Source organism: Leptinotarsa decemlineata, unplaced genomic scaffold (genome assembly GCF_025532065.1).
Source record: "Leptinotarsa decemlineata unplaced genomic scaffold, Ldec_3_MD MMD2_P_RNA_scaffold_12, whole genome shotgun sequence".
NCBI classification, from domain to species: Eukaryota; Metazoa; Arthropoda; class Insecta; order Coleoptera; family Chrysomelidae; genus Leptinotarsa; species Leptinotarsa decemlineata.
The window spans coordinates 6,099,157-6,171,245 of record NW_027412526.1 but is presented as its reverse complement, the minus strand read 5'-3'; the positions used below and the strand labels follow the sequence as shown (position 1 = coordinate 6,171,245).

The following is a 72,089-nucleotide window of genomic DNA, read 5'->3' as shown; positions in this document are numbered from 1 at the left end:
TCGCGAAAACCCCGTTTTTGTGACCTCTGACCCCGAGTAATTTTTTTACAGGTATTTTACCCTCGGATGTCAAATTGACTGGATAATAAAATATTTCCATAAACAACGGTAACGAATTAAAACAGTTGCAATTCCGAAGCTCTCAACTGAATAGTGTTAGAGCCATTGAGGTAATATTCCAACGAGATTTGCGTTTATTTCTCGCCATCACCGCCATACCGTTAAAAATGGAGTGAAAATTAATAAAAATATGGCGGTTTCACTCACATATATTCTCGTTTTTATTATGATGGAGGACGTAGGGCTCATCCCGAATCACGGTGATCTGCCGTTAATATGCTCAGAGTAAAAATGTGTGTTTGCCATTATTATGAATGTGGATTTAGAGCCGCGACATATCACATATTCCCAGAGCCCAGGAGTTGACACTCTTCCCTTGATTTATATCAATTCGAATTATGATCACTGAATGCGAGGATGGAGAAACGTTTGGTATGATTTTTTAATGCATTTCCTCATCTCCATCTTGATTGTCACAATAATGTTTGCTTCATTGAGTGAAGCCCGTTAAGAAGAAATCACCTTATTCTAACTTGATCTTTTTGAGAGCCAATTGTCTTGAATATCTCTTCAAAGTCACCACTACATACACAGGGTTTGATTGTATTTCTTTTCCATCGTTTCTGGACAGCAATCTCAGAGTTTTATATGGTTAGTCGTATTTTTTTCAACAGAAAAGAATCTCTATTTATCCCCTTCAAAATAGTTTTCCTCACATTCACTATATTCTGCTCCATACTTATTTTACTCCATACTCATTCTGCTCTTTACTTATTTCGCTCCATACTTATACTGCTTCATACTCATACTGCTCCACACTTATGTATTTCATACTCATTCTGTTCCATATTTATTCAACATCCTAGACAATATTCTTCATTTCTAGAATAGAATATAAATTGTAAATTGAGCCAACTACTTTCAGACCTTGAATGAAACGCACACATTCCACTGCATACTTATTTTGCTCCATACTTATTCTGCTCCATATTTATTATTCATACTTATTCTCCACACTTATTCAGCTCCATACTTATTCTGCTCCATACTCATTCTGCTCTATACTTATTTGCCTCATATTCATCCTCCATACTCATTCTTCATACTTATACTGCTTCATACTTATTTTGCTCCACACTTATTCTGCTTCATATTCATTCTCTATTTTCCATTCTCATTCTGCTTAATATTTATACAGCATACCCAATTTCCATACTCATAATTTTCCATATTACTCCATACTTTTTCTCCATACCCATTCTCCATATCTAATGTGCTTCATACTTATTGAGCTCCATACTCTTTCTTCTTCATATTTATCGTCCATACTTATTATCCGTACTTGTAGTGTCTCCTATTTATGCAACATACATATTCTTTATACTTATACTACTCCATATTCATTCTGCTCCGTACTCATTATGCTTCATATTTATTCAACATACTTATTCTTCATACTCTTCATACTTATTATACTTCATATTTTCAGTGTTATTACGTATTCTCAATACTTATACTGATCCATATTTATTTATTCAACATACTTATTCTTCATAATCTTATTATTCCATACTTATTCTGCTCCATACTTAATTTTCTCCATACTTATTTTACCCCATACTTATTTTGCTCCATACTCATTCGTCGTCAGAAGAAATTATTGTAGTATCATTATAAAATAATGAAGAACAACAAAAAGTGTCCATAACAAAACAGAGCTTTCAAATGAGATTCTACTTTCTTTTTGTATGTCTATATAACCAATTTTAACACGTTATTTGAGAAATAATCCCATAAAATACCTCATGTGCGTTTACTAGAAATCACTTTCCGCTCATCCCGAACATCAATTTGAAATATAAAAAGGTGACAAATTGGATCTTATGTAGTCTCGGAATTGTAGGTACACCATTTTGAAAATTGATCATCGACAATGGAAACGCTATCGAAAAGCTTCTATTCGAGAAGTGAGCGAAGTGGCGACGAATATTCTATTAAAGGAAGTGAATTGGAAGCGATGAAAGAGCATTTTCATCAAATATGTTTGATCTCGTTCAGTGGAAAGGAGGATCTTTGAAAAAGAAACTTCTTTTGTCCGCTTTTGTGCGATGTTAATTGAACTTTCTTTTGGCAACATCAGTGCCGTGTGGGTGAATTGTTTAGGCAGAGAAAATAAGGGTTGCTGAAAATTCGTTTCCACTTCTGTCATTTTTCATTTAGTGGAATTGTTCGAAACCTAAAAACATTCAAAATTGCCGTAATGCACCTGAACTGAGGGATATTGCGAATCAATCCACTGCAGATGACAACAATAACGCACAAAAGAAGATTTCTGTTTGGTGTTGCCAGGTCTACTGTTTTTGCAGTAGATCTTTTGTTTTGACTTTCAAGTCACCATTCTAATGGTTGACAGTTGAAATATTTTGTAAGCTACCTCTGAAGAGAGGAAAAATATATTATTTGATGATGTTAAGAATTTGAAACAAAGGTGACACATCTTGCCCTGGGCAAGCGCAGTTAGCCAAGAATGACAGCCTTTTGCATTTGTCCGGCTAAGATTTCTGCCTTAGTGCAACAAGCCGGTATGATTTTGAAATTCGAGAGTAGAGAGGGCATCATTCCACTAAGGACTCCAATAATCAGAACAACCATCTTAACAGAGTGGTCTGTATAGATTCTGGGGAAATCGAAGAGAAAATCTCGATATTTTATCCGTTTTTTCTCCTTTTTTCGGACGATATTCGTCTCGCCAGGAACTGATAACTCTACGACAAATATTGTCTTGCTCTGGTAGTCGAGAAGGACTACATCCGGCATATAAGCTTGTATGAGCTTGAGGGTGGGGAACGAATAGTTCCAATAAATTCGACACTTCTTGTTCACCACAACAAATTCAATATCCCTCGGAGCGTAGGGCAACACCGGTGTCTCGTCAATACCGTAAGACTGCCGTAGATGGTAATATAGCACTCTCACGGCCGCGTTATGTCTATGGATGTAGGCCGAGACCGCATATGCTGATAGCAAGTGCATTAGGGTCTCGGGCGCCTCGCGGCAGGCGCCCTGCACCTTGTATCAGGAACCTCCATACCCATCACGCGACTGCGGTAGACTAAGGTGTTGAAGACACCATCCTGGCAAGACATGATGAACCCCTCAGTTTCCGACTTCAGCCCACTCGACCTGAGGAAAACGAAAGTCACCCGCCTTGATAAGCCTAAGTATCCAATGTTATTGAAGAAGACCCCATGCATTAGGTTGTCCTTGTGTTTCCCCAGAAATGAGGTGATCTCTGCGGCTTTTATATGAGCTTTTTGCTGAACTGGTTCCAACGCGGTGACAGAGTTGTGGTCACCTCGTTCACTGTCGAAAACTAAACCGAGTTCATCAGCTGCTCGGGCAGCTGCCCTGAAAAGAAATGCTCCAATTTCTGCTCTCTCATGGTCACGCACCATGCAGAGAAGGGGATCCGAACTCCTGACGACTTTACAGGCTGTATACAGTACCATTCTGTCATGTAGACACTCTCAACTCAAAAATTCACGGCCTCCTTGTTGTCAGGGAAAGTACAACCGTGGAACGGACGATTTGGGATGCAAACTCCTATAGAGATGTATCATTTTTCGGGTCTTTACGTCGAGTTGATACAGCTCCTCCCGAGTCCACTTCACTATTTCAAGCGAGTAGAGTAAGATTGGAACGGCAAGCATATTTATTGCAGCAACTTTGTTCTTACCCGACAGTTCCGATAACCAGATCTGTCGAAGTTTGTGCTGATACTTGCCGCGGCGGGAGTTTTCCACTGCTGTTACCTCTTGTCACTGACATTGTTCCACACCGATATACGTCTCTCCGGTATCCAAATGGTGTAGAATGCTTCCATCTACGAGCTGCACATCCTCTGCGTAGTCTCGAGCATCGTCTTTTTTTGAGATGGACCATTGCACATTTGTCTATCCCGAATTTCATACCGATAGCATGCGTGTTCTCTTCCACCACCCTCAAGAACTGATGGAGATCTTTCTCTCCAGGGGCATGAAGTTTAAGATCGTCCATATAAACCAAATGGGTGACCTTATGCCTCCGGTTTTCGTGGGTGGACAGATATAGCCTCGAGTATTTCTGAGCGCAACGGATAATGGCAATAGTGAGATGCAGAAGAGAAGGGGAATGAGGGAATCGCCCTGAAATACACCCCTTCTGAAAGTGACCCATCCTGTTTGGACTCTGGCTTGACCAAATGTTATGGTGAAGCTAGTTCGCCATAGTGGTATCAGTTGTTCAATGCATCTCACTATTTTGTCGGGTACCGCAAGGCATCTGAGCAAATGCAAGATGAGCAAGATTATTATTATTATTATAAAAACTTGGTTTTACAACAAATATATGCCAGGGATCCCAGTGAAACCATGAACAGAATCTTTTTAAGCGTCCCTATATTCACTCTTACATATGTAAGTTATCTAATTTATTTTCTGCATTCGATATTGATGAAACAAATCATATATTTCATTCCTCAACTATTTTGACGTAATTCTCTGAAATAATTCCTTACTTTGATCATGGATTCCTTAAAAAATATATATGAATTATTTAATGAAATCGGCATCTACTTTGATATATATCAAAATGTGTTCCAGTTGCAGTAATCACTCATGATACCACTAAGGCCATATATTCATTTTCATAGTAAGGCTTTCGAGCGAGGTAATGGCCCAACTCATCTCGAAGTGTAGTAGGATTTAGGGGTAAGTGGGACAACTGTCAACATGGATTACCAAGAAAGAATGATACACTGTAATTGGGGGTGAAATAATTTCAGAGTTAAACTCTTAAATATCAATAAATTTCTAAACCCTTTCAGAGATATAGTCGTGGTTACCAAAAAAAAAATACGATCCAATCTAGATTATGGATCTCTAAACATTTGATCAACCCATGTGAGAAACATCAATTTCAGAGTGAAACTGAGAAAAGTCTCGACTGACAAACTGAATGAGAATGAATAATAGATGAATAAAAAATTAGTATCTTGCTTCCCAGTTAATCATTTCTGCCGTTGATCAACTGTCAATCGAGGTCGTGGAGCCATAAAACTGAATAAACTGTTATGGAAGAATCTAACAGAACCGAAATTTTTGCAAATTTACTCATCTTATTTTTAATTGAGATTTATTATCTTCCAGGTTCTCTTTCTTTGGTTGTCTCAAGTTATTTTTGACATTTGAACATTTAGGTTTTGTGACTTTTCGTCCTTAGAGTTTGGGATAAATAAAGCTAGAACGAGATAGAATAATATAATCAGGGGAATGATAACCAAGAAAACTGATATAGGAAATGGAATTTATTTTTATTATCATGAGGTACTGAAGACATCAATAACACTATCAAATCCATGTTCTCTGCTACAACAATCACATCATATATCATTAAGGAAGCCTTAAACCATCATATCCTTGGATATTTCGAAGGCTTCAACACCTTGAGCGACCATCAATAGGTTTGTTCTGGTTCTACAAAATTCAAGTTCTGGGACGTCAGGATCGTGCGCAGGTGATAGAGAGCGTTCTGGTTTATTGAGGATAAGTTCGGATCGATGAATCCTCTGTTCTGGTTTCGACTGCAAAATGATCCTCAACTGTCTTGAACCGTCCCGAATCATTCTTGCTCTCGAGACTGAACTGTTGAGAACTATTCCCGATGGTCATGCGAATTCATGTGGAAATATTTCCGGGATATTTTCTTGGATGTTTTTTCAATTACTTAATTTGAATAATTGATGATTGAGGTTAGATAACATTTGAACTGACTACAAGGATACGCTACATAACAAAATGGGCATGATCAACAGTATTTTCTCGTCTTCTTCTCTTTATATATGCGATAGGTGGCACAGTGGTCTCCTCAAAATGCGTTCTGGTTTAACCAAGTGTCCGAGACTATTTCAGACTATTTGAGATTTTATGTTTGTACGCATCATGTCTTGCACAGTTTCCAAACAGTTTCGGATGTTAGAACCAGAACTAACCTTAAATGGCTTTCGAAAACAAAGATCATCAGGCGATCTTCTATCGTATGTCACCCATATTTGTAATAACGCAATCGAGAAACATGGACAATCGAAAGCTGTTGCACTTGATATTTCTAAGGCGTTTGACCATGTGAGGCATGAGGATTTGCTGGCCAAACTTCAATGCTATGGCTTGTCGGATGTGTATGGCTCTTCAGCTTCCTGAAAGATCGTTCCCTGCAAATGGCCGTTGATGGATATTTCTCGAATATTTCTACCAACAACGCTGGTGTTCCCCAGGGATCCATATCGTCACCAACCCTTTTTTCATTGTATATGAACGATCTATTGGACCTTTGGAGCTATTGGACCTTTGCTGACGACAAGACACTTTTCTCGTTATTCTATTCCATTTGGATTCCAGGACATCGGCTGCGGATGCACATCTTCACCGGCAGCAGGAGATTGCATATCTTGATGAGGATCTAGAGGTGATTTGGGGTGAAAATAACCAGGTTTAATTGAATGCCACGAAAACCCAGGCATCGGTTTTGTCCAAAAAGATAAATGTCTCCGAACCGGATATAAAATAATGTCAGGACAGACAATTCCGCTTCCTGCTTCGATAAGTTTGTTGGGGATCAAAATGGACACCAATATGTCTTGACAAACTCATGTCGCTAAAATTACAAAGGCTGCTTCTCAACAGCCTGGAACACCGTTCCGAACCAGAGAACTGTATACACCTCAGCAACTTTTGATGCTTCATAAAGCTCTTTGGAGTATTGTTCTCATGTATGGAACTGCGCCTCTAAGCAAAGCCTGAAACTGCTGGATTCCATTCAGGAAAGACACATCTACCTGATTGGAGACGCGAACCTCATTCGCAACCTTGATAGTCTGGAACCTCGAAGGAAGGTTGGAGATTCTTCTATAGATACTTCCACGGGAGGTGTTCGAGTGACTTCCACCAAGAGCAGTACATTTCAGAAATACGGGATGGAGTGTGGGTGCTCATTGCTTTGAGGTTCAACTCAGTACAAATAAAAGTGGTAAACAACATAAAAGTTTCATTTCTCATCTCTCATGACAATACATATATTTTAAACAACGTAATAGTTATGTCCCCTTTTCACAATTTACCAATTATTATGAAGAACTAGCTTTTATATTTGTATTGAGGAAATGAATATATCGAAATTAGGTTTCAAATTATTCCTCTCTCGCTATGGCTATGTCTTGTCGGATCATTTCTGTGTGTGGCTCTCCAGCTTCCTGAAAGAACATTTCCAACAAGTGGCCGTCGATGGATATCTCTCGAACACTTTTACCACCAACACTGGTGTTCCACAGGGATCCATATCGTCTCCAACACTCTTTTTATTGTATATCAACGACTTATTGGAAAACACCAAGAATCTAATATATTGCCTACTTGTCTCGTAATTCCATTTGGATTTTACGACATTGGCTGCGGATGCACATCTCCACCGGCAACAGGAGGTTGCATATCTTGATGAGTAACTGAAAGTGATTTCATTTTGGAGTGAAACTAACCAGGTTCGATTCAATGCCACAAAATCCCAGGCACCAGGTTTCTCCGAAAAGATAAATGTCTCCGAACGGGGTGTAATATCGGGACAGACAATTCCGCTTTCTGCTTTGATAATTTTGTTGAGGGTTGAAATGGGCACAATTATGTCGCTGGAATTGCAAAGGCTGCTTCTCAAAGGCTTGGAACACTGTTCCGAACCAGAAAACTGTAAACACCTCAGCAACTTTTGATACTTCATCTGACCTTCTTTGGAGTATTGTTCACAAGTATGATCTTCGCTCCTAAACAAACCCTGAAGATTCTGGAGAGTTGTCTCTCTTTTAGGGATACCTTCTTTCACGGGAGGTGTTCAAGTGACTCGGCACATTTGATTCCACCAAGAGCAGTACATATCAGAAATACGCGACGGACTGTGGCTGCTCATGGTTTTTAAATTAAACTCAGTACACCTCAAACTTCACTGTTCAGAAACTCTCTCATTTGGAGAGCTGCGTTTATGTGGAGTAAACTTGCTGAGAACGCTTTTCTAAATGATTCAATCGCCAGCGATTCAAATCCAACCTGAATCGCTATTTCCGGCACCTCTCTAGGAGCGCCTCAAGGTTTTTCCTGTAGTGCTTGTATTCTATCATTGAAAAAAAAGGGATCTAGTAAGTGACTGCCGGGAAATAAGTACAATGATGGACATTGCTCAGGACATTGCAACAGGCGTTTATCAGATACCAATGTGGAAGGTGAATGTTTCGAAACAATGGGCTGTTTGGAATGAGACATTGGTCACCGTTTATAATTCTCATTCTCAACACTTCACTGTTTCCGGTCCATCGAAAGCATTCAAAAGTCAAGTGTCATGTACCAATCTCAACAGCTTCAGACAGTTATCTTTTATTCATTCAGTCACACCAGATTTTTCCGGTCTCCGAAATCGGATATGTGCCATGTGTTCTTTGAAACGAGTTTGAATAGCTTGCTTGGTTTGACCGATATATGTATCGCCACAGTACTTACAGCTTTCATTTCGAAAAGAGGTACATCACAATAAATAATTGTATCAATGTGTGACTACGATTACTTCTGGCACTAATCCACGTTTTTCTGGATTCACCATTGTTTCGCCCAATCCATGATCCTTCCGGATGTTTGTTTTAGTTACATTCAAAAACTCACGTATACTTCACAGATTTTATTATAATATAAACTTGACCTCAGAAAAATATATATTTAGCAACGCAAATCTCCCCCAAATGAAGCGATAATCCTGGAACGAGACTCAGATTAAATGTGTCAAAGAAGGTTTAATTTTCAGGGAAATTTTAGCGGATTTTTACAGTAGGGCTTCGTACTTTGTGTGCGCGCAGATTAGTGCAGAACACGGCGGAATCCACTGAAACGGGTTTTGTTGAGTATATCTGTGATGTCGTCTGTTCACGATGTTTTTCTCGCCTAAATGACTGTGAAGCTGACACAGACGGCAGAATCATAATTAAAATTGAGATACACAACTACCGAGCTTTTATTTCGTTTCTCCTCTATACTACGATCTCTTTCATACTTGTTTTGTTGAGATGGCATCAAGACTATACATGGTTGACTGATTTTCAGTCGGCTATACGAACTGTTGACTTTTAAAAACGCCCGAGGACGAATAATGTTCGTTATATTGAAATGCATTCAAATTAAATCGAAACTGTTCGTGAACTGTCCGAAAACATCTCCAACCTAACCTCAAATTTTTCAAGATGAATCTTCACTGTCTCCAGTATTGAAATACTTAGAGACATCAACAGCTTTCAGAGAGGTTTGTGAAATCGAATAACAAATGTATACTGCTACTAGGTGTCTAGGTCAATGTAGTACATGAGCATGAAACCTCCACACATTCAATTTTTTTGGCTTCCTGAATCATCAGTTTCTTCTGGAAATGACCTCTGACTTTATGCCTCTAACTGTCAACTACGAGCTGCCTCATGAAGTAATGTTCCCGAGTAGAGACGACTGGATCCTCCGGGTTCATAGATGGATCAATAACACCTTCCGGTTCTGGTGGCAGGAAGATTTATGGACTTCTGGCAGAATCTTTCCCATATTTTCATGACACCAGTTCCAACAATATTTTTTTGGAATTGGTGTTGTTTGTTTGTTGTCGGTTTTCGACTCTGTTTTGCCCCATCTCATACAGATTGGTGATTTATCCAGACTGAATTTGTCCACTCTCGCTTCCCCCATTTTCATAAGATGGAGTTTTCAAGAGCATCTCCAATGCAGCTGTTAGAATGGTTAGATTGCTTCTTTTACTTCCTCACATGCAAGTCTCCGCACCCTGCTTACTTTGTTGATAACGGTCATTTGTTTCATCTTCGTTCATAATACCATAGATGCACATGTTATCATGAGTACAACCACCACGTGTGAAATACACTGTCGTCGAGTAACTTTTGAAACATTTCGTTTAATGAATATGGGGTTGAAAATGAGTCGTTCCAACCAATCTTCATCAACTTTTACGCGATTGAGTTTTTTCAGAAAATTCAGGTCTTTTGACGTTAGTCGAGCGGCAACACATTTCATCCCGGAAAATTGATTCAAAACGCTGCAAACTGATTCGGTAGACATGGAAATTTCAAAGGTTTTTTCTTTCAGACTCGAACGATGATTTTTCAGCCGCAATTTCTTTTACTTTAGCGAAATCAAGTTCACTTGAGGATATTGGGGGACGATATTTGTATACATTATAAAAATCACAAAACACGTTTGAAGTTATCTGAACAATTGAGTACTGTAAACAAACTAAATGACAGAGGGCGCTCGAACTCCGCGTGAGTACAGAGGATAGTTTTGCCAACCTAGCTACAAAAATAATTTCGGCAACCCTTTCACGCAGGCTTACAAGTCCCAGTACTACCTCAACATAATATTCCAAGGATAATTTTTCTCATCGATGATGATTTACATTATCATCACTGTTCAGCCTTGCATAGTTAGTGTGTGGATTTTGAAACGTAAATACTGATTTCAAAATTTGAAAAATACTACCACCATCATCTATGATGAGCCTGACTAAAAACATAAACAAGAATTTTTGAAGTTTGTTTTTTGCGGCGATAAACAACAATGATGTGAGTAAACTTTTACGACACGCTGAAGTTAGCTTCTTCTTCTTCTTTGACGTATATGGCCGTTGCTTCTCAGTCGAGCACATTTGGCCAGACTTCTCATGTGCATAGTGAACAGAAGCTTCGTCCCCGGGGGCACAGCAGTCTTGCTCGAGGCAATGCTACACACCTCAATTTTCTCAATCACTCTTTCTGCGATAAGAACACCTCATTTTTTTACTAGGGAACCACCAGTTCTCCCAATATAACTCTCACAAATAACACATCTAATATCCGTTGACATCCAGCCTGGTTACTGGCGTAGAGGACCACTAGTCCTCTCAATATGTCTTTCACTTTCAATATTTATTCGAACTTGATTTTATTTTTTGAAAAAACCTCACATTTGGACTCGACTCCGATCACGACATCTACGTGCCATCTTTGAGAACGGTCGGTACAACCGTCCTCAGTCGCGATCAGAGGAAGATTTACTGTTATTATAAGTGATAAAGGTTGTTTTTACATATTACTTTGAGTACGTTTGTATAATTTGAGGTTAGTGTTTTGCACGACACGCTGAAGTTAGCTTCTTCTTCTTCTTTGACGTATATGGCCGTTGCTTCTCAGTCGAGCGCATTTGGCCAGACTTCTCAAATCCATAGTGAACAGAAGCTTCGTCCGGGGGCACAGCAGTCTTGCTCGAGGCAATGCTACACACCTCAATTTTCTCAATCACTCTTTCTTCGATAAGAACACTTCATTTTTTTACTAGGGAACCACCAGTTCTCTCAATATAACTCTCACAAATAACACATCTAATATCCGTTGACATCCAGCCTGGTTACTGACGTAGGGGACCACTAGTCCTCTCAATATGTCTTTCACTTTCAATATTTATTCGAACTTGATTTTATTTTTTGAAAAAACCTCACATTTGGACTCGACTCCGATCACGACATCTACGTGCCATCTTTGAGAACGGTCGGTACAACCGTCCTCAGTCGCGATCAGAGGAAGATTTACTGTTATTATAAGTGATAAAGGTGGTTTTTACATATTACTTTGAGTACGTTTGTATAATTTGAGGTTAGTGTTTGGCATCGGTACGAATGAAATGTATATAAATATACATAAATATTTTTTTTTCAAATAATATATCGGGGTCTCTGATACTCATCAACAATTCATTGATTCAAAGATAATTTAGTGTGATAATAGATAATAAAACTTGTTTTTACATATTATTTTGAGTACGTTTGTACAATTTGAGGTTAGTAGAATAATCTTGCTATTGTCCCAGACACATACATTGTCTATATAAATTGATTTGAAATCCCTGAAAGAATCTGTGAAAAATTAAAAAGATTAACCAAAAAAATAACAATTATCTTAAACAATAAACTGAAATTAGAAAGAAATAACATACAAGCAACAACCAAAAAAATAAAAAATTGAAATATTAATACAAGCTGAAAATTTAAAAAAATTAAAAATATTTTTAACAGAAAATGAAAATTTGAAGTTGGAAGATTCCAGACCAAGTTACGTCATGACCTTTTGATTGTTAGTATCCACGGGTGATAACTGGACTTATTCCTCCCAGATCTGACTATTTATAGTTCGTTCGAGAGCTTTCACCTATCCCCCTCTTCTCTCTCACCGCTTCATTGATTTTAGCAGGAGATGACCGTTTGGCGGGAGTTGGCCATTTTCCGCTTGATTAGAGGTTTCCATATGTTACGTATCTCTACGCTAGCTTGGCTAAATGCGTTGTTGGACAACATATACGCGGCTTTTTTGAATTTTCTCCTAAACCAGTGTTCCTCCTTGTGGATGATATCAGCTTGTTGTGGTATTGGCCGCGGTGGTAGTGCGCCATTTCTGCCTCGACCAGATATATTTTCTCCAGAGAATTTATTTAGTTGAAGCTGGGATGATTCTGCAACCGTGTTAGGAATCATACGTTAAAAGGTAAGACCTCGTTAGTCCTTAGCTCGTACAAGTTTCTCAACTCCTGAGAGTTTTCGTTCGTATGGGGGCAACAGCTGATTACCGGGAAAACAGATTTTGAACAGATTTCAAACAGATTTTTTGAGCCTACTTGATGTTATGTCGATTAGTCCAAATATGCTCTGCTATTCCTGGTTTGCTGGTTTCTCCTCGCTGTGTGTGTTTCTTGTGCTAAGCAATGCGAACTTTCAATGGCCTCTTAGTTCCACCGATGTATGATTCTCCGCACTCGCAGGGTATCCGGTAAATGCAATTCTTGGAATCGCAGTCCGTGTTTGATGGCCTTGGTTTTGTGAGGCTGCTACGGATAGTGTTCCCAGATCTGAAGCAGGTCCTGATATTATTCTTGGACCCAATCCTTCTTATCCTTTTCGATAATCCTCTGATGTAGGGAAGTACAAGTACTGGTTGTGGCGGCTTCTCTTCCTTGTGGAGCTCTTGCTGTCTTCTAGCTAAAGCCTGTTCTACCATCATTCTGGAGTAATTATTCCGTTGAAGGTCATTTTTGACGATACCTAGTTCCTTTTCGAGACCTTTCTCAGTATTACAGAGCGCAAAAGCACGGTTTAGTAGAGTCTTGATGATTCCTCTCTTAGTCGATTGATGGTGGTTGGATTTCTGGTTCAGATTTTGTCCTGTGTGAGTGGGTTTTCGATATACAGATGTTTCCCATTTAGTGTCGGTCCTCTTCATCAATACGTCTGAGATAGGCAATTCGTTGTGTACTTCCTTCTCCATTGTGAAAGTGATGGAAGGACTTACGTTGTTGATGTACGTAAGGAATTCGTCCTTCAGTTGGAAGTAGCAGTTTCGTACAGTTATCAGTTATCACCCGAAGACGATTGTGGATATTAACGTGACGTTACTTGGTTTGGAATCTTTTAACTTTCAATTTTAATTTTTCAATAATAATATTTTTAATTTTTCAATTTTTTTAATTTTCAGCTTGTATTAATATTTAATTTTTTTATTTTTTTGGTTGTTGCTTGTATGTTATTCCTTTATAATGTCTGTTTTTGTATAATAAAATTGTTATTTTCGGTTAATCTTCTTGATTTTTCACAAATTCTTTCAGGGATTTCAAATCAATTTATATTATATTAGACAATGGAAGTCCGAACTGATGAAATACACCACGAAACATTGTCAACCACTTTCAAACAAACGATGACGATAATATCAAAATGAATTTCAATGAATATTTGGAATACATTAATAAACTCAAACGAATAATCAAATAAATTGCAGCGAGAAATAATTTAAAAAAAACTTAGTATAACTTCATACGTGCCTACATAAATTGATAACCTTTCTAGTTATCATGAACACTACCCACATAATTTGGTTCACCTTTTATACGATGCCGAAAGAGTAGGAGAAAGATTTCAGAATTTTTCTGGAAATTCATTTCTATAGGAATAACAAAATACACACCCTATAAAACAACCCCGATGGAAAGACGAAGATCTAATATCCCGACTCGGAGAATTTGGCAATCAAAATATGTCATTCAATTCCGTCTAAAGCAGACCACATGTGCACAATTCGATAGAACAAAACCCCGATCCACCCTCTCTTGTGATGCTTTTTTACTTAAGAGAACAAAGATCCGGCCCATGCTGCAAATGATCAAGGGACAAGTGAAACACCATCATTCATAAATCAAACAATAAGTTGGCAGAAATGATTCTGGGGATATCAAACAGGTCCTATTCAGGGAGTTGATGCAAAACCAAGGACCTTTTAGCTTCGATTAAAAACTAATCAATCATTTGATGGAATGGTTCAGGGATATTATACTTGCTCGTAAATGTTGAATAGAAATACTACATTTGATTAAATTTTTTTAATTTTCACAAACATATAAAAAAAGAAAGTAACGCAAATTATAAAATTATGAAACAACAAAAATTAATTGACCCTCCGGGGCGATTTGATTGATTGAGAAATAAAAATAAAATAAAATAAAATAAAATAAGATAAAATAAAATAAAATAAAATAAAATAAAATAAAATAAAATAAAATAAAATAAAATAAAATAAAATAAAATAAAATAAAATAAAATAAAATAAAATAAAATAAAATAAAATAAAATAAAATAAAATAAAATAAAATGAAATGAAATGAAATAAAATAAAATAAAATAAAATGAAAATGAAAATGAAAATTAAATAAAATAAAATAGATGAATCAAATATATTTTTGGATAGCCTAAGTTTACCAAGTCTACTCCTACTGACTGAACACTGGTGCAATAAAAATGAACCTATTAATATACCAGGCTACACGGTGGTATCTAGTTATTCAAGAAAGTCTCCAAATGATGGTGGAATAGGCCAGGCGTACTATGTTGAAAAATTCTGATTTTTCAGAAAATTCCTTTCAGAGTAAACTCAACGAGAATGTATTGGGAAGGTAGTCAGTAATGTTGGGGCAAAAATTCAACAGCTGAATGTTTGCAGGGGCGGAGGGGTGGATGTGAAAATGGGTGAAAAACGGTTTTTCGTGGTTTGCGGACAAAATAATTATTTTAGAGAGAAAAGTTAAATGAGAAAATTGTAGATAATCAAAAAATCTATAACTTTTGTATTCATAATTTTTTCATATAACGTCAAAATTTTCGAGTAAAACGCAAAAAACCACCCTTTTCGTTTTTTATTTTTCATTTAACGGAAGAAAGGCGTATCACTATGAAAATTTAAGCAATTGTACTATTTTTTATCACAAATAAGTAGGAATTTTTTTTGCGATAAGTTAATTAGTTTCTGAGAAATTCGCGTTTTTCGAAAAAAAACACTTTTTTCAAGTTAGTCAAAAGGTTTTTTTTGGCCTAGACAACTTTCACACCGCTCATTTTTTTCGTAATCACATCAGCTTTCAGATGGAAAAATAAAAATATACTACTTCAAGCAAAAAAAATCGTTTAAAATGCAAAAAACTGAAAAATTGTGCTTGTTTATGTATGTACACTCCCTAATGTACACGATTAAACTGTCGTTGGTATTAATTCGCTCTTCTTTACCTACAAATGTTAATTTGAATTTTGTAGTTCATGTTCAGAGATCAAAACATCATAGAGGAGGTATTTATTGTATGAATTACAAATTTTCAAGCAACAGCTGTGCTTCGAACGGAACACCGTTAAAATCAGTACGTGAGCGTCTTTTCAGTCAGTGCCTTTTATAGAGTGTTTCATCGTAAAATAACAAGTGTTAATCTGTTAATTTGTTTTGTGAAAAAAGAACTTATTTAAATAAAAGTTTACTGTGATATATTACATAAAATTTATAACCTTTTATTTAATAGAATTGAACATATAATAATATTATATTTGTTTGAAGGAGATTGACAATGTTTCGTTTGTTTGAAGGTGATTGACAATGTTTCGTGATGAATTTCACTAGTTCGGACTTCCATTGTCTATTATATAAAATGATTTGAAATCCCTGAAACAAGTAAAAAAGAATAATTAAAAAAGAATAGTTGAAAATAACAATTATATTAAGTAACAATAAACCTGAAATGAAATGATAGTAAAATAACCTACAAGTAAAAATATAATAATTGAATAAATAAAAATTAAAGGAATGCAAAAAAGAAAATAATAAAAATAAAAAGGTGTGGAGATTCCAAGTCACGTTAGTTCACGACGTTTCGATTGTTGGTATCTACAATCGTCTTCGGGTGATGACTGGACTGATTCCTCCGAGAGATGACTATTTTATAGGTCGTTGAAATACTTTCACTTTCTCTACTTTCCATTTTCCGCTTCACTGATTCCGTGAGAGATGACCGATTTGGCGGGAGTTGGTCATTTTTCGTTTGATGATGGGTTTCCATATGTTTCGTATATCTCCGTTGTTGGACAACATGTATGCGGCTTCCTTAAATTTTCTCCTGAACCAATGTTCCTCTCTGTGCAAGATCTCAGCTTGGGACCAACCGATGTTATGTTGATGGGTCCAAACATGATCTGCTATTCCTGATTTGCTGGTTTCTCCTCGCTGTGTGTGCTTCCGAGCACAAGAAGCACACACTGACTACCTTTCCAACCTATTTCCGTTGAGTTTGCCCTGTAAGGAATTTTTTCCTCAGAAAAATATAGTACGCCTGGCCTAGAACTGCCGTACTAATGAAAAATAATGCTGTTATTGACTCCATGTTAACTCATGTTGACAAATTTAATGAATTATTAGAAGATAAAAATTTTTAAATTTTTTATCTGCCACTGTAAGGCAAATAATTTATATATATCATTCTCCCTCCTCAGATTTCAATATATTTTTGAATAATATAGAATTAATACTGTCTCAATTATCTGTTAACTGTTCTTTTATTGTTGCCGGCGATTTCAATATTAACTATAATGATCTTGAATCGCCAGCCACCGATTCGCTGAAATACCTACTTTTGTCATTCAACCTAACTATGCATGTCAAATCTAATACCCGTATCTCACAATTTTCGTCTACTCTCGTTGATTATATTTGTAGCAACTTTGATGAGCAGAAAGTATAATGTTCAGTCAGCTCTTCAGGTTTATCTGACCATGAGGCAGTTTGCTGCTCAGTGCCGTTCTGGTTGTCAAAGAAGCAAAACAAATGTAAATATGGAAGGCTATTTAGCAGGACAAATTATAATAGATTCTATCAGAATTGTCTTCAGACTGACTGGGAAATTATTCTATCACATAATCCTTTCCCTTTATTTCACAACATCTTAATGGATGTATTTGTGGCATCATTCCCTATACAAAAAATCAAAATTAAACAAAAAAAACCATGGTTGACAAAAGGTTTGAAAATTTCTTCTATTAATATGCGGTCGATGCATTATATTCAGAAATTCACAAGCAATCTCTATTATTTAAACTACTATTAGATTGACTGGTGCCACAGCTATACTTGTTGTCTAATAATAGTTAGTTTGGCGCATATTTGGCAGTTGATCATCACCCGTTAAAATTTCTATTTTCAGATGATTCAACAATAATCTTCGCATGGACTGGCTATCAGTCATATTGGAAAACGCTAGTTGAAGTTCCAGAAAGTGGCGTTTTTGCTACCTCTCGAACATGTACTACAAAATAGACTAGTGAGGATTTTTCCAGCAAAATATCTACAAACACAAGACGAGATAGACTGTACGGAATCATTCAATCCAGAGCGGTCAGGAGTATTGATTCTGACGCGAAGAGAATTCAACAAGAACCCCAATAATTCGGAACAATGCTCTTGTTGTCCTAACGAGTATCTAGTGGACTTCAAAGACTCACGGTTGGTGAGAAAGATGATACATTCTCACGAAACTGCAGCTACATGAACAGGTGTTTGAGTTTAGTGAATGAGTAGGAAACAATCTCGTCCTCGTTCATCATTAAAACCTCGTTCTTGAAATTCTTCGTCATAAACAACACTTGTGAAATGCTTTTTTGTAGCAAGTGTTTCCTAAATTATCTAATCCAATTTCCTCAGCAAGATTTTCTGGACAACTGTCTACTGATTCGTGAGGAAGAACATATTATTATATATTATTATAGAAAGTGAAACAGTGAAAGGAGATGGTTTTTTGAAAAAATATATTATGTATCTTAATCAGCGGAAATTTGATTTTGTTCCTAATGTTACATGATTCATTGAATGGAAAATACATTTAGGAGTGATTTATAGAGTCTGGAACTCCCAAATGAAAAAAAAATCTTCTACATGAATGAATACCCACCAGAGAGATTTGTAGAGCATGTAAAGGTATTTCTTTCAAGAACAAACTATTTGTAACCTTTTTTCAGAACCATTACGAAAATTTGATGAAATTTCGTAAACTTTCACACACGGTGAGAGTTATTTTTCGGGTTTTTGACCGTGGTCTGCAGGTTAAATGTCTGACGTTTCGTCTACTATCGCGGTAGACGTTATCAAAAGTAGTGTCACCCTTAGCACAATAACTCACAAAGTTATGAATAGAATATCATGAAATTTCAACAGCTCTCTTTTGAAGATTGAGACTAGCTGAGGAAGTGGTGAATGCAATAATACTAGCGCTATCTATGTGTTGCGCTCGACTACTTTGCGCGGACTACTTTGAAGGGAACAAAATAGAGATTGATGAATAAATAAATATTCCTTGAGTAAAAATAACATTCACCTCATTTTCTGAACACACAGAGTGAGTTTTCTAACTGCGGCACTTACATTTTCATCATCGAATGAACCAAAATCCCCTCCGGTAGAGATTAAACACCAAGTACATTCTCTTTCATTATAGTCTCTGGTGGGCTATACCAAAGTCATTCATAATGGACATGATGCACTCTGAAAAGAAAGATCACCGAAGGCCGACGGATTAATCTGTGCCTTCTCTCTATTAAAAGTCTCAATGGACACGCACCCTCTCGGAGTTATCCACCCCTAGCCGACTCCCTCGCCCGCCGTCTGCCGTTAGAAGTTCGGAATTGGAAAATCGAGGTATAAATAAAAAGCTCTATCTGGTTAATAGATTGGGTTGCAGCAATAATTAGTTGGTTTGGGAGATGAGTCTAATGGCTTCATTGGTTGGTTGTTAGGGATGGGAATTGTGTTCGATCACATCCGGTACATTTAGTCATCGTCCGTCAAAAGTCGCCTTGTTTGAGTAGGTACCAAGTTTATACAGTGGTCGTATCGTTTATACATTTGCGCCGTAAAATTGGGTATCAACATTATTTTTTTAATCATGCCAGTAGTAACAAACACTGACCACTGTCTTTCGTTTTTCGTCAAAACTGACAGTTACGTCAAAAATGACGGTTTTTTTTACCTTGGGAGCTGTCTGACTTGTCCATTTAGTCCAAGTCTCCAGAAAACACTGCAGTATCTTGTGCTTATTGCGTTTATTCTCCGATCTTCTTATCACACCCACTCCAACAGTCTCGTTTCCTGTACTAGTTTGTACAGGTTCCGTATTGGATGTTCGTCATATTCTTCTGGACCTTCTGGGCCTGCCTCCTGTGATTCAATGCCTCACATTCGCATAAGATGTTTAGAGCTGTTTCTATCCCTCCGTTGCATAATCTGCAGCTGAGGTCTCCGTTGTACAGCCCCATTTTATTCAGATGTCCTCTAAGCGGACAGTGATTAGTAACCCTGTGATTATTCTGAGCCAATCCCTACTATATTGAAGTAGTTCTTCGGTTCTTTTCTCGGACGGTTCCCTAACGAAGGTTCTACTGTGTTTGTTGCCCGGTACTTTTGTCCAGTACTCTGTATGCTTCTTATTGGCCAATGTCCTAATCTGGTTTCATACCAATGATTTTGGTTTCCCCAGAGCTGGTTTAGGACCTATATATGAAGTTGATGATCCGCGTCTAGTGCATTCATCAGCTTTATCATTACCTGTGATTCCTGAATGCCCTGGCACCCAGTACAAATTCAATTTGTTCCTGTTTGCAAGTCCTTTCAGTTCTTCATGGTATTCCCAGACCAGTTTAAATGTCACCTTCGGGTTTGTCAGAGCCCTTAGTGCGCTCTTGCTGTCTGTAAAGATATTGATCCGCTCATTTCTTTGAGGTTTCAATTCAATAAGCCTTGCACACTGCAAGATAGCATACACTTCCGCCTGAAAGACGGATGTGTATAGTCCTAGCGGATAGCTGTAGTTTAGATTTCTATCCGCTCGATATATTCCAGCTCCCGTTCCATGTTTGGTCTTCGATCCATCTGTATGGATCTGTATATTTTGGTATGACTAATGATCTTCCACTCTTCACGGTTTATGATTTTGGCCGTGAAGTTTGTGTTAAAGGTGTACTTCGGTGTCATGTGGTCCGTGCACGTATTAATATGTCCTCCTCCACTTGTTCCGAAATTTCTGTTCGGTCCGATCTTTTGTAGTTCGGTGAGTTTTTCAGTCTGAATTGGCCCATCCTGGCCTTCCCCATTATCACAAAGTGTAAAGGAAGTAGATTCAGAAGTGTCTCCAATGCAGCTGTTAGGGTAGTTCTCATTGCTCCCGTCATTCCCAAACATGCAAGTCTTTGGACCTTGCCTAGTTTGTTGATGGCGGTCGCCTGCTTCATCTTTGGCCACCAAACCAGACATGCGTATGTTATCATGGGTTTAACTACCATCGTGTATAGCCAATATACCACGTCTGGTTTTAGCCCCCATGTTTTTCCATAGGTACGTCTGGCGAGCATCAGTGCTACCTCCGCTTTCCTCTTTATCCTGCCCAAGTGTTGGTTCCAGGTCAGTTTGGAATCTAGGATTACTCCCAGATATTCAACCTCCCCCGACACTTGTATTTCTTCACCTCGAAGTTTTAGAGGTCCGAGACCCTCCGTTTTAGTACTCTTGTTGAATGCTACTTCGGTCGATTTGGATGGACTTATGTTAAGCCCTTCTTCTTCGGTCCATCTCGTTATAATGTTCAGGGCCTGGTGCATGCATCCCTCCACTACATTATTGTATTTACCCTGGACTAAGATGACTAAGTCGTCTGCATTGCCCAGCGCTTTTTACCCATTATTGTCCAAGAGACATAGTAGTTCGTTACTTGGCTGAATTTGAAAAAACTGTCGTACTCTGATCGAGAAAAAAGGTATCCCAAATAGTTATTCCTTCGTTCTCAGTCTACCAGTTACTAAAAACTTTGTTGTGCTGTCCACAGCACTATTATTTCCAACTAAAGGACGAATCTTTCACACAAGATGAGGAACTGCCAATAGAATCGCCACTTTCACCAGGTATAGCCAACATATATATGGAGTGGTTTGAAACACAAATAGTTATTCCTTCCTCCTTAGTCTACCAGTCATAATAAATTTTTTGTGCTGTGTACGGAACTGCCATTTACAACTGAAGGACGAATTCTTCACACAAGATGAGGAACTGCCAATGGAATCGCCACTGTCACCAGTTATAGCCAATATATATATGGAGTGGTTTGAAATACAGTCTACCAGTTACAATGAACATTTTTGTGCTCTGTACGGCACTGCTACTTCCAACTGAAGGACGAATTCTTTACGTAAGATGAAGGACTGCCAATGGGTTCGCCAGACTTTCGCTATTTATAGCTAACATATATATGGAGTGGTTTGAAATACAAAAAGTTATTCTTTCGTCCTCAGTCTACCAGTTACAATCAACTTTGTTATTATATTGTTGTTATAGCTAACAGATATATGGAGTGGTTTGAAACACTGGTCATTGAAGAAGCCCACAAGAAGAACGAGTCTGGTTGAAATACGTTGACGACATCTTCGTAGTATGGAACCCTGGGAATACAAAACTAGACACCTTTCTGAAGCACATCAACATCATGAAACCGTCACAATGAGAAAAGAAGTCCACAACGAATTGTCATTCTCAGACGAATTGGTGAAGAGGACTGACACTAAGCGGGAAACATCTGTATACCAAAAACCCACTCACACGGGGTAGTATCTGATTCACGAATCTAATCACCATCAATCTACCAAAAGAAAAATTATCAAGACTCTAGTGGATCGTGCTTTCGGGATCTGTAATACGAAGAAAGGTTTCGAGAAGAATCTAGGCATCGTCACAAAAGGTCTTCTACGGAATGGTTACTCCAAAGTGATGGATCTAGGCCCGTTGGGATTGGCAAGCAGTGCATCAATAATTCTCTGTTTGTGAAGTTCTTTGCTTTCATCTATCCTAAGTTTGCAGCTGTTGCGAGCATTAACAAACCTAGTTCGGTTTCGGCACTGGGATTTTTGCGCCACTGCCGGTAGGCAAGAGTTTTGGAGGCGACAGCTTGCTCGTAATTTTTGGTGAACCAAGGTTTGCCGTTGGAAGGTCGTTTCATTGAAAAGAAATATATGCATCCATGGATGATATGATAACTTCCGTTACTTCAGGAACACAAGTTGATGGATCCTCAGAAGGAAAGGGTCCTTTCACTACTTAGTTAATGCTCTATTGTATCCATTACACAAACCATTGCTAGTTCCCGACGAAGAAATGGCCGGTTACGAAAATAATAATCCTTCCAGGGGGTTACATCAGAATCAAATACACTAGTTACTCGGAGTGGAGTAACAGGAATTATGACAACTTCTGTCACAATTATTATTTTACTTGGAAGATGATGAAACAGTCCAGTTGTGGTTGGGTTAGGTAAGATTGGGTCCAGAGTGAGTGGTTCTATTCGATCCCCCACGGCAACCCGCAAGGGTTTATTGTAACTCACACCTATTCACACTAGACCAAGTAAACCCAGCCAAGTCGCCTAATTTATGTGGTGTATGGTATTTTAGGTCAGATGGTAAGAGTACGGCTCTGCTCTAAAAACCTGATTCCGCCCCCAGCGGGGCAGGCACAAAGTATGTGCTCTGCTGGCGACACACACTGTCTTCTGACAGTCTTAATCTCTACATATGATGATTCAAATGAGAGTGACCTGTAAGACGGCATATTAGACATCGTAGATCATTCTTACTGTGATCTAAAAACTGTTTAGTGTCAAGCTTCGAAGGGTGAATCAACGCTTTGGAGCGAGCCAATCCTGGAAGACTCTGCCAGTCCATAAATCTTCTTGCTATCCAGATTTTCGATCTCTGTTTGGCAAAGCCTGAAGCGATGTCAATGGCAGGTGCTGGTTCGATGAAGCTGCTTGCAGCACCCTCCTTTACAAGGGAGTCAGCAGCCTCATTGCCTTCCAGGCCAGTATGGTCAGGAATCCAATTCACAGACAATCTGTTGAGTCTTCCAATCGAGTAGAGTCGTTAATGGCAATTTGCTACCAATTTAGACGTTGCTTGGTAGGAGCCAAGAGCTTCCAACACCGCTTGACTGTCCAAAAAATGTCATTGATTTATGTTTGAGGTTGGATTCTGCCAATTTCTCTGCACACTATTCGATAGCGTAAATTTCCGCTTCAAATACAGTCGCATGAGTTCCTAGGCAGGTTGATATCTCTGTCCTTGGTCCTCTACCGGAACCGAAAGTTGTTTTTGATCCATCTGTGAACCAACAACTAACGGTTTTATTATTTTCTTCTCCCGGAGAATCCAGTCCTCTTCACTCGGGAACAGTACTTTATGAGGCAGTTCGTAGTTGACAGTTGGAGGCATAACGTCAAAGGTCATTTCCAGTCAATGCTGTGACTTCCAGTGACACTCTGCATTACATTGATTTGTGCAATTGGCAATGTGCACAAGTCTGTATGCAGTCCATATAGCCTTTCTCCAGATAAATGTGGAGAGGAGGTAGATCTAGAAGGATCTCCATGGCCGCTGAGGGTGTGGTATGTCTTTGTAAGCCAGCGAGCTTCGCCTGAGCATTTTACTGTAAAGCCTTCGGCCACCAGATGATTGCACAATAAGCAATCATTGATCTGACAATCATCACAGAAATCCAATGGATTTGTTTGGGACCTAAACCCCAAGTTCCAATTCAAATCCTTCGACATGTCCATAGGGACAGTCCAAGTGAGTTATTTATCAAGGACAATGCCAAGATATTTCACCTCCGTTCCGAATGAAATTACCTCACCACCGAGGGAAAGTTGTCGTTAGATCGTCCAATTTTCTTCTCATGGTGAAGGAAATTATCACAGTTTTGCTGGGGTTGGCAGACATCTGCTTCCTCAGACACCAACTGTGAACAACGTCCTTTGGAGGATATTACAAGCTACTCATCCCGACGTGGACCTTACCAAGATAACAAGGTCTTCTGCATAAGCTTGCAGATCTATTTTTCTTCTGTCGAGTGCATCAAGCAGACTATCCATCAGCAGACATTTACCAGTTGTGGACCGAATCAGGTTTTCAGAGTTTGGCAGTCTCACTATTGCTTAAAGGATCACTCACCAAACTAATTGGCCCCAATAATAAGCTAGATCTGAATCAATGTAAGTTTCAATTTTCGCAGATAACGAACTCAGGAAGCTTCAAATATTTCCGGAGTGCTTGTCTGTCTTCATAAAAAATAACATGGAAAGAGGAGTTTTTCATATACGGTTCTCTTTACCCGGAACATTACAAAAAATATCGCAAACGATTTTTTCCAGTGATGCATTGACGTGGACATCTACTACGGTTCACTGATGAAATTGTTTATGATTCGGACATGTCGGAAGCCGTGTCGATACGGTCAGTGTTGTAAATCTAACGTCCGCACGTAGTAAATCGTGATGGATTATCGGCAGTGCCAGAACAGCCGACCGCAGGATAAAATACCGACATGGACTCCACCTGAAGTTTTTCGTGTGACAGTCATGATTTGTTGCGCTTTCGAAATCGAACGGATGAGCTTCGTGAAGTAGTTTATTCCTTTGGATACATTGTATCTACAGGGTGTTTCAAATTCGATCCTCACTATTGGGCCCGAAAGACGAAACGTCGGATAGCAAATTTGAAAACACCATTATTCAGAAGGGTAAAAGTGGCAATGTGGAAGTACAATTTATTTTCGAATCCTTCGAAAAATAAAGCCAGAAAAGTATATTCGGATATCTCCGGATATACTCGGAATTTCAGAACTTTCTCAGAGGCATATCAATCAGGTAAATCGCAACTTTGCCTCTATTTACCCATCTTCATATCTCTCATAGTTTCCGAGACCCCAATGGTGAGGATCGAATTTGAAACACCATGTCTATATGACATGCTCCAGGTTCAGATGAAAACACCTTACCCCTTGCTTCTCATGGAGACCTACGACTTTGTAGGTACATGTGACAGATACCCAACGGAAAAACAACAACCCACCCAGCTAATGCCGCGCAGAGAGTTGGAGTGAAACCTTCCGGCACCTGTGCAACGTCTTCGATTTGTCGCAAGTTATTTCCCAGTATTAAAAGCAGACATCAATTTCATTTGGAAAATATTTCATAGTGGGAAATAACTTGCGACAAATCTTCCAAATCGAAGATTTTGCACAGCTGGGCATCAGCTGGGTTAGTTGTTTTTTTGCCGTTGGCTATCTGCCACACGTACCTACAAAGTTGTAGGTCTACATGAGAGGCAAGAGGTGGGATATTTTCATCTGAACCTGGAGCATGTCATATTCATCATATATATTGAAAGATTTTCTCCAAAACAATCATTATTATCAACAATACTATTTTTCAAGTTTGAAGGCCGTTGATTTTCAGAATTTTTTCCTGACGTTTCGCTAGTGCGAGTGGCTAGCTTCTTCAGAGATTCACACATCCTGAGTAATCTTCGATGACTGATAGGTAGTTTGGTGTGCTAATACCTGTATCTGGATTTGGTACATTACGTAAAGCGTATTCATGGTAATTCAGATAGTTTGGTGTGCTAATACTTGTACCTGGAATAGGTAAATTGTCAATAACACTTGTCCCCGTGGGTTGGGTTACCTATCGGGCGCGTCTCCAAGTTGCGGATAGGGGAACGGCCAGGGAAAGCCAGTATGTGGCCTTACGGACAGGATCGCCGGACTCCTAGTCAGTGGCAGAAATAAGTAGGGTGAGAGGAACTAAAACTCTCTAAAAGCCTTTGCGAAACATGCCACCGTGGACCAGCCAACCCAAGCTAAGGTGTAAGGAATCGTGCAGACAGCTAAATGGCCGCAGGTTGATATGCGGTTACGAACCGGGCGAAACCCCATTGTAATCAGCCTTCCTCTGGTCATGCGGGTCCTAGCAAAAGGTGACCAACTCTTCCCTTGCTACTCGTGGGAACACACATATATGAAACGAACAAAACAGACACAACAAAAACCAATCCCGAGGCTGGACAGAAGTGCTCACCTCAATCTATGGCGGTGGCTGGGGATGAACAGAAATGTCCACCCCAATCTACCCCTCGGAATGAGGCTGCATATAGCAGATCACCTCGTGATGTAATACAAAGGCGGCGCATTTGCGGCGCTGAGGCCAAAAGGAGAAAGAGAGCGAAAGAGGCAGGAGTGGCAGCAACTATAAGTGCACCCTCCTCCTCCCCCAGTCCACCTCCAACAGTAAGGGCACTTCCTGCGGCGGACGCCAATATCTCCGCCTTGAATAAAGGCAAGGAACCGGCTGCCACTTGAACACCTACACTAGGGGAACCCCAGGAAGGTTGAAGAAGCCGCGCAACGACAGTAATGTCGCTGCACCTTCCAAAACCTCCGCGGAGGCCTCCGTGAGATACCTCAAGGTTACCAAAGAGAATATGTGTTCGGCGAGTCTTGGCCTACACCCGCCGATATAAGGGAGATGTTTCCTAGTGACCTGTCCACCTTCCTGAAAAGGAATGGAGGGACGATGACCTAGGAGGACACCTCCTTGAGAGGATGTACAATGGGTCACATGTGGCCTAAGTGCTGTGGGTATACACCATACATGCATACATACAATAACATTCGTCGACCTTTTTCTACCTTTCTACCTGCCGTCATGCTGTTTGCTATTCTTGAACTTCGTAGAACGGGATTCCATATTCGGATGATGTTCACAGCTTCTCGTACCAGTCGGCTATGGTATCCCTAGTTGGGACAATGAGATTCGTATTGTTTTCAAACAAAACCCTGTGGTTTCCTTCACTGAGTACGTGTTCCGCCGTTTGGCCTAGTCTGCAGTTTCTTTTATGCTCCTTCGGCCTTGTTCCCATGGATCTTTTAGTGGTTCCGATGTATACCTTCCCAATATATACCCCTGCTGCTGTGGAGCTTAGATGCAAAGCTTAGATGATAAGAAGAAACAAATGTTATATAATATATACCGTTTTATCGGTGGGGGAAGCGACTATAGATTTTTAAATATGTAAAAAAATACTGTTGTATGGACATACTCGAGCGAGTCAGATATTGATAGCATCAATGTCCTACGTATTTTTAATAATGTTGGTATGTTAATCTAATCGTTTGCATTATGTGGGTGGTTGTACGTAAGGGTTAAAAGTGAAAAGAAAAAGAATTCAATCGAGCGCGTCAGATTTTCTAAGAGAGTGTTGAGTGCAACAAAAAAAACTCTCATTCAATAATCTGACAATTTCGATCTGACGCAAATTCGCGGCCATTGTTATAATATGCAAAAAAAATCTCCATTTTGAAATACTCAAGCGCGTCAGATTAAGATATATATGGTTCATCTTAATGTTTTAGACGAGCTGTCTCATAATCTGACGATTATCTAGAGTGATTCGCTTAATCTGGCAAAAACAATATTTTTTTTCAATTCATCAAACTTAATTAATTGATAAGCTCAGGAAATTGCATGCAAATGAATAAATGTATGTTTTTTTTTTGTAGAATACTTGTATTTATGAGAAAAAAATTTTTTAAATTCTGAGAAACCTTTAATTTTTTATAATCAATTGATTAATTGTTGAAGAAAAAAAAATGAAACTTTCTATGTTGTTACCACTTTTATTTGTAACTAACGTTACTGAAGTTTCGTCCTATAAGGATATTTTCAAACTTATACAATATATAACTTATATTGTATAAGTTTGAAAATGTTCTTATGGGACAAAACGTTAGTTGAAAATAAAAGTGGTAAAAAACATAGAAAGTTTAATTTGCTTTTTTTCGTTATTATGATTTCCTACTACGTAGTAACGGCTACTTCCATCAATTAATTGATTATTTAATCATCATCTTCATCACGAACGAGTCCCTGTGATCAGCTGTGATGGCGTCATGGCAACAGAATTCAGAGTGGGGCGGAGTGAGAGAGTAATAGATAGAGAAAAAGTGAATAGAGAATAGAGGAATGGAAACTCGGAAAATGAAATATAGGTATCACACAGCTGTACGCATTAAACTTTATCGACGAATTTTTGTTATTTCGGCTTGCGGAAATCGTCAGATTATGTATTTTTCGTTATTCTTGAAATATTTCCTTAAAAATAAAAAAAAATAAGCTACGCTCAAGCATGACGAAATGACGTTATTTTTTTACAACTTTGCTGCCCTACCCTTTCTTTACGTCACTCTCAAACTGTCAGATTACTGGAATATACACTTTTTAGCAGGTAATTAACTCACCCTACCTTAATCTGACGCGCACGAGAATTTCTGATGATCAATTTGTTTTTACTAATCTGATCCTTTATCTCTCACAGGCGCCCTGGGCTCATATTTGGTGGAGGTACAAGGTATCCCCCTGTATATTAATCTGCCGCGCTTTAGTAAATCCCGAAATTCCCGCTTGGGCTCTCCTATTATAACGGGTCTCTCTTGCCTTTAGCCGACCTGAGAATTTGTTAAATCTTCCTGGTTGGTTTGAAAAGCGTTTTAATGTTGTGTTTTTCCAGGAGTTTTCCAAATATGTCTATTACTCTAGGAATATATGGTAGATCCGCACGAGTACACTGTATCCATTTGATCTCACAGTCACTTGAAGACGTTCCTCTTCTTCATCTAGATGCCGTGGTTCACATATTCTCTGATCCCGTTCAGTTAGAGTAGAGATTACTTACTCCTCTCTTTTGATTAGGATGGTGGTTTGATAGTGCCATTCAACGATTTCGTCAATAATTATGAGACTTCGTCTGTAAGACGTATTTCTCCTGACAATAAAGTATATTTGATTGATATTGATGTCTGAGTCAAAGCATTCTGGCTTGAAACCGTCTACGTGCTGCTTCTTCAGTTGAAGTACAAAAGAACTGGAATATAATAGTAAAAATCAATTTGCTTCATCAAGCTCTATAAAACTTCCTTCAAATTGAGCGCTCGTTTCCACCTTAGAGCGAAACATCACCCAAGGCGAGTCCACTAATAACCTTTTGCCGGAGCAGCAGACGCAGTAAAAGACCCGATTCCCTCGGCAATCCTTAAAAAGTAATTAAAAGCAGGATCATCACATTGGTGTTGCGGTTATATGCGCCCCCGATATATTAGCGTCCATTGTCGGCCATTACGGAGCGCCAAAGTGGTGCGGCGGCTGCCACCTCCGCGAACCGTCCCCCGACGCCGATAAATTAATCAGCGCTGCCAACCGTTGTTACTGAATCGTTTCTGCTTCGGAAATTCGGCCATATTTTCGGTGTTTGCGGTTTAGAGTTGTTGTAATGTGGTCCGTTTATCGCTGAGGGCGACGAGGAAATAATTCTTGATAAAGTAGCTTGGAGTCGAGGTTACATTTTCATCTGGAACAAGTTAGTTTTCGGGAGTTCGTTATACAGCGTTGAACTATCAGTCGAGGATACATTTGTTTCATGCTAGTTCATCATTTTTGCGAAAAAAACCTTTAATTTTTCTACTTTCCCATCATTGGTATTTCTCCTTTTCATAAATGATCTCATAATATTACTTACAGTTCTTACGGAATGATTTACCAAAATATTCGAAAGACGTGAATTTAGGAATGAGGCAAAGTATGTGGTATCTACAAGATGGACCTCCAGCGCATTCCTATAACGAAGATAGAGAATATATTTTTAGGCTCTGCTCTGGATGTTGGGTTGGAAGCGGCCCTGATACACCTATTTCTTGGCTAGTCAGGACTCCAGATCTTAACCCCATCAACTTATGCTTCTGGGGTTTTCTGAAAGAGGACGTGTATTCTGTTGAAATAATCGGCGAACAACTGAGGCATCGAATCATTGAAAATGCAAATCGTTTTCGTAAGAAGTCTATGATCGACCCAAAACTTAGGTTTTATTTTTTAAAATGGTGCTGAATGTGTATTCAGGGTAATGTGGAGCCCATTTTGAATATTCATTTTAAGCAATACCATACAGTTGTATATCATATACAATACCTATAATAGGTACAGTGCATTTCTTTAATGTCCCCCCCCTTTTATTTTTTGAACGGGTCACTCGAAAAATTGAAATTTGGGATAATGAAATTAATACATGAATAATTTATTTTGAAATGAAATTGACAAATGAAACTTTCAAGATGTCGACTGGGCGCTCCCTGGGAAAAAATTAAATAGAAAGAGGGGTCCTGTGATATATCTTTTTGAAGCTCCCGACTAATGCTTCACAACCCTGGAATATAATGTCAATATCTTCAACTACTACAAAATGGCGGAACTTTTAATAATTGCCTGAATACATTGACATTTAACTACATAATATAAAGTAATCCGTTCAGAAGATGCCTTGAACTCCTTTACATATGAACAGCATATCCTATATTTCACGCCGAACATTTTCGAACACAGTAACGTCAATATCTCTACAAATATTCATTATTCTCTGCCGTATATCCAATATAGAAGCAGGTTCAGTTTCGTACACCTTTTGCTTCAAATAGTTCCTTAAAAAATCCAAAGGTATCAAATCTGGCGAACGGGATGGCCATTCTATAAGACCTCGATGGTCAACCCAACGACCGGGAAAAGTAGTATCCAAATAGTTTCTTTCTTGTCTGTAGTAATGTGGTGGTGCTCCATCTTGTTGGGATACAATATCTATATCAAATTCACCAGGATTCGCTTCGACGATTTTAGTGATGAGAGGGTCAACAGTAGTCTCCGGCATATTCAAATACAGCTCCCCTATTGAATTTTGATCAATAAATAGAGGTCCTACAATATGGTTTCCCAATATTCCGGCCCATATGTTAATTTTTTCTGGATATTGGGTATGTCTTTCCCGGAAAACGTGAGGGTTGGTGTCACTCCAATAACGGCAATTTCATATGTAAACATTGACGTTTAAAAAACTGTACATTTGTCACTAAAACGAATATTGTGGAGATAGATAGAATACCTCGCAATGGTTCCCGTTATGATTTAGCAGAATTCTGTTCTTCGATCAGAGTCATCTTCAGTTAATTGGTGTACCACATTAATTTTATATGGATGATACCTATTCCTCTTCAAAAGTCTCCACACAAACACACGACGGAATAAGTAGACTGTTCGGGATTTACTACCATCTCACCCATTATTTGCACTTGCTGATCTTCCAGAATGGACGGATGACCTGAGGGCTTTTTGTTATGTACACTACCGGTAGTTATGAATTTGGATACAGATAAAAATTCAAAAATAGCCCGCATCTCGATGAAAACTGGCATTTGGAAGTGACCAAAATATTTCAAAAATGATGTACTAAACCATTGGTGTCAGAATATTAATGTAATTGCAACGCATGACCTACCTTTCCGTTACACCCTGTATATTGATAGTTTTATGATATAACTGACGGATTTTTAACGGAGTTTTGTTTATGAAGAAGCGCTCATAATGGCAGTGCTGCTGGCTACAACCCATTTTGTACTTCAGTATTTAATTCCGCCTCCGCTAAAGTGACCTCCGTTACAAAACTGATTCAATTTTCTTCTAGCTTGTTTGTCATCTATCAGACTTGTCAACACACTTTTTTATATGACAGATGTTCGAATCTCTAACATTCAATAATATCCATTCAAACAAACATTGATCAGTTGTCTTTCTCTTTTACTAATAAAATATCCCAAATCGGAACGGTGCGATCTCGGATGAGGAAAAGCGAGAAAAGAAAGAAAAACAATCTCCATTCGTTCTCGTTTCCCATTATCGGTGAAAGTGGCTGTATATAAAGTACGATGGCCTTTATTTGACGTTTAGTGGCGATTTGCAACGCCTCTCTCCCACCAGTGGGAAACCAAGGAACTGACGATATCGTATCTTTCCGACGGTTTTCTCCAGATTCGTCGTGTATACTTTTATTTTTTGTTCGGTTCGGTCTTTTGCCTCCGAGTGATATTGAAATTGTTTGATTGGAAGTGTTTTCTGGGGTTTTCTTTTCTTTCATTTGGGTAAACAACATTCCAACGATTCAGCCAGTGGCGAATCTGTGGTCTTTGAATCATAAATTCAGTTGATAGGGCAGAAAGTAGCTGATTAGTTAGTGAGTTTTACACACGAAACCACCTCTATTGTGGATGTTGGTTCGATCCCAAATCTGGAGCGATGTACGCTCACTCCATATTCAGCTTCAGCTTGTACAAGTTTCAACTTTTGAGGATTGTGTGATTTACAGGTTTTCATGAATGACGCTTTTTATATACTCTAGAATAGTAATTTTGTATTTTATCTCATTCTAAGATACAGGGATAATTTAATAGAAAAAAAGTGGCAATTGACATTAATAAAATCTGGCTACCTGTCCTTAGAGGTACACAAACAAGGTCAGGTGATCTAATTTAGAAAAACCAGGCCACGCTCAATAATAATAATATAAAAACATATATAACCATGTTGACACAAAATCTCGACGTTGAACTATAGTGTATGTTCTAACTTTATATACTTTTTTGTAGGTGATTTTTTATTCACATTTTATATTTCTATACTCACATTTGTATTTATTTTTCACAAGCTTTATACACAAGATTTATTCTCTATGATAACAAAGTTTTTTTTTCACCCCACATCGTGGGGTGAGTGATCATTGGGTCCGAGAATCATGTGCCCTGAGCAAGTGCAGTGAGCTAACCATCTTGACATAGTGAATAGTTCCAATAACTTCGGCACTTCTCGTTGCCCACAACGGATTCAATATCTCTCGGAGCGTAGGACAACACCGGTGACTCATCTATACCGTAAGAGTGCCGTAGATGGTAATAAAGCACTCTTAGACCGCGTTATGTCGATGGACATAGGCCGAGACAGCGTATGCTGATAGCAAGTGGATTAGGATCTCGGGCGCCTTGCGGCAAGCCCTGCACCCTGTGTCAGGAACATCTATACCCATCACGCGACTGTGGTAGACTAAGGTGTTAAAGACACCATTCTGGCAAGCCATGATGAACCCCTCAGTTTCCGACTTCAGCCCACTCGACCTGAGAAAAGCGAACGTTTTGCGCTTTGTTAAGCCAAGTTCTCCAATGTTATTGAAGAAAACCCCATGCATTGGCTTATCTATGTGTTTCCGCAGAAGTGAGGTGATCTCTGCGGCTTTTTTCTGAGCTTTTTGCTGAACGGGTTCCATCTCGGTTTAGTGTCGAAAACTAAAACGAGTTCATCAGCTACTCGGCCAGCTGCTCTAAAGAATAATGCTCAGTTTCTGTTCTCTCATGGTCACGGACCATGCAGAGAAGGGGATCCGAGCTCCTGACGACTTTACAGGACGGCATCATGATTCAGCGGACAAGAGAACTGCCACGGTGCTTCTGAAAGCGAAAGAATATAACAGCAAAATCAAAGAATTGATACACCCTTCAAACCACCGCAAACTCAAAAGAAACCCAACACAATTGAGGTTCAAGAACATTAACTATTCTCAGATCTGAAGCCATTTGACTCAGGATCTACAGTATTCCGAAGGTACATAAATCCAACATGCCACTTAGACCAATTGTCAGTGCCCCAAGCTTTCCTACCTACCACCTGGTGAAGCATCTGGCCTAGCTCCTCCAGCCTCATGTGAGAAAACAAACTCCTACGTCAAGGATTCGACAGACTCCGTTGATAAAATTAGGGAATCATCTGGAGCTGGGAGATATTCTGGTAAGCTACAATGTTGTGTTCTTGTTCACCAATGTCCCATTGGAAGGCTCTCTGAGGGGGCTAACCTACCAGTTTCCGAGTGATATTGTCGGACTCCTAAGGAGCATGTCTCACGGGAAGTTTCCTTCAATGAAGGGGTAACTTCCATGAGCAACTAGGTGGCGTGGCGATGGGAAATCCACCTAGTCAAGTTGTAGCTACTTCATGAATCGTTTTGAAGGCAAAGCAATCGACGCCTTTGAATTAAAACCAACCCTGTGGATACGTTACATGGTTGACATCTTCGTCATCTGGAAATATGGAAGGAGCACTCTTTCTAGACCAGTTCAACGCTCAACACCCTAGCATCAAGGTCACTATGGAGACTGAACTGGACCATTACTAGATGTACTCATCGAACGATGTGATGTTAGACTAACCCACATAAAGCTTGTGGGTTAGTCTAACGAATAGATACGAATACATACGATTGCATACGAATAGATACCTGCATGCACTATTAAACCACCATCATAGTCAACATAGAGTGGTCATCTCTACTCTAATTGAGAGGGCTCAGAGAATATATGGGGAAGAAAAGGGGGAAGAACAGGAACGTCTTCAAGTAACCGTGAGATCTAATGGATACGGTGTACCCGAGATCAATAAGGCCATAAAATTGAAGAGTTCCACGGTTCAAAATGTGCGTTACTACCATAAATCACATATATATTCGGAAAATTCTTGGGGAAACACAACAAACAAACAGTTTTCAAACCCACCAGGAAGATTCAACAGAGTCTCATGTCGGCTAAAGACAAGAGAGAGCCACTATCAGCAGCAGGAGTATATCGCATACCGTGCACTTGTGGTAAGGTATACATCGGAAACACCAAAAGATTCATGACAATAAGCTGAAGGAGCATGAAAGGAACTGCAGACTATAGTTCAAACGGACAAGTCGGCTGTGGCGGAGCACGCACACAGTAAAGAAAACCACAGGATGCCACAGCCGACTGGTAGTGGAGGCAATAGAAATTCACAAACACACGGATAATTTCTGTTGGAGATTAACAACAAAAATGAATTTGAGCCACATTATATTTATATGTTTTTGATTCGATGTTTCTATGGTTGTGTGTTGTTATATATTGTCAAGTTCAGTTGTTATATTTTACCAGAAATAAAAATTATAAAAAGTCTCCATAAAGTTCTTATAATAAATATAAAGTATCTTCAAACAGGTTATGGGCCCAGGCACGTTTCAATAAAACTGGCATATATAAGTAAAACTGTTGTTGATATGGATGTGACAAAATTCAACATAGTCAGGCTGAATAGCAATAATTATCAAATATGGAAATACAAGGTTGAAATGCTTCTACTGAAAGAAGAACTATGGAGAATAGTCAATCAAAACCCACCTGAACAAAAGAACAGTGATTGGGATGCAAAAGATGGTAAAGCGAGAGCTACAATTGGTTTACTAATCGAAGATTCACAAGTGATACATGTTAAGAATTGTAAAACAGCCAAAGAAGCTTGGGAGAATTTAAGAAAACAATATGAAAAACCAACTCTCACCAATAAAGTTTTTCTGCTGAAGCGATTATGTAAAACAACATTACCTGAAAATGGTGACATGGAAAAGCACATAGCTAATATGATGAGCATTATCGATCAGTTAGTCACATTGGGAGAAAATCTAGCAGAGAATCTACAAGTAGCACTACTTTTATGCAGTCTCCCAGAAAGCTATGAAAATCTGGTAACAGCATTAGAAGGAAGGGCAGAGTGTGATCTGACTCTAGAAATGGTAAAAGGCAAATTAGTACAGGAGTGTCATAGGCGGAAGGAGAATTCCACATCAACTAGTGAAATGGCTCTAAAAGTTTACAAGAAAGGGTCTGTTAAAAAGGCATTCGAGCACTGCAACTCGAAAAATGTGATATGTCATTTCTGTAAGAAAATGGGACATATGAAGAAAGATTGTTTTCATTATAAGAAATCGAAAAGACAATCAAATACAGCCAATGTAGTTTCTACAGATAATGAAGAAACTGAAGAAAACACTCATGTTTGTTTTAACGTTAGTGATAAAGCTCAAGCTCATGAATGGTATATAGACTCCGGAGCAAGTAGTCATATGACAAACAATAAGGATTTTTTCAAGCATTTCAAGGATTCGCTGAGTGAAGTTGAATTAGCCGACTGTAGAAAAGTTCGTTCTTATGGTGTAGGAACTGGACAGTTAACTTGTATTCTGGATGACAATAAGAAAACAGAAATAACAGTGAAGGACACCCTTTATGTACCCGAGCTCGGTACAAGTTTACTTTCGGTCAAGAAATTAACACTTCTTGGATTCAAAGTCGAATTTGATAAGCAGCATTGTTTCATCAAATCAAATAATACAGTTGTTGCTCAAGGAATGCTGGTTGGTAATTTATATAAACTAAATCAGTACAATTCAGCAATGACTGTATGGGAAGGCTGTAATGACGGCTGCATTCATTTATGGCACAAAAGGTTTGGCCACCGTGATTCTACCATTATACGAGAAATTACAAATAAAAACATGGTGAATGGAATGAAAATCAAAAATTGTGGACGTTTATTGACATGTGAAACTTGCATTAAAGGTAAACTGTCAAGAAAATCATTCCCAAAGAAATCTTTGACAAAATCTACTAAAGTATTGGATTTGGTGCATACTGATGTTTGTGGTCCCATGCGTACTATAACTCCTGGAGGAAAGAAGTATATACTCACCTTCATAGACGATTATAGTAGATATTCCATTATTTATCTTCTCAGTCAGAAATCCGAAGTATCAGAGAAACTTCAAGATTACGTCAGAATGGTCGAAAATAAATTTGACAGAAAACCAAAAATCATCAGATCTGACATAGGAGGCGAGTATATGAACACAGAAGTTAGGAATTTCCTGAAAAATGAAGGCATAGAAATGCAACTCACGGCGCCATATTCAAGTCAGCAGAATGGTGTAGCTGAACGAAAGAATAGATATTTAACAGAAATGGTCAGGTGCATGTTAATTGATGCTGATCTACCAAATACTTATTGGGGCGAAGCAACCATGACAGCAAATTTACTTGAAAATTTGGTTCTGACAAGGTCAACCAATAGGATCCCCTTTGAAGTATGGCACGGGAAGAAACCAAATGTAAATCATATCAAAACCTTTGGCAGTATTGTTTATGCACATATTCCTAAAGAAAAACGCCATATAGAAATTCACAAACACACGGATAATTTCAACAGACAAGAAGAATCTGTGAACCTCAACTGAATATGGAATCCCATTCTAAGAAGTTCAAGAATAGCAAACAGCATGACGGCAGGTAGAAAAGGTTCGACAGATGTTATTGAAAATTCACAAATATTAGGACACCAAACTACCTGAGTCAACGTAAATACGCCTTACGCAGCCGTAATATCCAGTCATCGGGGATATGGAATTCAGGATGTATAAACCTCTGAGGATGCTAGCTACTGGCGCCAGCGAAACGTCAGCAAGAAATTCCCAAACCGACGGCTTACAAACTCTAAAAATAGTGACTCTGAAATCCTCAGTCGCGAAACCATTTTGTAAGTCCTGTGCTGTTGCTTTTGTCATTTCCAAGGTATTCGAGCATATCTGACATGATACTTCAATTATTTTAACCTTTGAAATGAGTACTTACATATCTGATAATAAAGATTTGGATCACCAATTAACTGCCATTAATTTCATTCAATTCTCAAGGAGCCTCGATTCTAACAGTTTGTTCATGTATTTCAAGTCTGAGATAAGATATGATACATTTTTCACACTAGAAATGAATAGCAATTTATATCTCCTTCGATCAAGTCGTAATTTGATTTTGGTGTTTTTACGTGTCATTATCAAATCAAACCCGGTCATCCATAAAATGCGATGTGGACTTATTTATATAATTATATATTTATATAAAGTGAAATACAAGGTATCGACAATGAACCATTGCAGGACTCCACAGGTAATATCTGCACAATGGGGAATGTTCCTCCTGATGAAAATCAAGTAGTTTTCATAAAATAGCTCTAAAACAACGCATTTTGAACTTATCAATTCAACCATTTTCTTTAAAAAAATTATTTAAATACTTTAAAAAGAGGAATGAAATAATACATTCCAAATTTAAAGGGATTCGTTTCTATTTCACCATTTGGCAACATCGGTTATAGCTAATAAAGAGCAATGAATCTCTGTTACCTGTTTGAGACAAACAAAGATGACATACTTCAGAGGCGTGCTGTTCTGTTTACTTATGTTCCGAGTTCCGAGACATTCTGTGACATATGACATTTTGTACACCTAACCTATCTTCCTCTATATAAATAAATAACAAAACAACTGTTGTTTGTGTGGCTTGTGGAGGTGGTATTGAACTATAATTTATATTTTGCCCTAATTGTTGATTTATGAAGATAATTTTCCTTTTTTAAAGTAGAATATCTAGGTACGTATAAATTATTTCAACTTGATAGAGGTGCTGTTGCCAATATGTGAATTGGAAACAAATCCATTTAAAAATTAAAACCCAACAATTGAAACATCAATTTGAATACTATTCAAGTGAATTTGAAAAGCTCATGAATTAAACTCAACTTTATTTTGTTCAAACTCGCATTTGCTGTAATATCCCAAATTGAGGAACATTGCCCATTGGAAAGCCTTCCTAAAACCACTGTCTGAGACATATTACAGTTGGTCAAGAATAGGAAAAAGGGTGCAGTTTTTGCGGCCTGAACTAGAAAGCATTCGGAGGAACAAAGATACACATATTTGCGAATAAAGTTGTCTCTGCTTCGTGTGGATGTACATGATCCTGAATAAACTGTTTAACCAACGTACAAACACTATTAGTTCACCTCATTATTGAATTCAAAATAATTTTGGTCGAAACAGAAAAAGAGGAATATAAAGATAAGTCGTTCAATTATGGAATTAGTATTCTTTTGAGTTAGAAAATTATGAATAATGGTTATGCAATCAATCGGAGACATGTTTGGAATGAATAAATAAAACTTGCTTTGAATTAGAAGGTTGCTTTTATTTTACTTTTAAATATGTATATTTTTTATATTTAAATTATGCAAAATCTCTAAGAACGTAACAATGACAAATAAAACAATACAAAGCAAAAAAATTATAAAAGGAAAAAACCCAAAAATTTAAATAAAAATATAACAGATTCTATATCGGCCAAACCAAGAAAAAACTGATCCAAAGGTACAATGAGCACAAAAAGGCACACAGAAATCCAATAGTATATAAATCAAACCTCGCAACACACGCCATACAAAACAAACATAATTTCCCCCCACCAGAGAACATAAAACTCATAAAACAAGTCAACAAGGGAAACCGCATGGACATTTGGGAAAACTTGAACATTCATAAATTTAACAGTCGTAAGTCACTTATCGAGGAACAAGTAAAAAATCAAAACACAACATTCAATATATTAAACAAAACCACACACATTCCTAGAGAAGATCTAACACAAAGAAGAGTACCTGATGCAGAACAAATAAGGCAAATTTACCTAAGTACCTGAAATACCTAAGTTGAGACGCTCTGACCGTATAAAGAGGCAGACCGTGTTAGGAATCACACGTTAAAAGGTAAGACCTCGTTAGTCCTTAGCTCGCACAAGTTTCTCAACTTCTGAGAGTTGTCGTTCGTATGGGGGCGGCAGTTTGAGGAGTGCCTAGAAGATGACAGTACTACCAGCTGTCGAAAGCGCTCGCAGATAATTAATAGAAGATATAAAGCTTCAAATCCTTTTTGTAATATTTAATATTGAAATACTTTCCGTTGTATATTATGGACAGCCAGTGTTACGAGTGCATTTGTTCAGAATATATATAATACTCGTTTACACACTTCTCAGATTGCAAAGGTTCCACGATGCCGACTCACTCACAATCAAAAATTTATTACATACATTGGACCAAAACTCTACAATTCTTTACCGCCGTCAGTAACATGTATCAGAAGTTATACTAAATTGAAAATAGAATTGAAAACATTTGTCAATCACAACTACCACAGATTGGAAACAATACTGAATAATTGACTAATTCACCATACTGCATCTGTATCTTCTTCCGTATTTGATGCTCTTGTTATGCTAAAAGACTGCTCATCACTTTGGTCGTCCTTCTAGGACTCCCCAGAACTAATTAGTAGGATCATCTCAGTTTGTAAATGTATTAGATTCGTGGCTGTAACACAAGCTTGGCTTAGATAGCCACGATCCTTCATAGATGTAATTGATAGATCGGTAAAATAGGTTGTAATGCTTTACATTTTATATTCTTCCACCATTGCAGATCTACAAAGAAAGAAACGCTCAACTGGTGACACACAGGCTAATGTAGGGGCAAACCCCAATCAGCCAGTGACACAATGCAGAATAATTGAAACTGTACAATGAACTGAAGTTAAATTCAATACTAGGAATGCCCGTGGATAACACATTTCCGCAGTACAACTTCCACCAAGTAGAGAGGATTGGCAAAACGGTCCAACGGTAAATGCGAAAGAAATTTGGTATGCAGGTGGCTCAAAGACCCAGTGCCGGCTTTTGCCGACACAATTTTCGGTACATTTCGTCGATTTCCTCAAAGTAGGACTCTTTTGTGATGGTTTGTCCCGGTTGCAGAGAGTTGTATTGAATCACACCACCCGCTGGCCACCATATAATAACCATGATCTTTTTGGTAGGTTTGCGCCTTTGGAAAGTGTCTGGATGGCTCATGGGTCTCCAATCACTGTCCTGAACGTATCATGTTGTCGTAGAGGATGCACTTTTCACACGTGGCGGTTCGACCCAAAAAAAAGATCGTTTTGTTTGCGCAAAAGCAAAGAAGAACAGACCTCGAAAATGGACAATTTCTGTCGATCGTTCGAATTGTGGGGCACTCATATCTCGCATTTTTGACATTTCCAAAACTTTTCAAACTATCAAAAGGCGCATGGAAGCTGATACCTAGGTCATCCACCATACCACGCAACGTTTTTGATGGGTCTCCACCGAGGTCCTCAAATCCTCGTCCTAGATTACTGTAGATCGACCACTACAAAATTACATGATATTACATTTGAATGAAAAATTCTCAAGTTTTTCTGACGAAAATGATCACTGATGGGGATTTTTCTTATATCTTGTGTACAGTGATCTCCTTATATTCGAAATATCAATTATTTCAGAAGTATCATAGATAAGATTGCGTATTTGTATAAATGAATTTAGTTCCTAGGTGAGTGTTCAGTATCTTGTGTCAAAATGAAACAAATAATATTGACTTCTAGTTTATTTGTACTTATCTGCTCTTCAATTTCCGCAGGTAATTATTTCTTTTAGCTCACAGAGTAATACTGAATATTGTCTGAACCTCATTTCGTGGGGTTAGGTTAGGTTAGGTCCAAAGTGAGTGAGTCTATTCTACCCTCCACCGCAACCCGCAAGGGTTCATTGTGACTCACACCTATTACCACTCGACCAAATAAACTCATCTTCTTAACGAAGCCGATTTGTTTGTATGATGAGTGGTCTTTCAGGTCAGATGGTAAAAGTATGGCTCTGTCGAACTCTAAAAACCTGATTCGGTCCCCAGCGGGACAGGCACAAAGTATGTGCATTGCTGTTTCTTCATCATTTTCCAAATAAAGGCGACACACACTGTCTTACGACAGTCTGAGCCTCTGCATATGATGACTCAAATGACAGTGACCTGTAAGAAGACCTGTTAAGACATCGTAGTACATTCCTATTGTAGCCCAACAACTGTTTGGTATCAAGTTTTGAAGGGTGAATAAACGCCTTGGAGTGTGCCAGTCCTGGCAGGTTCTGCCAGAAGTCCATAAATCTTCTTGCCATCCAGATGCTCAATCTTTGTTCAGCAAAGCCTGTGAGCGGTGCCAATGACAAGTTCTGATCAGATGAAGCTGCTTACAGCACCCTCCTTTACAAGGTAGTCAGCAGCATTATTGCTTTCCAGGCCAGTATGGCCAGAAAGTAAGATTGGTGACTAGCATTCCTATGCTCTAGCGGTATTCCAATTCATTGATTTTTTCAAGTTAGCACCACTGCACTTATCTCCTTCGACTCAGAAAAGGAATGAGCTGAACGTAGAAATTACAGTTTCAGGTGGAAATGTGTTTTGTTACTTCGCAACTTGGACAACGTCAGACCAGGAAACGGGAAATTTGACGTGACTAACATAGACCCCTCTCTCTGTACTCACATTAGCTTTGCATTTGTTGGAGTAGGAGAAAATGCAAGTGTTCGCATCATAGATCCTTGGGAATCCAACGAAGATTATGGTCCTAGTAAGTTTCATATCAGTACATTCTGTTTGGCCGCGGATGAATTGAGGGGGAACTTTATTTTACAGAGGGCTTCGAGCATTTGGTGGGTCTCAAGCAACAACATCCCAATTTGAAAGTTTTACTCAGTATGGGCGGTTGGAACGAATCATCTTCAAAATTTTCATACGTCGCCAGATATCCAGAACTGAGAAAACGTTTAGCGTCGAATGTACTGGCTTTCGTCAAACAGTGGAAATTTGACGGTTTCGATTTGGACTGGGAATACCCTGGTTTCAGGGATGGATCTAATCCAGCTCTCGATAGGGTGAGTACAACAGGCACTATGCCTAGGAAAGAAAGTTCTTCAATTAGAAAACGAGGTAACTACCTCGACAGTTCTAAAACTGAAATGGTCATTTTTCATGAGATAATAACTGGTCTGACTTGTTAACTTTGTCACTAGACTTAGCAAAAGTCAGTAGATTTCTTGAACCGTCACCTTGTTCATAAAGCAAAAAAATTGTCAACGTTACATTTATCAGTTGATTTGGTGACTTTTTGAGGAAATCTGGTGACTTTTTAAGATAATCTAATGACTTCTTTTCGAGAAAATCAAGTGACTTTTTGAGAAAATCTAGTGATTTACAGCAAATCTACTGAAAAATTCAACAACCTGGTTCTGCTATTTTCTCTTGGAGATTAACATGACAAAATGGCCATTCCGGGCCTATAACTCCACCAGGTAATCTACTAAAATGAATTTTAGAGCTTTCTTTCGAATGTGCATGCTTTTTTGAGAAGTATTAACTAATCAAGTGAAAATACTGGATATCAATAAATGAACTAAATTAGTAAAATCAACATTTTTGAGAAATTTAATCAGGATTTTAAAAACTATTATATCACTATATCCGAAGCAGAAGAATCATGAAATACAAATCAATTAACAGAATTCAGTTTATAAAAAGGGAAAAAGAGAAAAAAAAAATCACCTCCAAAGTACTGCTTCGTTCCCTCCTGTTCATAAAGAGGACATATGCCTCCTCACTCACAAGCAATTTTGGTGAAATTTGGAACACGTTTGAATGATTGTATTCATGTCACGTGTCATAACAAGGGTGTCTGCAATATGCTGTATAATGCCCGTTGTAAGAACTTCCACTGTGATTCAAAAGTGCATATAGATTATAACGACAAGGAGCCACATTGTCTGCTGCATAATTGCTCATATCTGATCCTTCTGAAGTTAATGGCAATATTCAATTTGCTTCTGAATCCGTTGGAGGGAATATTTTTAAATGAATTACTAAAATATGGGAAAACTTATGAATTGATAGGGACTGTGTGCATATTCTTCTTTCCTTTCACCTCGAGCATGTTGGTTTATCATCTCCATCCAGAGTTTTCTCTCTTGTGAAGGAATCCAAGCATTGTGACAAACTCAATTGGCAAGTTTTTTGTGGTATTGGAGAGACAAATCTCAGAAAGGATCGAAGGTTACTAATGAGTGTTTACAGTGTGTGCACTTCATACTTGACCACCGAGATTGTCCACAATCTTAAAGATTTTCATGTTCAAATATCTCAGTCAGGACTCTTGCGCCTTTCTGCTATCGCTCAATTTATCGTCAATCTCTGTTGAGATCGGTTTAGATTTCTCAGTAGTTCTTTTGAGGTCCTCATGTGAACATTCTTGAATATATCAAAGGAATTCCTGGGCGTCTTGATAGGCAGATCCCATGAATCGAGGGGCAAATCTTTGATTCTGACTTTAAAAGTAGGCAGTGTGTATTACCATATCAGATAAATCTTTTGGCCACAATTTCTTGATGACTTCTGCGAACACTTTGATTGAAGCACCTTTCCTGTAGAAATACTAGTATTGACTGAAGAATGTATCACTGTTTTGTTCAAAAAATCTGTTACTTCACGACGTTTCGATTGTTAGTATCCTCAATCGTCTTCGGGTGATAAATGGACTTATTCCTTCAAAATCTGACTATTTATAGGTCATTCGACTGCTTTCACCTATACCCTCTTTTTTCTCTCCGCTTCATTGGTTTTTAGCGGGAGCTGACCGTTTGGCGGTAGTTGGTCGTGTTCCGCTTGATTAGATATTTCCATATGTTACGTATCTCTACGTTAGCTCAGCTGGATGCGTTGTTGGACAACATATATATGGCTTCTTTGAATTTTCCCCCAAACCAGTGTTCCTCCTTGTAGATGATTTCAGCTTGAGCCCACTTGATGTTATGTTGATTAGTCCAAACATGCTCTGATATTCCTGATTTGCAGGTTTCTCCTCGCTGTGTGTGTTTTTTGTGCTCCGCAATACGAACTTTCAATGGCCTCTCAGTTTCACCGATGTGTAATTCTCCGCAATCGCAGGGTATCCGGTAAATGCAATTCTTAGAATCGCAGTCCGCGTTTGGTGGCCTGGTTTTCGTGAGACAGCTACGGATAGTGTTCTCAGATCTGAAACAGGTTCTGATGTTATACTTGGATCCAATCCTTCTTATACTTTCCGACAATCCTCTGATGTAGGGAAGTACAAGTACTGGTTGTGGCGGCTTTTCTTCCTTGTGGAGCTCTTACTGTCTTCTAGGTGAACCCTGTTCTATCACCACCCTGGAGTAACCATTCCGTTGAAGGTTATTTTTTGATGATGCCTAGTTCCTTTTAGAGACCTCCCTTTGTATTGCAGAGCCCGAAAGCACGGTCTAGTAGAGTCTTGATGATTCCTCTCTTAGTGGATTGATGGTGGTTGTATTCGTGGTTCAGATACTGTCCCGTGTGAGTGGGTTTTCGATATAAAGATGTTTCCCATTTAGTGTCGGTCCTCTCCACCAATACGTCTAAGAATGGCAATTCGTTGTGGACTTCCTTCTTCATGTGAAAGTGATGGAGGGACTACGTTGCTGATGTGCTTCAAGAAAGTGTCTAATGAATGAAATTCATTCTTTATTCTATACAGACGAAGTGTCAGTGTTTCTCCAAGTTCTGACTGTTTGAACCAATCCGATATTTTTTAAAAACCCGGATCACTTTCTATTTCAAACATGTATCCCTTGCTTTAGTTAGATATTTTGAACCGTTCAAGAGACATTTGATCTTCAGTTTTTAGGTTTTTCCAGAATTTCTAATAGCAAAATGTTTTCATGCATGTCCATGTATTCGATTTTCAAGAAATTAGTGTTGGAAACAGCAGATATAGTTATTGAAGTTTCAGTCAAATCAATTGAACAGTATTTTTTCAACAAATATTTGTCGTGATTATTTGAATTGGCCGATGGAAATACATCAAATACTAAATGTTAAATAAAGTTTACTACAATAGATTATTGACAATCTCACCCAAATCGGTTCAGATTTTATACGATTAGCGTATTAGCGCACATACATGCATAGAAAAACAGACAGCGATTAGTTGAATACTTTTTATATTTAGGATCTTTCATTAATCACTTCATATCTTCAAATTCAAATTGAACGAAGTGTATGTGAGAGAGATATCATCGAATTTTTTTATTCGTTCAAATGCCATTTTGTATGGAATATAACATCGTTGAAATTTCTGCCACGGATTCTCTGAAGAGAGCCCCTCCGAAACGTCCAATTTTCATTAATCTGGCGCATAGATCAGACTGAATTTGACCGACGTCAATGGTTATATTGACTTTGAGGACCGCTGTGATTTACACCTGAGGCTTGTGAAAACCTCACAAAACCTGTTGAAACCACATGTTGTTGGTATCTAGATCATTCGATTCAGGCCAAGAGAAGTTAGTAATCATAGACCTATAGTGCTTGCCGTTGACAGTGATGGCCTGGTCAACGTCGTTCTCAGAAAAATATACACCGATGACGCCGTCAGCCCAAAATCCACACGAAGGCGACTGCATTGGATACTCCTGCATACTCTCACAGACAGCGACGATGTTTTCTTGCGTTTCATCGACGTACGGGTGTTGGTCGATCGTTAACTGAATCAGTGGACTCAAATTCATCCACCACCTTTCGGTAAAACGATTATGGCTAAAAAGTAATATTCAATTATGAAAACATTATGAATTGATCATGATACAAAAAGTTTCAATAATTTTCATCGTGATGTAATACATACTACCAAAGAAAGAATGATCTCATTTCAAATTGTTTAGAAGGTTTTGTTAAATCTAATGAAAAAAATCTGAAACAATAATAATGATAATAATAATGTTTATTCAAGGAAATAATTCATTAAGAAAACATTGTTACATGAATAATAAAGAGTAAACATTGAAAACATCACGGAAGTGTTCAAGATAGTTGTATGTGATGATGCTAGAGTTAGACAAACAGAATACATACATATATAGTACACATAACCGTAAACACTAACTGTTTCACACATCTTATATATCTACTACCCATATATCAGTATACACATATAACCAACAGAGCCACTCAACAACTGAATAGATTTGTTCCCTCCGTCAACCGATTGCACCCCTACGAGCAACTCTCAGAAGTCTTCGACGGACTTTTACGAGCAAGGGAAGACGGGGGTCCTACCCTAAAACGTGCTATCCTGATTTCTTCATACAAAAACTTTAGCTATAATTGAAAGAAAAAATATAAATAAAGAAGATAAAGAATATAAATAAAGAAGATAAAGAATATAAATAAAGAAGATAAAGAATATAAAATAATATAAAATGAAATGAAAACGAACTCTTAAATTGTCTTTTGCTTCATCGTAAGTATTTTAGATTCATAAAATTGTTAAAAATTTCTCTTCCACTTCGCATAATCCAATCTTTGACCTCACCTTCATATTTTCTGAATTTGTCTATGTTTTTCATATTAGCTGGTAGTAGATTGTATAACCTTGGAGTAATGTATTTACATGAGCGTTGGCTAATTGTTTTTGCACTTGTGCAGGCATATATTAATGTCCCTCTTGTTTCATAATTATGATCCAGAGTATTTACTGGTATTTTTTTCTTGTGGATATTATTTAAAAAAATTCGACAAAAAAGTTGGCTCTCTTGAAACAGGGAATCAGTTGGGAAGTCAATATTCTTTGTGTAGATGATTTTAATAATCCATTTTTGGATTACATTCAGGTTATTTAAGTGGTGTTCAGCAATCCCACCCCATCCCAAAATATCATAACTAATAAGCGATTGATCCAAAGAGAGATACAAAGTTCTAAGATTTTTTAAATCGAGTAAATCTTTCAGGTACCTGAATCTAGACAGTAGGCCCCTTACTTTATTGACAACATATTTCATGTGGCTGTCCCATCGAAGGTGTCGATCAAGTATAATACCTAGATATTCCACTGTTGTTGCTTCAGGTATTTGTGTGTTATTGTCTATATTCAGGGAGCCAAGATTTGGTAAGTTGTTCGAGTAAGATGTGTATGGTAAATATTGTGTTTTGTCACAGTTCAAAGTGAGTTTGTTGAAATGAAACCACGACTTTTTTAGGTCATACCACGTTTTTGCCTGGTAGTTTTGCAGTGTCATCAGCAAAACTAAGGACTTTCCCCTTTGTGTGCAATGTCATCATATCATTGATATAAATTGTAAAGAGTAAGGGTCCCAGAACGGTTCCCTGAGAGATACCATATGTTACTTTCCTGGGATTGCTGATAACACCATCAATATTAACAAATTGTATCGTTTCTGAGAGATAACTCTTAAAGAATCCATATATATTACCTCTAAGTCCAAACTGTCTAACCTTTTCCAAAAGTCGTTTATGGCATACTGTATCGAATGCTTTTGAGAGATCGTCGAAGATACAAATTGCTGGAACTTTTGAATCCAAAGCTTCACAAATCTGTGAGGCTAAATGGTGTATTGCATGTTCTGTCGATTTTCCCTTTCTAAAACCGTATTGTAATTCAAATAGTATATGGAACTTGTCTTTCAAAATTTGTTCGATAGACAGCAGGGATATAGGGCGATAATTGCCTATGCTGGTTTTGTCCCCACTCTTATGTAATGGTTTAATTCTACCAATTTTTTAACAGTCTGGAAAACATCCTTTTCGAAAGCATTCATTTATCAAATAAGTGAGTGGTGAACTGATTTGGCTTGATTTTTTTTTCAAAGTCTCAGCACGAATATCATCCCATCCTGGAGATTCTTTATTCTCAACAGTTTATATATTTTCCAAAAATATAAAAGAAAAAATTCAGTCCAATGATGATCATCAAATTAAAATTATTTGAATGTTTATATTTACATATTATCAACAGTTTTGTACCAAAATGAATGAGTGAATAAATAATACTGTATTTCAGGATGACTACACAGCCTTGATGTCGGATCTGAGAGATGTTCTTGCTCCAGAAGGTTACATATTATCTGGTGCAGTTTCAGGAGCGATTAATAGAATCAAAATTTCATATGACATTCCAGCACTGAACAAGTAAGTGGAGATATTACTTATCAATTCCAAAGACTCCGGTGAATACTAGAAACTAGTGCAAATCATCCCCCAATTCCAAATATTTTCTTATGTCCTTTCTACACAATCTTTAAAGCCCCACAATTCTATATTTTCTAATTTTTATTTTATAATACCCGAAATGCGCAGAAAATGTATGAAGATGGAGAAGTAATACGCCGAAACCTTTCTTTTCCAAATATCAAAGTCTCCTGGAAAAATACCCCTTTCAATTTAAACAAGATTCCTGTGGCTGGGATTTAATCAAATGAGCGAATGAATCTCATTAAGTAATCTCATCTTTTTTTGAGTTTATATCCACATTTATCAATTGTCATCCATGTTTCTGCAAATTATTATTCAAATGTTTTTTTTTTTGTAAATGTGGTTTCATCCAGACCATGTGATCTTTTTTGGAAGTTCAATGTACTGAATTAACTGAGGCTGAATGAATCCAATAATTTTGAGAGTGAACGTAATTTTGTCATTTTCATGTATTTAGTGGAATTAATACAAATATATTTTTCTAGACTTATGGATTACATAAACATCATGGTTTATGATTTCCATGGAAGTTTCGACCCATATGTAGGACACGTTTCACCCTTATATGCATCCTCCTTAGATTCTTCGCATGGTGACAATGTTACTTATAATGTGGCAAGTATTTTTTTCAACTACCAGGAAAATTTTTAAGTAAAAATTCAGATAGGCAGCACCCATCAATTTAAAAAAAAATCGTTTGTACTTGCGTGTTTTGACAAGTAGGTTACGAACTCCAATAAAAATCGGTTTTACAGCCCTCATTTGCGTTGACTACGAGTTAACATCCTCAACCTCGTAGACACCATACATACCAGTAATGATTCACTTTACTATTTGAAAATGTAGGAGGCTGAGAATTGCGAGCCCAAATGACAATTAAAATTTTTAAAACTAATTAATTACAGTTTATTGTATGATTTTCACTATAAATGGTTTTACAAAAACCGCGACACGTGTTTCGCTTTGTAGCTACCTCAATCGTAAACTAGCTTACGCTTGAGGAAGCTAGATTGCGCTTGAGGAAGCTAGTTTACGCTTGAATAAAACTAGTTTACGATTGAAGAAGCTATATAGCGAAACACTTGTCGCGGTTTTTGTGAAACCCTTTGAAGTGAAAATCATAAAATGAACTATATAAATTAGTTCAAATTTCCAATACTGGGGTTGCCACGCCTTGAAGGTGAAAGTGTGAGGGGCTGAAAATTGCGAGTCCAAATGGCAGTTCAAAATTTTATAACTAAATAATACAGTTTATTGTATGATTTTCACTATAAAGGGTTTTAGAAAAACCGCGACACGTGTTTCGCTTTATAGCTACCTCAATCGTAAACTAGTTTACGCTTGAGGTAGCTAGATTGCGCATGAGGAAGCTAGTTTACGCTTGAGGAAACTAGTTTACGATTGAGGAAGCTATAGAGCGAAACAGGTGTCGCGTTTTTTGTAAAACCCTTTCAAGTGAAAATCATACAATATACAGTATTAGCTAGTTTGAATTTCCAATGTTTGGGTTGCCACGCCTTGAAGGTGAAAGTGTGAGGGGCTGAAAATTGCGAGCCCAAATGGCAATTCAAAATTTTAAAACTAATTAATTACAGTTTATTGTATGATTTTCATTATAAAGGCTTTTACAAAAACCGCGACACATGTTTCACTACACAATAGCTTCCACAAGCGATAGCTTCCTCAGTTTACGCTTGGGGAATCTATTGTATAGCGAAACATGTATCGCGGTTTTTGTAAAACCCCTTTCAGAGGAAATCATACTATGAACTGTATTATTTATTCTTAATGTGTTTTTTATCAAGTATAGGCCAGTTCTATTCAATTATCAACATTTTAAATCGTCGTTTTCTAGTATTTTTTTTTATTTTTCTGTCATTGAATTACATATTAGTGAAAAAGTATTCATGTAGGCTTCTGGAATCGAATATTGGTTGGACAATGGAGCTGATCCATCGAAAATAAACTTGGGAATAGTCACTTATGGACGGAGTTTCACTTTGGCAGATGAAAGAAATACGGAGCTTTACGCCCCTATTAAGGGAGGGGGTGAAGAAGGACCGTACACTCGACAAGAAGGAATTCTAGGATATAATGAGGTAATAAACAACAGAACTTACACAGAAATGTGAGAAATTTGCTTGTACGCTGTATTTCCAAAAAATAAGTTGAATCTTGATTTTTCACAAAAAAGTGGTCCTCCTAAAATACAATACATTTGTGTAAACGTTTTTTCCAATCCGCGAAGCTAATATGCACTGTTTCATGTGCCTTTTTATCTCTTTGATCATCGCAAAACTCCGTCCTTTCATGGATCTTTTCAATCTTTGGAACAGAAAAAAATCGAATCCACATCTTCTCGACCTTATGAGAGAAGCTTGTAACACTTGTGAACATTTTTCTGACTCAGAGTACAATCACCGTATGCCACTGTCAACATTTCAAGTACTTTCGAGCACATAATTTCATTTTTCACACGAAATTTTATTCAAATTCCTTCAAATTTATTTGTGAAGTTTGGTTATTGAGTAGGTAGAAAAAGTCGTAATATTTGAATTGCTTATTTCAATAAGATACCTATCATTGTACACACACAATTGTGTGTGTGCTGCCTAATAGTGTGAACATCAGCGAAACATTGTGCTCAAAAAACATTAAATTTTGGTATGTAACAGACCACAAACAATTCTGGAAGTCAAACATTTATGAAATAACACTGTAAGCAGATATTTCGATAATAAATTGATAGTATGTAACACTCAAAACGAATGTTAGAAGGGAGAAAAACACAGGGAAACACCTATCATATTAGTCCTTGAGAGGCATTCCCACCATTTTTTTTTGCGGAATTCTCCAAACAACATAAAGGTGACCATACACCGTCAAAAGTACGTGATAAAATGAATGGAAGAGAACAATTTAATGAACTCCTGAACGAAATAGTTGCGAGCAGAACTGAGCTGAAAAATGCAATTGAAGCCAGTGAAGCAAGAGTTGTGTTGAAAATTGAGTCATTGAAAGAGAAAATTAGATATTTGGAAAAGGAAAATAAAGAATTGGAATGTAAAGTCGAGAAGTTAGAAAGAAAATCGAAAGAAAATGGTATTGTCATATTTGGATTGATGCCTATAGATGTTTTATAATATCAGATTTGAAGGTTTTTGAGTCTTTAGTAATACTAATTCTCTGTTGTCTGCTAAATATGAGTGAAACCATTTTAGAGCGCTTTCTCTCATTCCATATTTCTCTAATGATTAACAAGATATTATGATCTAGACAGTCGTATGCTTTTGACAAGTCAAGAAACATACCCAGAACTAGATGCCGTTTTTCCATCATATCAATTATGTTATGCGTATATTACTCCTAGATGGTGTATAGTTTTATCTATAATATTCTAACGAATTGCAGATATGTGAATTGCACTCAGACTGGACGTACGTTTGGGACGACGAGCAAAAAGTTCCACACAGAGTAAGTGGAAACCAATGGGTCGGATACGAAGATGTTCGGTCGATAACATACAAAACTGACTACGCAATTTCGAAAAACTTGGGAGGAATGATGGTCTGGGCTTTCGATAACGACGATTTCAGAGGGATTTGTGGAGACAAGTACCCTCTAATGAATGTTCTACAGAAAATTAGATAATATGGAAATTAAATATATATCTACCACCATTTTATGAATATTCGTTATTCGTACATTCTTATACTCTCTGAATAAAATATTGAGTAATTCACAATTCTATTCTTGAAATCAACCTAATACCAACAGGGTCTTCCACACTTTGACAATTGATAACGGCCATCTTGTGGAAGCTACATCTGTCAAATTAGTTGTCATTCATTCGGTCTGTTTCACCAAATCCCCATGGACGGATATAACGTTCAACAACACGAGCAAATAATAAAAATGTTTAATCAAAATGGGTGTTCTGTTTGGGCGCCCATTTTGGGGTCGCCATAATCACCGTCCCTCGGAGAGGACAATATGGTGGATAGATTTGAGTCCACTGGTTCAGTAAACGATCGACCAACACCCGTACGTCGACGAAACGCAAGATCTGTCGAAAACATTGCCGCTGTCTGTGAGAGTGTGCAGGAGAATCCGAGGCAGTCGCTTTCGTGTCGCTCACAAGAACTCGGCTTTTCGCAGACCACAACTTGGCGAGTTTTGCATTGTGACTTGGATCTGCACGCTAACAAATCTAAAAATCATCTTCAGCGGTGAGGCCCTGCGGTGGATGAATGTTAACAAAATTGTCGAATTTGGGAGGTTACCATTCGACATGAGTTCCAAAAGCGTCCAATTCACTGATTGGTGATTTAAGGAAAACAATTAGTAAAGAAAACATATTATTGAGACCCGAAATAAAGATGAATTGATAATGCGTTAAATGATAGAGGTATACATTTTTGTAATTCAATGTTCTTTTATGAAAATTTTTAGTTCAAGAGGTCTTTATCTTTCAGTTTATGTCTGAAAGGTTCTTCTCTGCATGAACTACATATCTAATGGAGAGTACAATAGACTTCTATTCATCATTGAAAGTCAAAGGATTCTGGAAATGACCTCTGGCTTTATGCCTCCAACTGTCAACTACGAACTGCCTTATAAAGTACTGTTCCCGAATAGAGAGGACTGGATCCTCCGGGAGAAGGAAATATTAAGAGCAGATAGTTGTTGATTCACGGAAGGATCAAAAACACCTTTCGGTTCTGGTGCAGGTGTCTTCACTCGCAGGCCCAGGACAGAGATATCAACCTGCCTAGGAACCTGAGCGACTGTATTTCAAGCGAAAATGTACGCTATTGAATTGTGTGCGGAGAGATTGAAAGAATCCAACCATACACAAGTCAATAAAAATATTCTCGAACAGTCGTTAGAGGCTCTTGGCTCCTACCAAGTAACGTCTAAATTGATAGCAAATTGCCAAAAACGACTCTCCTCGATAGGAAGACTTAACAGATAGTGTCTGGTCTGGATTCCTGGCCATACTGGCCTGGAAGGTAATAAAGCTGCTGACTCTCTTGCAAAGGAGGGTGCTGCAAGCAGCTTCATCGGATCATAACCTGTCATTGGCATCGCTTTAGTCTTTGCCGAACAACGATTGAACACCTGGATAGACACACTTACTTTGGATCTAACCTAACCTAACCTAACTACACATCTTTGTATCTTTTTAAATCTGTTTTTCCATTAATCAGCTGTCGCACCCCTAGGAACTACAGCTCTCAGAAGTCGAAACTTGTGCGAGCTAAGGATTAACGAGGTCTAACCTTTCAACGTGTGATTCCTAAAACGGGCCTGTACTTTGAAATCAACTGCATACTTCTTCCCTACATTTTTTGTATAAAGATGGAAAAGTGGAAAGTCAAAACCTTTCTTTCCCAATAATAAAACAATAAAAACACCCCAACACCACCTCGTGATGGGTATGCAGAGTCCATACACAAGGTGCAGGGCCTGCAGCGAAGCGCCTGAAATCCCAATGAACTTGCTGTTGGCATGTGCAACAATCGCGGTCTCAACCTATATCCATCGATATGACGTGTTCCGGAGAACATGGATCAGAACCCGAAAACATCGTTCGATTGTTTTGTTTAAACGGGTTTTACACTACTGCTGAAAGGGTTTCAGTTATTGCTTTATTACAACATCAATTTTATTTGACGAGCAAAACCCTGGTAAACACTTTAGCAGAAATCAGGTTCTGGATTTGGTCACAAAATTCAAGGAGACAGGTTCGGTTTTAAATAAGAAAAGAAATGTTCAGAGAAATGTAGTGAATGACGATAATGCGATTGGAGTGATTGGTCAAGTCATCGCCAATCCCAGGTTAAGTATCAAAGGTTTATCAGCAATGGCCGGAATAAGCCATATGAGCGCATCCTTAATGAATCCTCAAAAACCACAAATTCCATCCTTACAAAATTAAACTTGTTCATGAACTCAATGAGGATGATTTTGACCGAAGACAGGAGTTTTGTGAGGGCATGAATGAGAAATTAATGCAAAATCCCGAGCCGCTTATAACATCTGTTTTTCGCACGAAAGCTCATTTTATTTATTTGTTTGCGTGAACCGTCACAATTGCCCTTATTGGTCGGATGAAAACCCAAGACAATGCGCAGAAATACATACTCAACATCCCCAAAAGTTGAATGTCTGGGCCGGAATATCAGGCAATCATGTTATAGGTCCATTTTTCATTGATGGAAATTCAACTGGTGATTCTTATTCACAACTTCTTGAAGAGGCAATACAACCTCGTATAGTTGAAATAATTGAACAAGATACAAGATGTCAAAATGAATTTATCCAGTTTCAACAAGACGGTGCACCACTCCATTATGCCCAGCAGGTTCGAAATTTTTTGAATAATCATTTTGATGGCCAGCACGATCACCAGATTTAACACCACTGGACTACTTTTTGTGGAGATATTTAAAGTCTGAAGTTTATGCTACACAGCCAGCCAATTTGGATGAATTACGTCGTAGAATTATTGATGAATGACGAGCTATAACTCCTGAGGTGTTGAATAATGTAAGAGTAAAATTCAAACAAAATCTTTATTGTTGCATAGAGCAAAATGGCGCACATTTTGAACATTTACTCTAAATTTCCTATGTGAGTTACCCTTATTAGGTGTTACTTTTTTTGTGTGTGCTTTAAAAACAATTATTGGGATTTATTAACCCAAAAACAGTTTTTTAAACTCTTCTGTGTCATCAGCATTCAAGAAAATTAGCAGGTTGTATTCGTTGTGTAGGTAAGTTTTTAGTATGATTCACTTTTTTATCAGAAGCATAAAATATCCACCTCAAAAGGCAACTTTCATAAGAAGGTGCCACTCAATTTACCTGAAATGTAAGGTTGGTAACCAACCCCATCCCCCGAAAAAATATCCTCGTATTAAACAAATAATTCTTACTTTTTTTTACGAAATCAAATGGATACATATTAGCAGGTTGTCCTAAAGAGCAAAAATTTATTTATTTCATGAAAGTTCTGAACGTAAAGTGCACCTTAAAAACAATTTGATTTATTTTAAAAAGAGTTGAACTCAATAAAAATACCTTTAAATCTTCAAATTATCTCGAAAATTAATCGTTACAAAAATTTTCTCTTGACAGTGATGTAAAGGTATTCGAAAGACCTTTAAAACAAGGTGCCACTCGGCCTACTTTCCCTATCTAAATAAGGGTCGTCGGACGCACCCCTCCGAGGGGGTGCGTACTACAAAAAATCTGATTAGTCTGAAAGGTGTCCCCCTTTAATTAGAAATGGACGTGTCCGAGCTTTTTTTAAAAATCTTACTTTTTATATTCAAAAACGGATCTGTTAAGTTTTCGTTGTTAAACACTGTATAAATAAATAATCATTGAGACATGAACCTACAAAATTACATGATATTGAAACGAAAAAGTTTCAGAGAGAGTCTAATATAAGTGAGCTAATAACTCACACATTTAATGATTCTTATCCTTTGTCCATTTTACTTCTCTCCGATCAAATGTCTCATAGTAATTGATGACTTGATAACAATGGATATCGTCATGAAATTTTGTTTACGAGAGATTGAAAAAACCATCTAGATGAAAAAATCTCAAGTTTTTCTGACGAATGATGGCTGATGGGGAAATTTCTCATATCTTGTGTACAATCATCTCCTTACATTTAATATATCAATTATTTCATAAATATCATTGATTAGATTGCGTATTCGTATAAATTACTCTAGTTTCTAGGTGAGTGTTCAGTATCTTCCGTCAAAATGAAACAATTAATGTTGACTTCGAGTTTATTTGTACTTATCTGCTCTTCAATTTCCGCAGGTAATTATTTCTTTTACAGTAATACTGAATATTGTTTGAACCTTATTTGATGGGTACATGTGTTATTAGTGGTATTTATGCCAGGAATTTTATTTCGTCAAAAAACAACATTACTGAAAGTTGTTTTGTATATTCAATTCGTAACTGAAATATTCCACTTCAAAATATTACTTTCCAATATTTGAGAATCAAGTAGGATTTTTACTTCATAAGTATTCAATTCAGTAATCCACTTTTGACTTTTGTTAAAACTTCAACTTTGTTATAGTATTTCCAATACCAATTGGAACAGCACAGAGAAGGAATTCCCGCCTCGACATAGGCGTCGGCATATTATTTTTCAGTGGTAGTTTTTCAGTTACTTATTCTTACAATCATAGCAATTGAACACCCCATGAAAAAGTTATCTTAACTGAATTTTTCCACCATGGGTAATTATAAAAAACTTCGAAATTTAAGGTAGTTGATTTCTGAGTCGAAAACTATAAAATACAATGAAAACACAAATAATCGCACCGAATTCTCGTCAAACATATATTTACAAAATAATAGAGGCCAACAAAAATTCTAAATAAATCAAAATTCTTCTTCGCTATATTCGGATGAGGTGGAATCATCATCAGGTTGAATAACGATCGGATTTATGGAATTTTGCACATAATATTTGTTCTCTTCTTTCATAACGTGGGCCTCGCAGTTCTTCCACACATCACTATTACCTACTTCATTCACCACTCGCCTTATATTGTCAAGCATTACAGCATTCAAAGTCGGTGACTGATTACATTTCCGCAAGCTTTCTATCATTGTGGTCCAAACCATTTCAATTGGATTGAACACACAATAGTATGGAGGCAAATGTAAGAGAATATGACCACGTATTTCACACATGGAATCAATAATATACTCTTTTTCGAAATCACGTTGTTTCATGGTCGCCAGTAATACCTTTTTGGTTGGAATTTTTTTGTGTCCATGTCATGATTTCGCGTTATCCATAACAATAACCGAGTTTGGAGGAATATTTGGGAGAAGCTGCTCACTGAGCTAGGTATCGAATAAAGCCGCAGTCATATCTTCGTGATAATCAGCAGACGAATCTTTTATATTTTTGGTCGACAGAAGCAAAGCGGTAGGTACGAAACCACTGTCATTCCCGGCATGCAAAATTATAACACATTTTCCCCTTGAAGAAGGTGTGTTCAAAACACAATACTTGGTTTCGTCTACCCAGCCATATTTGACACCAGCCATGGTTGTCAAAACAAGTTTCGTCGAGGTAGATTATATGTCTTCTGGATTCTCGGTAGCTCTTCATTCGCCTCAAATATTCTTGTCGAAGTTGAACAATGCATGTCGATTCCATTATGACCTTCCGATTGATCAATTTTTTATATTTGAAACCAAAAGACAATACGACACCTCGTAGAGTTTCTAAAGATTTGTAATTGTAATCGGGATAGTCGAGTAATTTATACCAAATCATTTCCAAGGTTAGTACTTCATTTTTTTGGTATATACCATAAATTGTTCGCCGAATCACATCTTTTGTAGCACCATCAACGTTTGCGAATTTTTTATTCCTTTGTTTTCGTTTCATTGCATGGCCAATGACATCCCCTATTTCAATGACTCGAAAAACTGTCGAACGAGATAGTTTGATTAACTCGCATATTCTATTCACAATAGCATTATGTGAAGTGTGACAGTTTTCCTCCTTCAAGCATTCATGAATATTTAAAATTACTCGCTCAACTCGAACATGTAAGGACCAAAAAACTTTAGGTATATAAACAGCTTACCCTTGTCTTTATCAATTTGCTTCTCCTGAAGATGCTAACCTTGATAGCGAAACGCGCGTTGAGTGTAAAAATATCAGTTTGGTGTTAGAGTAATTGATCTCTAGAAAAAATGTTCAAAAATCGGTTTGCAAAACCACTCACTACCTCACCTAACCCCTCGAACACACGGCACTGATAAAGAAATATTGTGAAACGGACAAAAAATTAGTATTCAGCCAGTCCAGCTAGCCGAGCCTTTACTCCTCAACTACATTTGATAGCACGTTTACTATCTGGGCGACTAGGGGCCACAGGCAAAAAATGTTTATGACTGTACTCTTATTTTTATTGCCATTCCAATTGGGAATGGAAAGACTATAAGTTCGGGGCTGTAAATGAGTTTCTCGTAAACATCTGAAGATGAAGTTCGGGGGGAATTATTAAAAGATACAAAAATATCAATACTAGGTCTTCTGGTAGACAGATATACAGAAAAACCTCAAAACTTACAAGTTCTAGTTTTGTTTTTTCTCAGAAATTTTGGAGTCTTATCCAAACTTTGTCACGGGTATTCTAAATCAACGAACAGAACTTGTATACAGGAAGTCTTCTGACTTTAGTCTCCCTAACTTCGAAATATTGAAGGTCTGTTGAAAAATAAGGTGGATTATCCTTAAAATTCTTGAAAAAATCCATTAAATTATCAATTTCCATTTTGTCTCCTCCAGAGTAGTCCCCTCAGATATAATTACCTTGTACTGATATTCGTTTTTTTGTATGCCCTTGAGCTCTCTCCGCAATTGGGTTTTTATCTCCTCAATCGTCAGAAAACGCCGTTCTTTTATGGGTCTCTCCAATATTGGGAATCAGAAAAGGTCGCAGAGAGACAAATCAGGTAAATGGGGTGGATGAGGCATCATTACGGTGTTGTTTTTCCGAAACTTCTCTAATAGTGATTTGACGATTCTACATAACAATTTTTCCATTTTCTCAACATTTTCATCGACTGTTGATGTGCTGAAGTGTCCAAGGCGAGCGTTATCATTCACATTTTCTCAACTTTCTGTGAAAAGCTTGTACCATATTTGTAAACATTTTTCTGGCTCAGAGTACAATCACTGTATGCCACTATCATTTCAAGTGTTTTTAAGCACTCAATTGAATTTTTGTCCAAAATTTGATGCAAATTCTTTGATCCATTTTTCGATAGCAGAAAATCGCCTAATACGCAAAACACATTTTACTTTTATGCCTCTTACCATCAAACAAAACACGTCAAACAACTAAAACTGTGGCTCTGGACTCTGGACTGTATAGTTTGATGTTCACGAAGCAGATAATTACTTTTATTTTCTTTACATTCACTCTTTATATTTTTATGCTTTATTGTTTTTATATTCTTATATCAACATTTATGTGCTGCATGAGAATATTCATTATAATTTATTTATATATTCAGCAAAAGCAAACTAAACTTCTCTGAAGAAGTGAAATACCTTGGTACTGTCCTCGACAGGAACCTAACATGTCCACATATCTACATGTACTCACGTACAGAGTAGAGCAAAAAGAGCATATGTGGCTTATGAGCAATGTCGGAGGACAGTGGGACGCGCATGGGGTCTTTCACCCCGTGTGGTCACCTGGATCTACACTGCAATAATAAGACCTATGTTAACGTACGGAGCCATTGCATGGGGACCGAAAGTTCTACAAACAACGGCCATCCAAAAAGTATATCAAATATAGCGACTGACTTGTTTAAACATCACAGGAGCCATGAGAACAACACCATCTTCTGGAACATCGAGTCACAGCCTGTGAATGCCTGCAACATTTCCTCTTCCACAATCAAATACCAAGAGGTCATCCAAGTCAACGTCCTCCTCAATAAGAGCTAATGAGGCATTTAGTGATTTGTTGATAGCTATCTTCACAATTATAACGTCAACTGGAGCTTGGAGCGAATGCATTTCATTTCCAAGTAACTGCATTATCAGCAGGTTTGTCAGCTGACTGAAAGAGGGAGAGAAAATCCTTTTCTTTGACTGTCAATTCAGTTCTCAAGCTGATATTGAATTCCACACATCTCCTAAGGCGCCCGTGGGTTGGGCTACCTATCGGGAGTCCCAGGTGGCGGATGGAGGAACGGCCATTGGACTGGAGGCCCTGTCCGGGAAGCCAATATGTGGCCTCATGGACGGGATCGCCGGACTCCTGGTCAGTGGCAGAAATAAGTAGAGTGAGGGGAACTAAAACTCCCCAAAAGCCTTTCCAAAGCATGCCACCATGGACCACCCTACTCAAGATAAGGTAGCTTGGGTAGGGTGATCCATGGTGGTCCGACAGCTGAACGATCCCCTTGGGGAACTGGGCGAAACCTCATTGTAATCAGAATCCAATATATTGCTTTGCTGACGACAGCAGACTTGTCCGTTATTCATTTGGATTCCAGGACATCGGCTGTGGACGCACATCTTCACCGGTAACAGGAGGTTGCAAATTTTAATGAGGATGCGGTGCGGTGGCGAAAGTCATTGATAAAATTCTCTTGAGTAGACTTTTTCGCCTGGAAGATAGGATGAAACTCATTCCCGAGGAACAATTCGGGTTCCGGAGAGGTCGAAATACGACTTCTCAAGTGATCCGGGTTATTCACGGGGTGAAGGAAGCCTCCAATCAGGGGAAGAATACAGTTATGGTTCTGTTGGACATCCAAAAAGCATGCCCCTATTTGTGATTAGGATTCTTCAATCCTACTTAGCAACCGAACTTTTCGCGTGAGAGTGGACCAAACCACATCTACGAATTATCCAATTGAAGCAGGTGTTCCGCAGGGGTCCTGCCTATCACCGCATTTGTACTCTCTGTATACGCACGACTTTCCTATGTTCCCGAGAACAAATGTCGGTATATACGCAGATGACACTGCGATATACGCTCATTCGTTCTCGAGGGAGGTGGCGAAGCAACAGCTTCAGATCCACCTCGACAGGTTGGTCGTGCCGTACGGAACTCGTCAACTTCTCGAAGAAATTTACCAACGTGAAGATCTTCAGGAAGTTACTAGTCAAGAATAAATGCGTTGACGAGCAGAGAAGCGCGCAATATCTGGGAGTTATCCTGGATAGGCGCCTGAATTTTCAGGAACATCTGAGCTTGGCGATCCAACAAGCGGGTGCGGCGGTAAAACGAACGTACCCGCTCATTGCACGGAACTCTAAGCTTAGTGTGGACAACAAGCTGCTAATTTACACACAAATAATTAGACCAGCAATGTTGTACGCCTGTCCCATATTCTGTAGCCTCAAGAAGACTCCTTTGCGGTGACTCGAGACGATGCAGAATAAGGTGCTCCGTATTTGCACGAACAGTGACAGATACATTTCATTGAATGATCTGTTAGATCTGGCAGGAGTCGAGACGGTCACTGAACACATCAGGAGGCTGTCTTATAAATTCTTCAAGTTCTTTCTACCGAAAAGCCCGCTGACGAGGGACGTCACGGCGCTTACGAGTTATCATAATCAACCCCGAAAACACGGGTTGATTTATGAAATGCTTGATATTTTCCTTGAACGGCGCGAATGTGATCGCGCTCAGCTCATGGAAAAGCTGGCTAAGATAAATCACGTATTTTCGTGATACCAGGATTACTCTTTCCTGGTTTTCTCATGAACTTTTTCCAGGGGGCTAGCGGTGATGAACTAGCAACAATCATCTAGTATATTCATATATGAGGTACCGAAATCGCAATATCATGAGAAATCTCGAGTAAGCTTTGGCAGGAAGCGGGAAGTCTCTGACTGAAAGCTGAAATGAGACTCTGTTGGGCAGAGAGCTACCCGTTAACACCAGCGGGGGTGCCTACCCAAGCTAAGGTAGCTTGGGTAGGGTGATCCATGGTGGTCCGACAGCTGAATGGCCGCAGGGTGATATGCGGTTACGAATGATCTCCTTGGGGAACTGGGCGAAATCTCATTGTAATCAGCCTATCTCTGATAATGCGGGACTCTGCCAGAAGTGATCAACTCTTCCCTTGCTACTCGTGCGGAAACACACATGAATGAAACAAACACAAAAACAGAAACAACAAAAACCAATCACGAGGCTGGACAGAAGTGCTCACCTCAATCTAAGGCGGTGGCTGGGGAGGAACAGAAATGTCCACCCCAATCTACCGTTTGGAATAAGGCTGGACATAGCAGATCACCTCATGATGTAATACAAAGGTCAAGGCGTAAGCGCATTTGCGACGCCGAGGCCAAAAGCACTTGTCCACCTCCACGGAGGGAACCCCAAGAAGGTTGAAGAAGCCGCGCAATGACAGTAGTGTCGGTGCACCTTCTAAAACCTTCGCGAAGGCCACCGTGAGACACCTCAAGGTTGCCAAAGAGAGTGTGTGTTCGGTGAGTCTTGTGACTGTCCACCTTTCTGGAAAGGACAGGATGGACGATGACCTAGGAGGACAATTCCTCGGGAGGATGTACAATGGGTCACATGTAGCCTAAGTGCTGTGGGTCTACTCTACACATACAAATCTCCTGAGCCGATATCGATGACTCGGTTCAGCTGATTTCGTGCTGTCTATCGTGTCAGTGCACTTATCAAAAACTGCAATATCTTCCATTATAATGGGTCTTCAGCTGTTCAACTCAGCCATGAAAAATGGTTGATAAAATTACGTATTTCTGTCAACTTTGTGGATCAGGAATCTCCCATCGACATCACAAATTCTCCTTCGCTTTTTTTGTAATTCAAATTTTCATTATCAATCAACAAATAGTAAAGTAAACATGGAAATAACAGTTTCAGGTGGAAATGTGTTTTGTTACTTCGCAAGTTGGACAACGTACAGACCAGGAAACGGGAAATTTGACGTGAGTAACATAGACCCCTCTCTCTGTACTCACATTAGCTTTGCGTTTGTTGGAGTAGGAGAAAATGCAACTGTTCGCATCATAGATCCTTGGGAATCCAACGAAGATTATGGTCCTAGTAAGTTTCATATCAGTACATTCTGTTTGGCCGCGGATAAATTGAGGGGAACTTCATTTTACAGAGGGGTTCGAGCATTTGGTGGGTCTCAAGCAACAAAATCCCAATTTGAAAGTTTTACTCAGTATGGGCGGTTGGAACGAAGGATCGTCGAAATTTTCACAAGTCGCCAGAAATCCAGAACTGAGAAAACGTTTAGCTTTGAATGTACTAGCTTTCCTCAAACAGTGGAAATTTGATGGTTTTGATTTGGATTGGGAATACCCTGGTTTCAGGGATGGATCCAATCCAGCTATCGATAGGGTGAGTATAACAGGCACTGTGTCTAAGAAAGAAAATTCTTCATTCAGAAAACGGGGTAATTACCTACGACAGTTCTAAGACTAAAATGGCAATTTTTCATTAGAAAATAACTGGTCTGACTTGTTAACTTTGTCACTGGATCGCTTCATCAATTAAGTGAAAACATTAACAATGTCAACTTTCTCAGTAGATATAGTGTCTTTTTGAGAAAATCTTGTGACTTTCTAAGAATATCTAGTGACTTTTCAAGAAAATCTAGGGACTTTTTGAGAAAATTCAGTTTTTTACCAGAAGTGAAGGTGGTTTTCAAAACAAGTTATACACTACAGAGCCTTTTAGGAAATCTAAAAAACGAAGTCAAAAATTTAGAAGAATTTGGAATTTACGAAATTGAATGTGAGGACTGCAATGCAAAATATTATGGACAGACAAAAAGATATATTGAAATAAGATATAAGAAACACTTAGCATACTTAAAATATGGAAGAGCTGAAAAATCAGCAGTCGCTCATCATATTTTGCAACAAAACCATTCCATAGACTTCATTAAATTAAGACTAGTTAGACAAGTTAACAACAACAGGCATCTAGATGCCTCTGAGAGTGTAGAAATAAGTGAACATGTGTGAAGATGATCACTTGGTGATCGAAACACGTGTCGAGGTGTTGAATAATAGTATTATGATTGATGATGGTGGACCAATACCAAGCAGTTATGGAAAGCAGAAGAATAGTGGAATTGCGTAACAAATACTTAGAAGAGATAACTATTAATACACAAGAGCAACGGAAAATTTTCTATTTGGACGAATCTTGGTATGACACTCACGACATAGTTACTAAAGGGTGGACTGATGGCTCGAGACTGATGGCCTAACATGCCTGTAAATAAAGGATCGCGACTAATCATTGTGCATTGCGGAAGAAGTAAAGGATGGGTTCTGAATTCTTTGAATACCTGAGGTATTTCTTATAAATCGATATACAAAAGATATCCCATATCTACGTCATGCACTGGTGTTTTATGCTACAAGTACTTGAGAAGTGTCAATGAAAATATATCTATATTTTTCGGTCTGGTGATCTACGTGGCCAAGACTGAAGACTTCCCCGACCTATCACCTATCAGGGTAAATTTGACGTAGATATTCTCAAAATGAGCTTTGCTACATGAGGCATCAGTCATAGTAATTTTTTTTTAAACTTGAGATAAATGAGAATTATAATTATTTGAATGTTTTTATTTTGTTATTATCAAAAAATGCTATCGATTTTTACTTTTTACTACTGTACTTATACCAGCACAATTTCTGTCTAGAAGTTTTGTACCAAAATAAATGAATAAATCAATGATACCGTATTTCAGGATGACTATACAGCTTTGATGTCGGACTTGAGAGATGTTCTCGCTCCAGAAGGTTACATATTATCTGGTGCAGTTTCAGGCGCGATTAACAGAATTGAAATTTCATATGATATTCCAGCGCTGAACAAGTGAGTGAATGTATTACTTTTCAATTGCAAAAACTCCTATAAATACTATGGATTAGTGCAAATTACCTCCCAATTCCGAATATTTTATTATGTCCTTTCTCCATAAGCTTTACTGCAATTATTGCCTTCCTCCATAATCTTCACAGCACCAGTATTCTATTTTTTCGGATTCTTATTTTATAATACTTGAAATGCACAAAAAAATTGTATGGAGATGGAAAAATAGAAAGCCGAAAACTTTCTTTAACAAAATTGATCACTCCCGAAAATTTCCGCCTTTCAATTTAAACAAGATTCCTATGGCTGGGATTTAATAAAATGAGCGAATGAATCTCATCAGGTACTGGCATCTTTTTTTAAATGCAAAACACAAGCACTCCAGAAAAATCCTTAAGTCGCTCTGAGAGCGGTGCCTATGCGAAAGTAGCAACTTTACAAAAGAGAGATAAATCTCCAACCTTTCATCAAATCATATCAAAATCAAAAATACTTTATTATACATTTCTCTTTGTCAAATATAAGGTCTACTGTACAGAATATTTACATCTCTCCCACATACGGGAGTGGTAGGAGGCGGGAAAAAGGATTGGTGAAGGAAAAGGGAGGATCAGCAGGATGAAACTTCAATATTGAGTCCTTAGACGTCCGCAAGGTAAAGCGCCGTCTCATAGACCCACGACAGGCCGATAGGAGGCGCCCCCGCTGGTGTTAACGGGTGGCTCTCTGCCCAACAGAGCCTCATTTCAGCTTTCAGTCTGAGACTTCCCGCTTCCTGCCAAAGCTTACGCGAGATTTCCCATGATATTGCGATTTCGGTACCTCATATATGAATATACTATTCAAAAGAGTTAAATTTCTCCCAAGTATGTAAACAGTCCTGAACAGTCCACAATTTTACAAAATTCACAACTTTTCGCTGTTTTTTCGACTTAGAAAAGTTGGGAAGTTTCGGGCCGTGAAGATAGAAAAAATAACAGTAGAAAACAATAAGCACAATATTTTTTAAGTGTTGTCTCCTTTCATTTGTATTGAATATTCCTATACATGGTGGATATGGTGGAAAACCAAGGACCTTGGTCCAAAATAGAATAATTCTCATTATTATTTTTATAACTACCAAAATTCTTTTTTTTGTGAATACCCTAACGGGCATAAGCATTCAGCCAATCTTTAGATAGCTAAGTAATAAAATTAATATATTATAGTAGTAACTAATCCCTCGGCATTCGTTTCTTCGAAAGTTGGGAAATTTTGTTGGTGGAGTTGGGAAAATTTGGATTCCCCCCTCCTGGTTTTTCTTTTTGCTACGGCCCTGTTGTATGGATGTTATTCCATCCAGACCATGTGATCTTTTTTGATGTTCAATGTACTAAAATAGCTGAGGTTGAATAAACTCAATAATTTTGAGAGTGAACGTAATTTTGTCATTTTCATGTATTTAGTGGATTGAATACAAATATGTTTATTTTAGACTTATGGATTACATAAACATCATGGTTTATGATTTCCATGGAAGTTTCGACCCATATGTAGGACACGTTTCACCCTTATATGCATCCTCCTTAGATTCTTCGCATGGTGACAATGTTACTTATAATGTGGTAAGTAATGTTTTCGACTACTAGGAAAGTTTCAGTCCTTATTTGTGTTGACTTCGAGATAACACCCCTTGAAGATGAAAGGGTAGGGGACTGAAAATTACGAGTCCAAATGGCAATTCAAAGTTTTAAAACTGATCAATACAGTTTATTGCCTGATTTTCACATTAAAGGGTTTTACAAAAACCGCAACACGTGTTTCGCTATACAATAGCTTCCTCATTATTATTAATGAACATCAATAACCTGACCTTAAAGACAAAAGATTTGTTCGCACTGAAGAGAAACCAACTGCAGCAATAGAATTAATTACTGGTCTGACCCCTCTGGACCTGTACGTTAAGGAAGTTGCGTTGATGGCCATGTTACAATGAGAAAGGTTCCTCAATTTGAATTATTACAGCAAATGCAAGTTTGAACAAAATAAAGTTGAGTTTAGTTCATGAGTTTTTCAAATTCACTTCGAAAAGTATTCAAATTGATGTTTCAAATGTTGGGTTTTAATTTTTGAAGGGATTCGTTTCTAATTCACATATTGGCAACAGCGCCTATATCAAGTTGAAATAATTTATACGTACCTAAATATTCTACTTTTAAAAAGGAAAATTGTCTTTATAAATCAACAATTCAGGCAAAATATAAATTATACTTCAATATCACCTCCACATGCCACATAAACAACTGTTGTTTTGTTATTCATTCATATAGAGGAAGATAGGTTAGGTGCATAAACTGTCATATGTCACAGAATGTCTCGGAACTCGGAACATAAGTAAACAGAACAGCACCCCTTTGAAATATGTCATCTTTGTTTGTCTCATACAGGTAACAGATTCATTGTCCTCAGTTTAAGGAAGCTATTGTATAGCGAAACACTCGTCGCGGTTTTTGCAAAACCCTTTTTAGTGAAAATCATACAATAAACTATATTAATTAGTTTTGATATGGATGTTCATGCATTATCAGCCAGTTCTATTCGATTATCAAAATTTGAAATAGTTGTTTTCTAGTATTTTTTTGATTTTTTGTCATAAAACTACATATTAGTAAAATAATTCTTATGTAGGCTTCTGGAATCCAATATTGGTTGGACAATGGAGCTGATCCATCGAAAATAAACTTGGGAATAGTCACTTATGGACGCAGTTTCACGTTGGCAGATGAAAGCAAAACTGAGCTTTACGCCCCTATTCAGGGAGGGGGTAAAGAAGGACCGTACACTCGACAAGAAGGAATTTTAGGATATAATGAGGTAATGAACAGAACTCACACAAAAATGTGAAAAATTTGTACGCTGTCCAAAAAATAAGTTCCATTTTCATTTTTGATTAAAGAGATGCTGACAAGCAAGAACACTAAATTGAGCTGGAGCCCCGTCGTGCATGAACCACGTATTGCTTTTTACAAGTACCGGTACTTCTTTTAACAAAATGGGTAAATGATCTCTCTAAAATTCCGTGAAGGATTCACCTGTTAATCTTGCTGGTAGAAAAAATTGGCAATCGGATAGTTACCATTCCTATCCAAACGTTCAGCGAAAACTGTTGCCGAAAATGACTTTCTCTAATAAGGTGAAGATTTTCGTCATTGTGAAAGTTCTTAATAGCATCTCGTGAAACATTTGCTCAGTCCTTAAATAAAATATTCGGTAAAAAATTATTATTGTGTGCCATCGTATGAATCAACCACCTGCAAAACAATAATCTCGGCGGGTGAAAATCCTGAGACGGTAGAGCTTGGACCCACTGTATGTGATATGGGTACATAAGGTTTCCTTTTAGAACTGTCCATGTGGTTTTTTGGGCTGACTTCCAGTGGCAGTGCAATCTTTGTGGTTCTATTTTAAGGATCTTCTTCTATCCCATCAAACATAGCTTCTTCTAGTTCAGGTGTTGTTACAGTTTCTGGTCTTCCACCATCTGCATTTTAATTAAAACTCCCAGTTTCACATAATCTTGTATGTAGCGTTCTAAATGTTTTAGCACATTGAATTACTCTGTTAAGATATCTCTTCTGGTAAATTCTTCGTGCTTCTTCCCCGTTTCCATTAGCTAATCCATAAATAAAGTGCGTGTCAGCTATTTGCTTCAGTAAAATTATTGATAATGGAATCACTGCTAATTAGCAACTCTGACTTTCACTGACTTTCACAACGCTATACTGTCAGCTGATCTCCAAAGCAGGTGTTCATGATATGCAAAGTGGGTTCATTTTTTTTTCGAAAACAAAGCTAAAGCAAATTTAAATCCAAGATAGAGTGGATGTAAACATTGACATGCCCTATTGCCCATATTGAAAATCCCAAGAATTGGTCATGGTCGTATTCAGAACTAACATCTTGTTGATCGCAAATGATATATCATACTTAGGAAAACTTTTTATAATAACGAGTGAAATGCACAAGTTTTGCAGTTTATCGGGAAAAATGCAGATATGTGTAATATAAAAAGATTTTCGTTGGATTTTTCACAGCACACTCAAGCATTATATGAAAAGAGACGTAATTATTTCTTTATTGATAATTTTTATTTTATGTAAAATCAAAAGGAATAATAATCAAAATTATTCAGCTGGATAAATTTGTCTCTTCATCAGTAGTGTCATCTTCACCAATCTGAATTATCAGTGGCTCGATTTGTGCCTCAATTATATTATCAAGTTTCCACATCTTTGTCTCGACTTCCGATATCACATGCCGAACACACTTCTTCCATTTCTCCGCTGTGACTCTTTTCAAAGCCTCATCAAAAAGTACTTTGAGATCTGCACATTTGAACGTGGTGTTATGCTGAGCTACAAAATTCTTCACATCCGCCCATATTAACTCGATGGGTTTGAGTTCGCAGTGGTATGGAGGCAGGCGAAGGATAATTTTGTTTTGGCCTGCTGCCATCTCATCGACTATATATTTTTGGTATTCAAGCTTGCGCTCCTTGACAATTTTTAGTAGCTGTACTCTTAGCATTGAGTCTTCAAAGCTAATATTCTTTGATCGCAGCCAATTTTGGATTTCAACCTTCTTTGAAGACGTTGTCGGAATCTTCTCTGACCGTCGCGAATGATAAGGTGCATTGTCAATTACAATCACACCATTATCGTCCAGATGGGGTAGATCTTTGGAAAATCACTGTTCGAAAGATTCACCGTTCATTTCTTCGTGATAATCTCCAGTTTTCTTCGACTCGAAACACCACAGCCTTTCAGCAACAAACCTATTCTCATTGCCGATGTGACGAATAATAAGCCGTTTTCCTGTACCTGAAATTATGAAGAGGTATGTAAGTAAATGAAAAAATACGAGGGTTACTTTTTATATATTGAGATTGAGGCAGGTCTTAATATAAATATAAGATGGATTTGTTAATCCGGTGGATAGTCCATCTAGAAAGGCCCTCCTAGATGAGGTCACAGTTTCATCTACCCATACTTTAGGGGTAGTATGACCAGCATTAACCCATGTTTCATCCATATAATAAATTGTTCAATTTTAGTCAAATACTCTCTCCTCCATAACAAAATTACCTTTCTATCCATTAATAAACTATTGCGCCCTCGTTTTTTCCATAGAAAATTCAAATATTTCAATACTTTATGGGATGTTGCCGCTTAAAACTTGGCAATAAAACATCTTCATTTATTTCTGTGAGTACTTTGTCTATCGTGGGTATTTCATTTCTGAAAAAGTACTCATGCACTTTCCTCCTGATTGCATGTTCATCAGCATCATCTATTGCGCCACTCAAACACGCAAACGACTGATTACAACCCTGTGCTGAACTCGTACCAAGAAGGCGAATTCACCAATGAACGCTGCCCTTTCCATCTGACACTGGGCGATCACGTGAACATCACGCTTCAGTTTTGTTTTATTTTACTCTATCTTGGATTTGGATAGACTTTAGATGTGGAGGAAACACAAGCGACGAAAAAGTTGTTGTCATGTGACGTTTTTGCCTTAATCTGTCTCTTGTAGTGGCGTACGGAAATTGCACTAATCATATTAATACGAGTATAATTATATGATAAAATATATAGAATCACAACCTGACAACAATGTTTTCGTTTCAATGCAACACTATTCCTGAGAATTTAGTGCCTATTATTATGGAATTTCAGTATAGTTTACTTATAGATAGTATAATATTATCCATAATATTCTAACGAATTGCAGATATGTGAATTGCACTCAGACTGGACGTACGTTTGGGACGACGAGCAAAAAGTTCCACACAGAATAAGTGGAAACCAATGGGTCGGATACGAAGATGTTCGGTCGATAACATATAAAACTGACTACGCAATTTCGAAAAACTTGGGAGGAATGATGGTCTGGGCTTTCGATAACGACGATTTCAGAGGGATTTGTGGAGACAAGTACCCTCTAATGAATGTTTTACAGAAAATTAGATAATATGTAAATGAAATGTATTCCATCGTTTTTTGAATATTCGTGATTCGTACATTCTAATACTCTCTCAATAAAAAATTAAGTACTTTCCTATTCCATTCTTGAAATCAACGTATATCCACTTATTTTTCACCCTCTCTCATGGGTCTTCCAACAGGAACTTCCGAACTTTGATAATTGATTACGGCCATCTTGTTGAAGCTACATCTTTCAAATTACTTGTCATTCATTCAGTCTCTTTCATCAAATCATCATGGATGAAAATAACATTCGACAACGACCAAAGTCGTTCTGGAGTCATCAGACATTGAAAAAATATTTTGAAACAAATAAATATATAATGAGTTTTTCCCGATGACAAGTACCTACGGAATATCTTGAGGACGTTATCATTATATAGAAACTACTCTTAAAAGTCCTGTAAAACAGGTACAAGAAGTCATCAAGATTGCAAAATTCTATCCTCAGATATATCCCAATAGCCCCGTTTTGTTCTAGTGACATTTCCAGGACATCTTGAAGAAGTCCAAGGAAATTAGATAGTGGTAACCGTGCTAAGAGTTGAATATGTGTTCCATGTAGAGATTTCCATCTGAGTTCCATCTGAACGCAGCCTTGATGAAAATAAATTAAGTGTTCTGTGACTATCTGTGTGTTTTGTGACTATCTGTGTGTTCTGTGACTATCTGTGTGTGTGTGTGTATCTGTATCTGTATCTGTGTGTGTGTATCTGTAGAGTATGGAGGGTGACTGTAGAC

The 72,089-nt window shown here is 37.9% G+C and overlaps 2 protein-coding genes across 2 annotated transcripts; both read left to right on the top strand.

Moving 5' to 3' along the window:
- Positions 1-41,380: 41,380 nt before the first annotated feature.
- LOC111501803 (acidic mammalian chitinase) lies at positions 41,381-52,650 on the top strand. The gene is given in 8 exon segments (XM_074173168.1): positions 41,381-41,456; positions 42,254-42,295; positions 42,298-42,441; positions 42,507-42,745; positions 48,715-48,842; positions 49,391-49,520; positions 50,819-51,004; positions 52,317-52,650. Coding segments are annotated over 8 exon segments (1,170 nt in total). The 5' UTR covers positions 41,381-41,395; the 3' UTR covers positions 52,557-52,650.
- A 3,975-nt stretch (positions 52,651-56,625) lies between these two features.
- On the top strand, positions 56,626-71,418 carry LOC111501807 (acidic mammalian chitinase-like). The gene is made up of 7 exons (XM_074173162.1): positions 56,626-56,749; positions 63,340-63,528; positions 63,593-63,831; positions 65,198-65,325; positions 66,797-66,926; positions 67,990-68,175; positions 71,095-71,418. Exons 1-7 carry the CDS (start codon positions 56,689-56,691, stop codon positions 71,332-71,334), a joined length of 1,173 nt encoding a protein of 390 aa, XP_074029263.1. The 5' UTR covers positions 56,626-56,688; the 3' UTR covers positions 71,335-71,418.
- Positions 71,419-72,089: the final 671 nt, after the last annotated feature.

Excerpts from the sequence above, each read along its gene's own strand:
- LOC111501807 (XM_074173162.1), top strand. The coding sequence starts at position 56,689 with ATGAAACAATTAATGTTGACTTCGAGTTTATTTGTACTTATCTGCTCT. Across the intron at positions 63,832-65,197 it reads CCAATCCAGCTATCGATAGG|GATGACTATACAGCTTTGAT; the intron begins GTGAGTATAACA and ends ACCGTATTTCAG. Across the intron at positions 65,326-66,796 it reads GATATTCCAGCGCTGAACAA|ACTTATGGATTACATAAACA; the intron begins GTGAGTGAATGT and ends TGTTTATTTTAG.